Consider the following 62,600-nt stretch of genomic DNA (forward strand, 5'->3'; position numbering starts at 1 on the left):
GCCCCACCAGTCCGTTACAGTCCAAGCTTGCAGTTATTCCCTGACTTGTCCTAGATACATCCCAGCCAGCCCCAATGCCCCAGAGTACACCTCAACCTTCCCCAAGTACTTGTCCAGATACACCCTGACCTCCCCCACTGTGGACATCCAGATAAACCAGGATCTTTTCGCCCTGGACTTCAACCCTGAAGGGGGAAATACTATAAGGGATCTGTCCGGATACCTAAGATGGCTGCTGACAGGAAGTGACCTTTCGCCCTCACTGAAGCTAGCATCGCCATATTGCTTCCTGGCAATTCCTGCTCTTCACTTCCTGACAGGAAGTCAGCTTCTCTCTGGCCCTCATTGCCTCAGCTGCTTCTGGCCTTTAAATAGCAGGCAGTTGCTCCCTTCAGTGCTTGTGCAAAGTACTCTGTACCTTGTTCTGCTTGAGCCCTGTCTTTGCCTTTGTATTCACCTGATCGTGCTTGTCCTCTGCCTGGACCTGACTATCCCTGCTTGCCACCTGCTTCGACCCCACTATCCCTGCATCTCAGCCCTCAGATCCCGGGCCAAGGTCGGTGTACTACTCCCTACCTCTGCCCTGCAGGTTCATATCCTGTATTGCAGTCAGCAACGTTACAGTCATGGCTGTGATGGGTGCAACGATTTTGGAAAAATCCCGAATTAATCGCTTTGCAAAATTCAAGAATCTCTGAATGGCTTTTAATCCCTTATTTACTGGCCAGTCCAGAACAGCAGCAACCTTGGCAGGATCCATTTCTAGGCCCTGGGCAGAGATGATGTATCCGAGAAAAGAAAGACGGTATTTCTCAAATTCGCACTTATCGAATTTAGCGAAGAGATTGTTCTCCATTTGGCATTTAAGGACCACCTCACCTGCTGATGTTGTTCCAGGGTTTTAGAATAGATGAGGATTTCATCAAGGTATACGATAACTGAGGAGTCTAACATGTCTCTGAAAATTTCGTTCACAAAGAACTGAAACACTGTGGGTGCATTGCATAGGCCGAAGAGCAGCACCAAGTATTTCGTAGTGTCCATTGCGTATGTTGAAAGCGGTTTTCCACTCGTCACCCTGCTTTATACTTATAAGGTTATAGGCCCCTCTTAAATCGAGCTTGGTAAAAACTGTTGCCCCACGTAGACGATCAAAGAGTTCGGTGATCAGAGGAAGAGGATACCGGTTCTTGACGATAATTTTATTCAAACCCCGGTAATCAATACAAGGTCTCAATGACCCATCCTTCTTTGCCACTGTAGCCCCTTTTCTGGGGCCTCCCAAAGGGACTACTGGTCACTGTACACAACCTGCGACTCCAGGAGATCTGAGCCTCCGCTACCTGGGAGCCTGGGGTAACTATTCTAGTGCAGCGCCTCCACTTACCCAGGATCCCCGTTATGCAAGATTCCCCTGGGCACGAAACATACCACCACAGTGCGTGCAACCAAGTTTTACTATGCAATCATACCTTATACTCTATATGACATCACACATAACATATTCTTATACTATAATGCTAGTCTTGGCAGCAATACCTAACACCGTTATAACTGCTAGGGTCCTTATACTATAGTGGCTCGGCCACACCTCTAGGGAATATTGTCCTGTACAATAGTGGCTCAGCCACGCTCTTATAGAGTATTGTCCTTGTATTGTATTACGTGGTATAGGCTCAGTCCTCTAGCCACTCGCTAGTGTCCCTAAAGAGTTTAGCCTAAGGCGGGATCAGCGCCTGATGACCGGTGTTGGTGCACTTGTTGTTACAATATGCCTTCCGGTCACGGCGGTGACCGGTACCTCTTCACAAAGGATCCGATGCCTCCAACCCTTGACCTCCAGATGTCGCGGTGTCCAGCCGTCTGGTCTCAGATGACTGCAACCGGCCGCAACTCTGTGCTTTGTCCCTAACTAATGTATAGTAGGGTGACAATCACTTCCATTACAGGGCGTCCCTGCAGTACAGCAGCCTAATGTGACTCAGGTGATGCTCCTATGGGCCTGAGGGGATAGCTGGCCTATGCAGGCGGGGTCACGGACCCCCTGCACTCACACTACCTCCTCCAGCTCCGTCCAGATCTCCTCTGACTAGCGTGGTCTCTCCCCCACGCTTCCCTTTCCTGCTCCCGTCATCCTAGCCTTCTGATTGGTTCTTTACATCAGGTGACTGCCCAGGAGCTCATGGGAGGTGTAGTTTCTCCACGGAGCCTCTCTGCCTTAATCTGCACAGACACACTGCTATTGCATCAGCCACTGCCTGTCTGAGGTGAACGAATATATAGTGCGCAACTACAGTCAATACACAACGTGAAGTGGTAACCAGTGATAAAAATATATAATTATATAATTGATACGTGACCTTATGGACACTAGATAATGTGGAGCATCTGCAGCTGTGAAACCAGGGATGGCTCAGAACACCCCTTAGAAGTTTAGACAAATACACAAAAGGCACAGCGCACAACGCTCATAGTGCATAAAAATTATATTAAAACAACCATCAGATAAGGTAAGTATTGTGCGTACATCAAACAAAATTTAAACAAGCATGTCAGGGGTTATGTTACCCGTGCACCAGACAGAACGCCAGATCAGAAGTCGTCATTGGTGATAGAAGCAGTTCCTCGATCTCCCAATTCCAAGCGGGTGTATATATGGAGTCCTGAGTCTCCACTCACATGGGTAAAGAGTCCAACAGGTTCGTGGTGCTCACGGGAGGTATCACCGCATCAAACGGATCTCCACTATAGCTGGATGTATCCTCACAGCCCTCCGTTCCGGCACTTCCGAGTTAATGACATCACTGAAAGGCGACACTGCAACTCGCGTCGCAATCTTCCCTCCGGTAGCCGAGTGAGCCCACAGCAATAGGGCAAGATATACAATAGAATAAATAGCACTTATCCAACGCGTTTTGAAACCTTACGGTTTCTTCATCAGGGAATAATAAGTGATAGAGCATACAGCATTGAAATACCCCACGCTTGCATCTCATTGGCCCATCACTTAGACGTCCAGCCAATAGGATGAGAGCGAGGAGGAGTCAATGACCCAAATCATAGCAACATACGGTTGCTATATACAACATGAACAACAATACAAACTTTATTAACACAGACAACAGTACAATGTTGATGATATGAAAAACGGCTCTAAAATAAAGTCTGTCTGACTCTGCTCTGACACACTGGAACACTGTTGCAGACACTTCACAGGCCTCTCACTGAACAGAGTCAAACACCAACTGAACACACATATGAGGTTCCTACCACATCCTTACACCACAAAGAAAAAACCTGCACCAGCAGGAGAACAGGATTTGCGAATGAATCTTCACTTCAGGTTCTCATCAATGTATGTCTTCATCGCCTTGGTTTCTGGTACGGAAAGAGGATATGTACGTCCACAAGGAGTCATCATCCCAGGAAGGAGATTGAGCACACAATCAAACGGTCGATGCACAGGCAATTCTTTAACCTGTCACTTGTCGAAGACCCACCTCAGGTCAGAGTAACAGGCCGGGAGACTGGGTAAGTCCTCCAGTACAGGTAGTAGAAGAGAACCCACCGGACGACAGAGTGAAAGACATTTGCCATGGCAGGCAGACCCCCAAGTTCTTATCTGTCCCGAAATCCAGTCAATCTGGGGATTGTGGGTATGTAGCCAGTGAAGCCCTAGAAACACATCGATGGCTTGGGAATTGATGACATCTAGCTGGACGAGTTTGTTGTGCAAAACACCAACCGTAGCCCTTATTTAAACCGTCTCCTGTGATATGACCCCCGATCCCAACGGTCTACCATCAATGGAAGAGATACTAGGGGTACGTCCTTCCTCTGGAGAGGAATCTTGATCCGTTGAGCGAAAGCCTTAACCACAAATATACCAGCGGCTCCGGAGTCCACGAAGGCCTTGGTTATCACGGAATGGTCTTGCTATGCTAGGCAGATGGGGACCATCAAATGACAAGGAGATGGGGAGGAGGTGCAGATACCCAGAGGAAACTCTCCTACTTGCTCCGGGCACGGGCGTTTTCCGACTTCGTAGGACAGGTTCGCACCATGTGGCCCTTCTCGTCGCAGTAGAGGCACAACCCCAAGGATCGCCGGTGCTGCTTCTCCCGTTCTGTCAAATGCAAATTCTCCAATTGCATGGGTTCCGTTGGTTCTCCTGTTTCATTGGAAGGAGCCTGAATAGTTGGAGTCAGCGGAAGAGACCGGAATCTGTGAGAACGATCCTGCTCCTGACGTCTCTCCCTCATCAGAAGGTCCAAGGACTTCAGTCCTTCCAGATCTTGCAGTAGGTCCCTGTACATAAATTCATTCTTCAGCCTCTCCCCAATACCATGACGGAAAGCAGCTTTCAAAGTCCCGTCGTTCTAATCGGCCTCTGCTGCCAGTGTCCTAAACTCAATAGCACATTGTCCCATAGTGCGAGAGCCTTCTTTTAACTGTAGTAGTGCAAATTCAGCGGAAGCCGCACAGCCAGGGTTATCAAAGATTGTCTGGAAGGTCTGCATGAAGGTGACGGAATCGTCCAAGAAGGGGGAACCCTTTTCATAAAGAGGCGATGCCCAAGTTAATGCTTCATCTGTGAGGAGTGAGAAGATATAGGCCACTCCAGAGCGCTGGGTAGAGAAGGATGACGGTTGTGTGTCGAACTACACCTGGCACTGTTTCAAAATTCCTCTGCAAGCCGAGGGAAGCCCTCCATAGTGGACAGGAGTTGAGATCCGGGGCTCCCTTAGGACCTCAGATACTGGTGCAGCGTCACGAGCTAAAAGCGCGGGCATAGATGGGATCACCCTGGGTGTACTGAGGTGACAGGGTCTGCAGCGTAGCAGAGATTGAGTCCAGTTTCTAACGTTGCTGACTGCAAACCGGATACGGACCCGCAGGGCAGAGGTAGGGAGTAATACACCGACCTTGGCCTGGTATGCAAGGGTAATCAGGTACGTTACGGGGTCGTGGCAAGCGGCAGGCAAAGGGTAGTCAGGTTTGGTTCCGAGGTTGAGGCAGGCTGCAGGCTGTCAGCACCGCGTATCCGGTCCCTACGTGTCCCCTCTCACCCGCGCCTCCTTACCATGGCGGTCCGCGCGGCCGCATCCTCCGCTCCTCCGTCGGCCCCCTGCCCGTCGGCGCGTTGCACTCCCGTCGTGCGCGGCATGCATGCACGTCTCTTAAAGAGACAAACACCTATAAGAATGCCTGGATTAATCTCAGGGTGGCTACACCTGAGTTTCACCCTGCCTCATCCTATCACAGGTCTACCTATATCTGAGCCACTCATCCCTGTTCTCCCTGATTGGTTCCCTTCGGTATATATGCTTCAGTCACCCTCTGGTTGTTGCTGAGCATAGACCTTTCTATGCACCGTGCTTACTTGCAGCCTGAGTACCTGTCTACGTTTATTCCGAATACCTGTTATGACCCTGCTTGTACCTGACCTGTCTCTTCTTGTTACCTTGAACCTTGGCTTGGCTAACGGACTTCTACGCTCTCTACTTCACGAACTCGGCTTATGGACATCTACTACTCTATGCTCTCCTATCCTCGACTACGGCTTACGGATCTCGACCATTCTACGCTCTCCAATCCCGGACCATTGTCAAGTACCCACTACCCTCTCCACTCTCCTTTCCTGGCTACGTTCACGACCCTGCAATCCGGACCCACCCCCGTTGCTTAGGGCGGTGGTTATATATATATATATTCCCCACCTTGGCCCCGCGGGTCAGTCCAGGTTGCAGTGAGCATCCGTGACATTATGCTCAGCCCAACGCACCTGGACCCCGCTGAGGTGGCCCAACAATTGCAAAGAATTGAAACAATGTTTAAACAGGTGGAAGGGTGTTTGGATCAGAATTATCAACGCATGGAGGGTTTCCAACGGTCGCTAGGGGATTTAGATGCCTAGGTTACCACCCTCCAACCCGCTGTACCTCAGCCTGCTGTACCGGCACCTATCCCTACTCTGCTCTCTCCGAGCCCAGCACCATGCCTTTTGACCCCTAACTGCTACGGAGGCGACCCCTTGGCATGCCGGGGTTTTCTTAATCAGTGCTCCATACAGTTTGAATTACTGCCTGCACACTTTCCTTCTCCTTGCTCTAAGGTGGCGTACATAATCTCCCTCCTGACGGACGACACCCTGGCCTGGGCCTCACCGATTTGGGAGCAAAGACCCGATCTCACATCTGACGTTGACCGATTCACCGCAGAGTTCCGAAGAGTCTTTAACACTCCAGGAAGGAAGGTAACGGCAGCTTCTTCTCTCCTAAATATATCCATGGGGAACCTCACGGTGGCGCGTTACGCTCTCAAATTCCACACAATTGCCACCAAAACCGGGTGGAATGACGAAGTATTGTCGGCGGTGTTCTGGCAAGGGCTGTCCGAAAATCTCAAGGCTGAACTGGCATCTTTGGAACGTCCGTCGGGATTAGAGGAGTTAGTGGCCCAGTGTATTCGGATGGACCAGCATCTCCAAGAAAGGAGGATGGAAAGAGGTAAGCTCTTTCGAAGTTCACCTACATGTCTTCCTTCACCAATCTCCAGCGGTAATTCCCCAGCCGTAGCCATGGAGGAACCCATGCAACTCGGACGTACCCGGCTGTCCACCAAGGAAAGACAGCAAAGACAACGCTCGTGACTCTGTATGAATTGCGGCAACAAAGGTCACCTAGTCACCACATGCCCCATGAAGCCGGGAAAAGCCAACGCCCAGTGAAGGTTGGGGGAACTACAGTGGGAACCACGTCACATTCTTCTCCCAAATCTCCTACCAGGATCCACATTCCCGTCACCTTGTCCGGTGACAACATTAAGACGACCACACGCGCCTTCCTGGACTGCGGGTCAGGGGGCAACTTTATCGACCAGGGATTTGCGGAGAGAAACAAGATACCTTTAACCCCTAAAGATCGTCCAGTGGGCCTCGAGGCTATCGACAGTTTTCCTCACCAACCGGCCTTTTTTATCCTCCAAACCATCCCTCTGCCCCTACACTCCCCCGGTGGCCATTCAGAGACTATACAACTCGATGTTATCCATACACCAACGGTAGATATCGTCCTAGGACTACAGTGGCTCCAGCAACACAACCCGGAGGTGGACTGGACCGGTACTTGGCCTATCTGCTGGAGTACTCTGTGCCAGGAGAGATGTCTGGACATATCCAAAACCCTCGCCGGATTAGTACTACCGGCCCCTGGAGATTCTCTACCAGAAATATACCACGAATTCCAGAATATCTTCGACAAAGGTCAAGCTGAAGCGCTACCGCCCCACCGTTCCTTCGATTGCCCCATCGACCTCTTGCCCTGTGCCACTTTTCCCCATGGTTGCTCCTACCCTCTATCCGCACCGTAGACAGGCCATGAGGCAATATATACAAGAAAACCTCCTCAGGGGCTTCATCAGAAATCTTCCTCACCCGCTGGTGCGGGATTCTTCTTCATTAAAAAGAAGGATGGGTCTCTCAGACCCTGTATAGACTATCGGGGGCTCAACAAAATAACAGTTAAGAACCGTTACCCTCCCCCTCTGATTTCAGAATTATTCGACAGACTCCAAGGAGCCACAGTCTTCACGAAACTGGACCTGAGAGGGGCATACCACCTGGTGAGGATACGTCACGGAGACGAGTGGAAGACGGCGCTTAACACTCACGACGGACACTATGAATATTTGGTAATGCCCTTCGGTTTGTGCAACGCACCCGCAGTGTTCCAAGAATTTGTGAACGAGATCTTCAGGGATCTACTCAACCAATACGTATTCGTATACTTGGACGACATCCTGATCTTCTCAAGGAACACTGTCGAGCACTCCGAACATGTGAGACAGAGACTATGCACTAATCATCTCTTTGCCAAACTAGAGAAGTGCCAATTCCACCAGTCCTCCACCACATTCCTGGGGTACATCATATCCAGTACTGGATTGACGATGGAGCCGGATAAAGTCAAGGCGATCATTGAATGGCCACGACCACTGTCTCTCAAGGCAGTTCAGAGGTTCCTGGGTTTTTCAAATTACTACCGGAGGTTCATCTAGGGCTTCTCCGCAGTAGTCGCACCTATCACGGCACTAACCAAAAAGGGAGCCGATCCGGCTCACTGGCCTACCGAAGCTATTGAAGCCTTTGAAAGACTAAAGAAGGCCTTCATATCCGCACCTGTACTAGTGCACCCGAACCCTGCACTACCCTTTACCCTTGAGGTGGACGCCTCTGATGTTGGAGCAGGCGCGGTACTCTCCCAGAGAAAGGAGTCACAGGCAAGACTTCATCCATGTGCATTTTTTTCTAAAACAAATTCAGCCGCAGAGATTAATTACGACGTGGAAAATCGTGAACTCCTCGCTATCAAGATGGCCTTGGAAGAGTGGAGGCACTTTCTGGAAGGCACAACAACCCCTATCACCATCTTGACGGACCATAAAAATCTTCTCTATATTGAAGGGGCTTGTCGCCTAGGATCTCGCAAGACACGTTGGGCTCTATTCTTCACCCGCTTAACTTCGTGATCTCCTACATCCCGGGCTCCAAGAAAATCAAGGCGGATGCACTCTCCCGGTGGACAAATCCCTGGATCAACCAGAGCCGATCTTCCCCCGACGTGCATCCGTGCCACAAACGTCTTCAGCGCTCTTCCTGAGATCATGAAGGCACAGAACACTATCCCTGAGGGAATCCTGGTTCCTGTGGGACCGTTGTTCACTCCCCCCACCTTTCACAGACAGGTCATGGAGTGAGGTCACGCTTCCAAGACAGCAGGCCACCCTGGTACTAAACAAAACAAAGCGCAAAACGCTCATCGTGAAATTTGTAAAAACAGTGGTTCAAGGTTAAGCGTGCATCAAATCAGACTTAATCAGGCACATAAAGCTACACCATAGCTGTTACCAATGGCTGCAACCAGGAACTGCAAGGGACTCCCTCAGTGAGAATCTCTCTCCCTCTCCCACACGATCAGCTGGGGTGAAGTGGTAACCGCAGTACCGGTGTGTCGGTGTTCTGACACAATTCCAAAGTCCCATTTGTAGCGTCAATGCGCCCGGTGGAGCTAAAGGAGTAATCAGTTCGATCCTGTAAATCCCGTTCGTGGCGTCACTGCACCCGGTGGAGCAGAGAAGTACTCAGCTCAGTCCTGTAAGGCAGCACGTGTGTTCCCTGCTCCAGACCTCACTGCACATCCGCACAGGCTGATGACGTCACGGCGCATGCGCCGAAGGGTACAAATCGACTAAATAGCTTAGAGTTGATATTAAAACTCACAGGCTATGTAGGAACCTCAAAACTCAAAATAAAATAGATTAGAGGTTGAGTGGTATCTCTCCAACGCGTTTCGTAGCTCAAAAGGCCACTTCAGGGAATAAAGACTCAGAACATTAGTTCAGAGTATATACCACTCAATAGTCGATTGGTTAATTACCAAAAAGTAGCAACAAATCACCATTCACTAAGACAATACTGTTCAGCTGAATATTAGAGCTGCACAATTAAGAAACATTTTTAATACAATCATCATAAAACATAATTAATAATACTTAATTCATCAGAAAGTATAAAGAAAATAAAAGCAACAAATGGCAAAGAAAAAGTAAATGTAAACTCTGAAAGAAGGAAACAAAAAATTAGTTTCAAAGCAGATGATTACAGGTGCACATATAAAGACCAAAATCAATACAGGGACCAGATATCCACGTCCTCATTTAACCCTTTAGGGGTATGGGACTCTAACTAATAGATCCAGAAAGTTTATTGCATGGAAAGGTTTTTTATTCTATCCCCACCTCTCAGCCATAATTTTTCTCTATTTTTAATAGGTGGAAAAATATCGCTTGGAGCCAATGTATTTTTAAAGTTTAATGCTCTCCTATAGATGAATGTTGGTGTTGGTGGAATATGTTCACCCAAAAACACATGTCTACTCAGGATTGCCCAGTGTTTTTTGAGAATCTCTTCAATTCTACCATTAGCTGAGTTAAAAGTAGTTATGAATGGGATCTCAAGACACCCAGTATTGTCAATAGGTGCTATTTTAGCTTTAGGTAAGATCATGAGGTCCCTATCAATAACTCTCACTTTCTCTAAATCCTGTATGGGATCCTTTTCATGATACCCCCTTTCAATGAATTTAAGAAGTGAATTAGCTTGCTCTTCAAAATCTTCATTAGTACTACAATTCCTATTAATTCTGACAAACTGGCCCCTCGGAATATTAGAAATCCATGATTTTTTAGAGTTGCTAGAGGCCATAAGTAGATTATTTGCGTCTACTTCTTTAAAGAAGACTTTTGTAACTACTTCCCCTTTGTCTGTAGCAGTTAGATTAAGATCAAGAAAATTGATAGAGCTTACATCAGAAGTGTGGCTAAATATTAAATTCATATCATTGTCATTAAGGTAACTAATGAATTCGATCAACTCTTGATCGCTACCGTCCCATATGCACAGAATGCCGTCGATGAAACGCCGCCATACGACGACATTCCGGCTGAAGGGATTGTTGGCCCAGATCCTTTTTTCCTCCCAGTTTCCCATATACAGGTTTGCGAAGCTAGGGGCAAATCTTGTCCCCATTGCAGTTCCGCAAACCTGCAAGAAAAACTGGGAGAGAAACAAAAAATAATTATGTGTAAGTATGAATTCAATTGCTTTCAATATGAATTCTACATTGAGGGGATGTAGTAAACTATCACCCTCCAGAACGGACCTTATTGCCAACAAACCCTTATCATGCGGGATGTGCGTATATAACGCCTGTACATCACAGGTTAGCCACCTAAATGACTTCTTCCATTTAAATCCAGAAAATATCTGGAGCACTGATGACGTATCCTTCAGATATGAGGGTAGTTTGACTACATAACTCTGCAAAAAGAAATCAACATATTGTGAAAGATTAGATGTAAGTGACTGAATACCCGAGATGATCGGGCGACCAGGGGGGTTATTCAGTGACTTATGGATTTTCAGGCAATTGATAAAAAATGGGTACTCCTGGGCATTCGGAATATAAAAAATGAAACTCTAATTTTGAAAATACCAAATCATCCAAGGCTTCAACAAGTAGTGACTTGAGGAGAGCTGTATACTCAACCGTAGGGTCTTTGGCAATCTTAATATAGAAAGCCAGATCTCCCAGGAGGCAGTGGGCCTCAGCCTCATAATCCTTACGGTCCTGTAGGACCACACCACCCCCTTTATCGGCTTGTCTTGTAATTAGGTTTGGGTTGTCTTTCACACATCTTAAAGCCAAGTTTTCATTAAAACTTACATTATGTTTAATATTTTTTGGTTTCAATGTTTTAATCAATTCAAGGAAATCACTGTTGACCATATTGAAGAATGTTTCCACATGATGGCCCTTAGACTGGGCTGGGTAGAACTTTGACCTAGGTTTAAATGGTGTGTGTTTACACACTAGGTCATCTCCTTCATTCTCCAATATGGTCACAGGACTTGCCTCTGGTGTCTCAACGTGTTTTTCTTTATCCATTTTAATAAAATGTCTTTTTAAAGTAACATTTCTCGTGAACTTATGCAAGTCCTTATATAACTGGAACCCATCCGGTCCACTAGATTTAGAGAAGGTAAGGCCCCTACTAAGTACTCTTTTCTGATACTCTGTCAATATAGTAGAGGACAGATTAAAGATACCACGTATTACCGGGGGACCCTTTTCTGTAATGATCTTTTTTCTTGCACTCTGGCTCCTCCTCTTGTCCCCCTCCTGACAACACTCGTTTTTTCTTTTGTTTGTCTGGGCTCGGGGCTATACTTTTTTGTTTGGTTGTTTTCTCTGGTTTCTCTATGGGGGAAAGGAATCTGTTCCTCAGGCTCTCTAAAAAATGAAGCCCTGAGGGGGATTTTGGGTTGGCTGTTTTACTCACTCCATGGGATTTATTATTTTGAGTCTTATTTTCATGGTGGTAGGTATCACTTTCCCCATGAAAACGAGACTCATCATTGGACTTCTGATATCTAGAACTCTGATGGTACTGATTTTTATTTTGTCCATGGTTAGAGCGATCCCTACGGGGCCCTTGATGGCCCCCTTTAGATTTATTCCTATAATTACCATGTTTCTTCCCTTGTGCAGGGACCCAATAACCCTGGGGTTTTTCTGACATAGGTGTTGCCACGAACGGGACTTACAGGATCGAACTGATTACTCCTTTGGCTCCACCGGGCGCATTGACGCTACAAACGGTACTTTGGAATTGTGTCAGAACACCGACACTGCGGTTACCACTTCACCCCAGCTGATCGTGTGGGAGAGGGAGAGAGATTCTCACTGAGGGAGTCCCCTGCAGTTCCTGGTTGCAGCCATTAGTAATAGTTACGGTGTAGCTTTATGTGCCTGATTAAGTCTGATTTGGTGTACGCTTAACCTTGAACCACTTATTTTATAAACACTGTTTTTACAAATTTCACGATGAGCATTTTGCGCTTTGTTTTGTTTTGTTGTCTGTAGATTTGGGGTCTTGGGCTACCCTTTGCTCAGCAGCAGACGCTCATCTACATTGGTAACACTTGTTTATTTAAAACACTTTAACCACTGTGGTAGGACGGCCTCACGGCGGGGTCAGTAAGACGCTAGACACGATGGGAAACTTTAAACACTAGTGGTTTATTAGCCACAACCAAAATAAGTACGGGTGCACTGTCCCTTTAAGAAACTACTTTCTAGAAAATAAAGTCTGTTCCCGTTAGGGAAACTAACTCACTTCTTGAGCCCTTACTAACAGGGTAGCCAGCTAATCTGGTTATGCCCAAAACATGTGCTCCACAAAGTATAACCAATAAGTATAATAATAAAGTCTTATCTGTTTTGCAGCTCCAGTAGCAAACAGGAACACGGTTCCGGGGAGCAGGCTGTGTCCAGCTTGCAGCAATCTTTATCTTTATCCTGGGTTGGGGTCCCAGCTGGTCCCAGCAGCAAAGCTCCTCGCAGGACTGGGGAACCAGAGCAACAGCTACGGCTTCCTAGCCGGGAGATATCTCTCTCCACCCTCACGTGGAAAAACAAGCTCAACTTGTGTGAGCAACTTCCTGCTTTTTAAAGCACTTGTTTCACTGATGAGTTCAGCCCCTGTTTAATCAGTCTTCAGCTGTGCTTTCTCTGTCTGAGGAGATTAACACTCTGTGAACTGGCTGCAGCATCTCTCCATTCACTGTTCCAGCCTACTGAGTCAGTGACTCTGTCACACCACATATTGGTTTGTTGTGGGTGTTTTTGATTTAAATCATCACTATCACTTGTACACTCTCTTTTAGAGATATATCTCTTGTGCGCACTTGTTTGTTTTTTCTCCTGTTCACCCTGGTACTAGGAGGACTATTGATCACTTGGAACGCACCTTTTGGTGACCTGTCATGCGCAAAGACATCAGGAGCTTTGTATCTTCTTGCGCTACCTGCGCCAGGAACAAGACACCCCGCAATAAAACACCTGGTCTCTTGTTGCCTCTTCCCATCTCCGACCGCCCATGTAGCCACCTCTCGATGGACTTCATAGTCGAATTGCCCAAGTCCAGGGGTATGGATACGGTCTTAGTGGTGGTAGATCGCTTTTTGAAGCAGGCACACTTCATTCCACTCCGAGGACTATCCCCTGCCGCCAGATTGTCCGAAACATTCGCCAAGGAGATCTTCAGACTTCACGGGACACCCCAAACTATAGTGTCTGATCGGGGGTCACAATTTGTGTCTAAGTTTTGGAGAGCATGCTGCAAAAAATGGGTATCGTTACAGTTCTCCTCTTGCTACCACCCACAAACCAATGGGCAGACCGAGTGGACCAACCAGTCATTTGAACAATATATTCACTGCTTCGTCTCTGATGCACAGGATGACTGGGCAGAACTTCTCCCTTGGGCAGAATTTGCGCACAACAACTCACGCAACGAGTCCACTCAACAGTCTCCCTTCTTCATTAATTATGGGTTCCACCCCGCCTCGTTCCCGTCTCCTGTCCCCAAGTCTGGGGTTCCTGCAGTGGAGGACAGGGTTCAACTTCTTCAGCAATCCTGGGAGAAGATCCAAGACAACCTAAGACAGGCCGCTCTTCTCCACAATAAACAAGCTGATCGCCACCGCCGCGAGACCCCTAATTATTTTCCTGGCCAAAAAGTCTGGATCTCCACAAGGAATATTCGGCTCAAGGTACCCTCTCCTAAACTGGCACCCAGATTCATTGGACCATTCCCCATTCTGGAGAGAATTAATCCAGTGGCTTACTGACTAAAACTCCCTCCTACCATAAAAATCCCCTCGGGCTTTCATGTTTCGGTCCTGAAACCCTTTCTACCCAACAATTCCGTCACCAGCAGTAACATTTCTCCCCGACCCATCCTAGTGGAGGGTCAACAGGAGTTTGAGGTTCAGGCCATCATCAATTCAAGGGTAATCAGGGGAAATCTACAGTGCCTGGTACTCTGGAAGGGCTGTGGCCCGGAAGAACGGGAGTGGATATGCCGGGATCAAGTACACGCCCCTAGACTGATCCGGGAGTTTCACCGCAAGTATCCCTCAAAGCCATCCTGGGTCGCCCAGTGATCTCCCCTTGAGGTGGGTACTGTCAGGACTGCGTGTCTGGTCCCTACGTGTCCCCGCTCACCCGCGCCTCCTTACCATGGTGGTCAGCGTGGCCGCATCCTCCACTCCTCTGTCGGCCGCCTCCCGGCGGCGCATCATCCCTGACTCCTGGGGGCGCGCGGCGGGTCCCGTCTGCGCGCGCACCTCAGCGAGTCGCACTCCCGGCGCGCGCACACATGTCTTTTAAAGAGACAAACACCTATAAGATGCCTGGACCAATCTGAGGGTAGATACACCTGAGTTTCACCCTGCCTCAGCCTATCAAAGGTCTATCTATATCTGAGCCACTCCTCCCTGTTCTCCCTGATTGATTCCCTTCGGTATATATGCTTCAGTCACCCTCTGGTCGTTGCTGAGCATAGACCTTTCTATGCACCGTGCTTACTTGCAGCCTGAGTACCTGTCTACGTTTATTCCGAATACCTGTTGTGACCCTGCTTGTACCTGACCTGTCTCTTCTTGTTCCCCTGAACCTTGGCTTGGCTAACAGACTTCTACGCTCTCTACTCCACGAACTTGGCTTACGGACATCTCCTACTCTACGCTCTCCAATCCTCGACTACGGTTTACGGATCTCGACCATTCTACGCTCTCCAATCCCGGACCATTGGCAAGTACCCGCTACCCTCTCCACTCTCCTATCCTGTACTGGCTACGTTCATGACAATGCAATCCGGACCCACCCCTGTGGCTTAGGGTGGTGGTTATATATATATATATAATATACATATATATATTCCCCACCTCAGCCTCAGGTTGCAGTGAGCATCCGTGACACAGGCAAAGGGTCAGGTCCAGTTCCGAGGTCGAGGCAGGCTGCAGGCAAAGGGTAGTCAGATTTGGTTCCAAGGTCAAGACACGCAGCAGGCAAAACAAAGGCAAGGGGGAGTTCAGACAGGACAAGGTAACAAGTACTTTGCACGAGCAAAGACTAGTAGCAACTGCATGCCTTGTAAAGGCCAGAGACAGCTGCTGGCAATGACAACCAAAGAGAGGCTGATTTCCTGTTAGGGAGTAAGGGCAGGATTTGCCCGGAAGCAAGATGACCCTACTTTTACATATTCATTATTACGATCTAAGGATTTAAAACACATTAAATGTATAAGGCCACTTCTTATTCCTCTGTCTTGGTGTGTTTAAAATGACAAATAGATGTTACACTGAATCACATACAGTACTTGTCAGGGTTGTTCTTGAAAAAGTTAATGACAGGTTCCAGGGCTCAATGGATTTGAAGATTTTTTTGTAGCCATTGAAATATATATATATTAGTTGCATAGACATGGTACAATATAATTGATTTTTAGGGCTTGGATGGTTGAATACATGGCTGTCAATTTACACGTTACCTGGTTGGACCAGCACTCAGTAATACTGTAGAAGGAAGAATAGAGAGAGAAAAATACACTCACGTGTTCCTTTTGGTATCAACTAAGTTTCTTCTTTAATGTATAGAAAAATAACAAAATAATCAAACTTGTAAACTCTTGTCCTTGGCTGCAATTCATTGACCTTCTTATAAAAGGCTCGAGCAAGTTCAGGGCACAGAATGCTTAGCTTTGCCAAGTATGCAGGCTTAAAAAATAACTGGCAAGTGGCAAAGAAGATTTAAAGCAGCCATACTGGGGGTACCCTGGAGATGATCCATGGTACTTTTAGCTCTAGGCACCCCATTTCCAGGGCTACTTACCGGTAGAATTAACGATGTTCTCCCTGGACATTTAAACGGCCATCCAATGGGAAGCTGCAATTAATTATACAAACACGAGTGGAGATCTCAGGACTCAATAGAAAAATCTCAAAGAGAAACAAGTCAGTTGGAAAAAAAGAAGCATTCTTTACTGGAGAACAGTTCTCAAATGCATAGAAGTGCAATGTCACATAACAGCTGGGGGTCGCTTGGAGGAGTCTCGGGAAATCTCACCTGGCCCGGACACGGATTGACAGATTGATAGCTCTTTCTCGATTCTGTGGGTGGTGGTGCATGGCCATTCTTAGTTGATGGAGCAATTTGTCTGGTTAATTCCGATAATGAACGAGACTCCCCCATGATAACTAGTTACACGACCCCCAGCTGTTGTTTGACATTGCTCTTAGGCTAAGTTTATACTTACAGCGCACGCGCAAAGGAGCGCATGCACGTCACGCACGCCAGTCGCTCCAGGGATTGAGAACTGTAGGATCAGGCGATGTAGAGGTGTGGTGGAGGTGGGGCCGTGATGTCACGAAGCTGGTTCGCCCTCATTGGCTGAACCGCTTCACGTGACGCGTCCGTCGCTTGGAAAGACACAATATTTTGTCTTTCCAAAACACGGTCGCGCCTCATCGTGTACGTGTTCCTGCGCACTACGGACGCCCTCATACTGTAGGATTGAGGCATGCTGTTCGCAACGCGCGTGCACACGCCCCGTTACAGCAACTATAATCACAGCCTTACTTCTAGGCATTTAGATAACTTATCTCCAGCAAATAATTCTTTTTTTTTTTTGCAACTGACTTGTTTCTCTGTGAGATTTTTCTCTTGAGTGCTGGGAACTCTACTTGTATTTGTATAATAGTTTAGAGAGAAAATTGGGTCTCTCTTTGTTCCCGCGGCACCTTGGCTAATAATTACTGCTCTACTTGGGGTAGTGCTGTCTGAACCACACACTGCAATGAATTATGTTGCGCCTCCTTATTGGCACCCGGGACCTACAAGACTTAACTGCAGTATTGAATTCCCGAAACACGAGAAGAACATTGCCAACCAAACCATTATAGCTCAGGAATCGAGGTGTGGGGGGTGGGGGCGAGGAAGTGAATTGGGTCAGGGGGGTCCCTGGAATTAAAAATAGAGCCGTTCAGCTCCAGGTACGAATGTTGTAAAATAAATGTAAAGAAATAAGTGAATAGGGCGGGATTTCTGCTTTAAAGCAGTTAAAAAAAGTTTTTATTAGAAAGCGACCTTAACCCCTTAAGTGCCAAGCAATTCCTTGCTGCAAACTCTAGCAGTCAAGGGTGAAAACTGTTCTGCTTCCCAATTTTATTTCTTTTAAATAAACTTTATATGAACCCACTTTTCACCTTCGCAAAGGTCCGTAAAATTAACAATGTCTCCCCTCAACCTGTCTCCATATACCATCTGTCATGGACAGCACACTTGTGAGCATATGATGTATCTATGCAACCAGGTTTAATGCACATGGCAACTCTAGCCAACTCATTTTTCGCCTCTGCAATGTACTTCAAATGAGTTAATATTTACCCCTTACTTGATTGCAATCATATCTATTCGCTGACACCACCCAAGAAATATGTATATAACCAACCCCACACTGATGAGACCCATTAAGGACCGAAAACGGCTGTCTGTGGGTGGGTTTACTGGCTATGCATCTTAACCCTGGCTGTGCACAAAGCTGTGACCATGCAGCAAGCTTAAGCCTATAGGGAACCATGTTAATATATATATATATATATATATATATATAATATACGAACCAATCCAAGGACAAGTAAAGAGACAGCAAACTGCACGGGGTTAATCCAAAGGTATGTATTCACAAAATAAAACACACGTAAGCCAACGTTTCGGTCTCACAGAGAGACCTTTCTCAGGGCCGTGCAACCCACAAGTGCAAGTGACCAAACATATATACCCCCACCCATAGTATAGTGCACACAAAGGGAGCCAATCACCGACATGCAATTAAACATGGTATTCAGCATAGCTGCGTTCCGTTTGTTGTATATATATATATATATATATATATATATATATATATATATATATATACAGAAAATAGTAGCGCCAAACGATAAATGATAAAAGATAATAAATCACAAATTAGTATATAAATAATACAAATAGAAAAAATGAAAAAGATAAAGCAATAAAAATAGTGAATGAAATAGTAATACTAATCCACTCCTATATGAATGTCCAATCCAATGTAAACGCCTGAATGGGTGTGGGGGCAGCTTTCAGCGGGAGAACCAGTTCCAGAGAAATCTAAAACACAAAAAGAGAAAGCGCACAACCCATAGCGTAAAAAGTATATAATTAGAATATGTTGAGAGGGAAACAAGCTCACTCACAAACAAAAAAAAGAATAACAGGCATGTGTATAGATGTAATATATCACCACCACGGGACCAGCACGGTAAGATCTCCTACAGCTTCAGATGTCAGACGCTGCCAGCTCGTATTCCAGTGCTTCAGACCTCATGGATGGTATAAACTGATAATTGTGTAAGTCCTCTGTAATCAGTCCCTCCAGACCAGACCGGCTATCATCCGCGCCAACTCCGGGGCTGTGTGCAGCAGGGCTGGAAGCTTGCCACTCCTTCCGACCCTTGATGATGACGTAATGTCGGTACTGCTATCCTGACGCGTTTCGTCAGACACTCTGACTTTTTCAAAGGATAATCAAACCTCAACCTAGACAAACATATATAACTAAAAAGCGGGTTGCCTCGCAACTAATGACCAATCATAAAGCTCTCCCAATTAGTCGCAAAAGCAGTAAACTGGATTCACATAAATCTGCTGTTAAAGATATAGGAAAAGGAAAACAAATGTTAGTTGCGTTATACAATAGATATAGAAAAAGAAATCTCTATAGATAAAAAATGTATATATAATATAACCAATGCAGGAACCATAATATAAATAATAATGACTAAATGCAATAAGATGTTCTAGTGCATAGTATTAGTGTGAACAATGGCCAAACAGTGGCAGCAGCAGGAGAAATATCAGCACTTGCACATTAAAAACCATAAATCTAAATAAATAATTATAATTTGAATACATGTCTGATCACAATAAATAAAGCATCTATGCTTTTATATATATATATATATATATTAAAGTGACAGAATTATAGACAGCGCCCCTTACCAAATACACCAAAACTGCTGCAACGCTGATATATGTGGTAGGTATTTGCACCAGGTGGATAAATTAAGTTCAAACAGATAAATATTAATATAAAAAGTGGCAGGGGCCGTATGTATGCCCAATTGATAATATTATAAAAAAAAAATTTTTTTTAATAAAAAATGTTAAAAAGAAAAAGTGTGCATATACATCAAAAAGAAAAATATGAACAAAAATTGATTCAAATTCTATCAAAAATAGAGGACAAAAGAATAACTGTGCAATTAACATAAATAACTAAAAATATGCAAGGTCCAACCTAACCTAAATTGTGAATTACATTCAAGTCATAACAAATAGTGGACTGAAAACAATAATATTCAAAAAAATAAAAAATTTGTAAAGCAATTATGAATGTTCACAAAAAATACTTAAGTCCTCAGATTGTCCAGGATTTATGAATCACAAAAGTACAGGCTGCTTCTTCTTGGGTTCACCGAACTCCCACAGCACCTATTTGGAAAAAAGAGAAAAGAAGCGCCCGATCCTTGTGTAAAATCAGATAAGAATTTTAATACATCACGGACAAGACAAATGCACACTTACAATTTGTCTGATAAAATCAGGCATATTATGGGACCAGCCCATGCACCAACTGAAGACCACGATCGTCTGTGTATAATGAAGTCCTTTGAAGTGCTGGATCTTGTGTCTGTAACAGCCGTTGTTCCAGAGAGTTGTCCCAGAGAGTAAGGGAATCTGTACTTTCCTTTGCGGCTGCTTAGTTGTAGCGTGCGGCCGCCATTCACCTCTCTCGTGGAGCACTGGGACCCGGAAGGGACTTCACACACGTCTCTGCGTCTTCACGTTGGTAACTGGGAGCTGCTCGACCACCGTAGGTTCACTACCACATATCCCTACGCGTTTCTTCCGTCCTTGCGGATTTTCATCAGGGGATCTCCACGAAGCATCTGGCGAAACGCGTAGAGTTTGTAGTGAGGGAACCCGCTCTGAAGGACTGGCAGAATCCGGGCAAAGATCTCGTCCAGTGGGAACTTCCGCCCTTAGCCGTGACGCGGAAGTGACGCGGCGGCTGTGACGTATGCGGAAGACACAGTAAGAGAATCCAAAACGCTGTGAAGCTGCCTGCATCTGCACTACCATACAACGAGCTACGGTTCTCTCCCCCATCTGATTTATACATGGCAAATGTGAGTGTGATATACTCGTGTTAATTGTGTGACTAATACAAATGTTGGAATAGTATGCACTATTGTGGCTTTTCTCTTTATTCATATATATCCGTTCCTTGAGGGATCTCCCTGTTACTGCACAAAGGGCTCCAGTCAGAGAGAGAAGGATCTCTGACACGTGATACTTTCTGCGATTTTTGTGAGTTCTATTCTATAGATTACATCTATCTGCACAGTGTTTTACCATCTGCACTATATATGTTATTTTTTCTTGCATATTTTGCTATACCTGCCTGCGCTCCTCCTCATCTCCAAGCAACATAATGGGGAGTTGGGGCCTACCTGGGGTGTGGGTACCTATCTGGGTGCAGGAGCTGCACTCACTCCCCGCACCCTTGCTTCCCTCACAGCTCCCTGACTCCAACTAACTGCGTAACTGCAAGCCCAAAGAATGTATCTCGTTTCTCCCTCTAGAGATCCTTGGCCATTATTGGCCACACTAAGGCACCTGGTGTGCTTGGCCCTAAGCCTCATGGGAGTTGTAGTCCCGTGGAGGCTGCAATTACATTGGGGCCGCGTGCACGCCTTCCCTGCGCCTGTGTGCATCCCTAATGGCCGCCGCAACCTCTCCTGCGCCTTCCCTGCCCTCACGCAACTGTTCCCTGGCTCTAGGGTACCTTCTGCGCATGCGCGAGCTATATGGGGCTTTCCTGATTCTGGGCCATCCCTGCGCATGCGCGAGCTAATGCGCAATGGCGGCGCCCTCACTGCCCGGCCCCGAGAGCGCCGGGATCCCTGTGACGCGAGTACGGCCTTGGCAACCAGCCGCACGCGTCCCCGGCAACCCCCGAGCCGGGACCTGACCGCCCTCACCCCTGCGATCGGCTTGCGGGGCCGCCTTGGGACTCGGCGGTACCCGCGATCGCGCTCGAGGGGAGGGGGGTGCTGACAGCCAGAGGAGACCTGGCTACATATATATATATATATATCTCGAAGTTGTGAATGCTCTACAAAGTGTGCAAACAGTTCATTCAGAGCACACAGCATTACTTATTAAAATAAAGCTTTAATATATAAAAATACGGTGCTTAGGTTACACAACTTAAGCCCCCCCCACAATTAAGCCCTCTTTGTAGATCAGCACAGACACAGATTTTGTGTATTTTTAGCATAATTTAAATGTTAACCCCTGAAGTACCAGATTGATTTTAATCTAGATTGATTAAATACTTCATATCTCATGATATTATCATGACATAGAGAATAGGGTTTTACACACATTTCATTCTGCTACTTCTGAACATGCAAACTAGGAAGCTACGAGAATAGGCCCCATAGTCTAGCCATAGTCCCTACTTCATGCAAAAAAAAAAAAAAAAACAACTCGTGGCCCTACTGTTTTTGCACTCTATTCTCCTTATCCGTTGAACTCATTGTGTCCCACACCCATTGTTTCACCTGCTTACAAATAACCGTTTCTGAATCCTTTGTTCACAGTGTATGAGGCGAGGTTATGAAGCTACGCTGTGAACAAAAGCAGCATTATTTCAATACACTGGGGATCGGTGAAAATGGAAGCCGTTCTCATAGGGCCCTGCAATGGACACAAAGCTACAATGCCCGTTTGCAAATCTCGTGAACTTTTGCAACAGAGACATTCAGATAAGATTGAAGGCTGGGAGCATTCTTGGAAAATATTACTCGAGGAACAGAATTGGGATTTCCTGAAACGTCTGGCATTTCTGCTGTGTTACCAAGTCAGGAAACGGCCGCGCCAGAGCAAGTTTACAAAGCGTACCTAACCCCTTCACTGCTAGAGATCCCTGGGATTTATCTGCAAAGGGTCGCTTTCCCCACATCAACATAGAGTTGCTAACAGTTGAAGCAGCTGTCCATAATAAGCATGTAAAATGAGTCATTGTAATGATGTATATCTTGCTATTGTTATTTTCTATTGTGCAAGATCTTTTGTACCGCGCTGCAGAATATGTTGGCGCTTTACAAATAAACGATCATAATAATACGGACTAAAAATGCTCTAGATTTAACCTGGAGAAAGTGATAGGAAGCGTAGCCCTTCAGCATTTCCTGGCACCACATCCTTACATGCGTCTGCTTGGCCTGAAGCATCATCCTTACACTTCTTGCTTGGTCGGATGATCCCACAATGCCGCAATCACAGTCATTGTCAAACCCTTTCTCTCAATGGGACTCAAAGCACTTCACAATTACAAAAAGGGAACAAGGAGAAAACATTTAAGGTTATAAACAAGACCAAATACAAGGAAAGATAAACTACAGGATGGGATGGTATTGTAACTATTAAACACCGGATAGGTTGTGGTTCATTAATTAAATGCCTGGGTAAACAGCGAGGTCTGGAGCCTGTTTTTCTTTATTTTCGGAGAGGGGGCCTTTCGAATTGTACGAGGCAGATTGTTCCAAAGAGTGGGAGAAGTGTGGCTAAAAGTTCGGGCCCCAAATGAAATCAAGGAGATTCTGAGAACTGTTAGGAGTCCGTTATCTGTAGATGCGTTCATCTTATACTATATTAGTGAAAGCACTGTATGTTTGCCTGCCTGCCTGCATGCATGCATGCCTGCCTGGATGTCCGGTGTCCCTAGGGGAAATCTCATTGGTCCCTTGGCCCGCCCGCCCCCGCACACCTCTCATTGGCCTGAGGCGGAGTGGGCCAAAGGACACACAGGGACACACACACACACAGGGAACACAGGGACACACACACAGGGAACACAGGGACACACACACACAGGGACACACAGGGACACACACACACAGACACACACACACACACAGTGACACACACACACACACACACACACACACACACACACACACACACACACACACACAGTGACACACACACACACACAGGGACACACACACACAGTGACAGACACACACACAGTGACACACACAGTGACACACACACACACACACACACACACACACACACACACACTGTTACATACATTAGCGGGGCTCACAGTGTTAGCAGCACCCGCGCGCACCTCCTCCTCTCCCCGTGTCTCCCGCGCTTTCACCCCGACCCCCCCCTCCCCCGGCGCCGCTACAGTCAGCGGGACACACACACTATTATTACCCCTTCAGCGCCCCCCCCCCCACCCACCCAGTGTCAGCGGCCGTGCGAGACCCCCCCTCTATATCTCCCACCTCTCCCCCCCCCCACACATATACATGCCCCCCCCCTCCCCGGCGCTACAACTCACCCCTCCCCGGCGGGGGAACAGCCAGTGGCCAGGCAGGCTGCCTCGCGGCGCCGAGTGCCCAAGATGGCGGCGCCCGGGACACAGCGGGGGAGCGGCCACAACACGCTGCCTCCCGCCTCAGATCCACGTGGGACCTGCCGGATGGGTGAGCGGCCTTCACCTCCCCTCTACCCCCCCTTCACCTCCCCTCCACCCCCCCCCCTCCCCTCCAGTGTCAGTGTCTCCCCGATCCCCCCCCCCCCCCGGCGCCGCAACAGTCAGCGGGGGAGCGAGCGAGCGCCCGGGACACAGCGGGAGAGCGGCCACAACACGCTGCCTCCCGCCTCAGATCCACGTGGGACCTGCCGGACGGGTGAGTGAGCGGCCTTCACCTCCCCTCACCCACCCCTCACCCCCCATCAGCTCCCCTCACCCCCTTTCACTCCACTTCTCCCTTCCACCCCCCTTCACCTCCCCATTTACCTCCCCCCCTCCACCCCCCATTCACCTCCCCTCCACCCCCCCCCCTTCACCTCCCCTCCACCCCCCCCCCTTCACCTCCCTTCCACCCCCCCTTCACCTCCCTTCCACTCCCCCCCCTTCACCTCCCCTCCACCCCCCCTCCACCTCCCCTCCACCTCCCCTCCACCCCCCCACCTTCACCTCCCCTCCACCCCCCCTTCACCTCCCCTCCACCCCCCCTTCCCACCGCCTCCCCCCCCTTCCCACCGCCTCCCCCCCCCTTCCCACCGCCTCCCCCCCCCTTCCCTCCACCTTCCCACCGCCTCCCCCCCCTTCCCACCGCCCCCCCCCTTCCCACCGCCTCCCCCCTTCCCCCCCTTCCCACCGCCTCCCCCCCCCTTCCCACCGCCTCCCAGCCCCCCTTCCCACCGCCTCCCCCCCTTCCCACCGCCTCCCACCCCCCCTTCCCACCGCCTCCCACCGCCCCCCCCCTTCCCACCGCCTCCCTCCCCCTTCCCACCGCCTCCCTCCCCCCCTTCCCACCGCCTCCCCCCCCCTTCCCACCGCCTCCCACCCCCCGCCATCCCCCCGCCTCCCACCCCCCGCCTTCCCACCTCCTCCCACCCCCCGCCTTCCCACCGCCTCCCACCCCCCGCCTTCCCTCCGCCTCCCCCTTCCCACCTCCTCCCCCTTCCCACCACCTCACCCCTCCCCCCCTTCCCACCACCCCCCCCCCTTTCCACCACCTCCCCCCCTTCCCACCACCTCCCCCCCCTTCCCACCACCTCCCCCCCCTTCCCACCACCTCCCCCCCCTTCCCACCACCTCCCCCCCTTCCCACCACCTCCACCCTCCCCCTTCCCACCACCTCCCCCCTCCCCCCCTCCTCCCCCTTCCCACCACCTTCCCCCTTCCCACCACCTTCCCCCTCCTCCCCCTTCCCACCACATCCCCCCTTCTCTCCCTTTCCACCACTTTCCCCCTCCTCCTCCTTCCCACCACCTCCCCCCTTCCCACCACCTCCCCCCTTCTCCCCCTTCCCACCACCTCCCCCCTTCTCCCCCTTTCCACCACCTCCCCCCTTCTCCCCCTTTCCACCACCTCCCCCCTCCTCCCCCTTCCCACCACTTCTCCCCTTCCACCCCCGCTCCCCTTCCCCCCCCCCTTCCCTCCCCTCCACCCCCCCCCCTTCACCTCCCTTCCACCCCCCCTTCACCTCCCTTCCACTCCCCCCCCTTCACCTCCCCTCCACCCCCCCTCCACCCCCCCACCTTCACCTCCCCTCCACCCCCCCTTCACCTCCCCTCCACCCCCCCTTCCCACCGCCTCCCCCCCCTTCCCACCGCCCTCCCCCCCCCTTCCCACCGCCTCCCCCCCCTTCCCTCCACCTTCCCACCGCCTCCCCCCCCTTCCCACCGCCCCCCCCCTTCCCACCGCCTCCCCCCTTCCCACCGCCTCCCCCCCCCTTCCCACCGCCTCCCAGCCCCCCTTCCCACCGCCTCCCACCCCCCCTTCCCACCGCCCCCCCCCCTTCCTACCGCCTCCCTCCCCCTTCCCACCGCCTCCCTCCCCCCCTTCCCACCGCCTCCCCCCCCCTTCCCACCGCCTCCCACCCCCCGCCATCCCCCCGCCTCCCACCCCCCGCCTTCCCACCTCCTCCCACCCCCCGCCTTCCCTCCGCCTCCCCCTTCCCACCTCCTCCCCCTTCCCACCACCTCACCCCTCCCCCCCTTCCCACCACCCCCCCCCCCTTTCCACCACCTCCCCCCCTTCCCACCACCTCCCCCCCCTTCCCACCACCTCCCCCCCCTTCCCACCACCTCCCCCCCTTCCCACCACCTCCACCCTCCCCCTTCCCACCACCTCCCCCCTCCCCCCCTCCTCCCCCTTCCCACCACCTTCCCCCTTCCCACCACCTTCCCCCTCCTCCCCCTTCCCACCACATCCCCCCTTCTCTCCCTTTCCACCACTTTCCCCCTCCTCCTCCTTCCCACCACCTCCCCCCTTCCCACCACCTCCCCCCTTCCCACCACCTCCCCCCCTTCTCCCCCTTTCCACCACCTCCCCCCTTCTCCCCCTTTCCACCACCTCCCCCCTCCTCCCCCTTCCCACCACTTCTCCCCTTCCACCCCCGCTCCCCTTCCCCCCCCCCTTCCCTCCCCTCCACTCCCCTTCACCCCCCCTCCGCTCCCCTTTCCACCCCCCCCCCTCCGCTCCTCTTCCCCCCCCCATCACCTCTTTTTCCCCTTTCCCCTCCCACCCCCTCCCACACTTCCACCCCCTCCTCTAACCCTTCCCCCCCCTCCTCTAACCCTTCCCCCCCCTCCTCTAACCCTTCCCCCCCCCTCCTCTAACCCTTCCCCCCCCCCCTCCTCTAACCCTTTCCCCCCCCCTCCTCTAACCCTTCCCCCCTCCTCCACCCCTTGCCCCCCTCCTCCACCCCTTGCCCCCCTCCTCCACCCCTTGCCCCCCTCCTCCACCCCTTGCCCCCCTCCTCCACCCCCTCCTCCCCTTCCCGCCGCCCTTCGCCTTCATGCCCGCCTTACCGCCTCCCCACCCCCGCCTCTGCCTTTCACCCGCCCTTACTCCGGCCGCCTCTGCCTTTCACCCACCGCCTCACAGCCGCTGCACGCACTCAACAGACACCCGCCACACTCGACACATACCTGCCGCCACACACACCTGCTGCCTCCCGCCCCTACGCACCGACATCACTGACCCACCGCCTCACACCCTAGCAGGACCCCCACTCACAGACAGCACTCACAACCCACGCGCCAGCCGCCGCCTCACACCCTTGCAGGACCCCCACTCACAGACAGCACTCACAACCCACGCACCACCCGCCGCCTCACACCCTAGCAGGACCCCCACTCGCACACAGCACTCACAACCCACGCGCCACCCGCCGCCTCACACCCTAGCAGGACACACGACTCAGATTTTTACATCACTTATGCCACCAAAATATACATTGTACTGTGGTGTGGTTACAATAAACCATTTTTATACAACATCGTATTACATTTTCTTCCATCTTTCTTTTCAATATTATTATCCAACCTTTACAACAAATAGTCACCTATTGTTCCACGATTTATAAATAATACTACCTATTACGCATTTACATCCCGGGCAACGCCGGGTCTCTCAGCTAGTGCTCTATAAACCAGATAGGAAACGTGTTAGATTTTGTAAGAGAACAAAAAAAAGGAAATGTCCCGCTACAGAAGTATGGTACCAGGTGTCTGGTTTTGAACCGGACAGCCCGGTATTTTGCCATTGTCCAGTATAAAATGAAAGGTAATACCAGACATGTATGTGTCGAGTATTACCTCTCTCTGAACGAAGGGTGGATGCGGGGGGACGGCGGTTAGAGCAGTTGCCGCCATGCCTGGCTCTCCCCTGCTGCAGGCTTATCTCTCACTGTCAGTCCCACGCCGAGGTGTCTGACGCACGCCAGGTCCTCTGACATCAGCTGGGCTTCCACTGAGCATCAGCCTCAGACACCTCGGCGTGGGACAGACAGAGAGAAGTCTGCAGTGGGAGAGAGCCGGGCATGGCGGCAACTGCTTTGACCAGCCTCCGGCCCTCCCTGCATCCACTGTCCCCCCACCCCCTCCGCAGCCACTGCCCCCACCCCTTCTTTCTGCAGTCACCAGCCCCCTCTCCTGCAGCCACCGGGCCTGACACCATCCTCAAGGTTAGTCTGAATTTTATTGGGGAGGTGGGGGTATTTTGCATATGTATTGGGGAGGTGGGGTATATTTTATATGTATTGGGGAGGTGGGGGTATTTTGTTATATATTGGGGAGGTGAGGGTATTTTGTATATATATTGGGGAGGTGGGAGAATATTGTATATGTATTCGGTGGGCGTGGGGGTATATTTTATATGTATTCGGGGGACGTGGGGGTATATTTTATATGTATTCGGGGGGCGTGGGGGTATATTTTATATGTATTCGGGGGGCGTGGGGGTATATTTTATATGTATTCGGGGGGCGTGGGGGTATATTTTATATGTATTCGGTGGGGGTATATTTTATATGTATTCGGGGGCATGGGGGTATATTTTATATGTATTCGGGGGCATGGGGGTATATTTTATATGTATTCGGGGGGCGGGGGGGGGTATATTTTATATGTATTCGGGGGGCGGGGGGTATATTTTATATGTATTCGGGGGGCGGGGGGGTATATTTTATATGTATTCGGGGGGTGTGGGGGTATATTTTATACGTATTCGGGGGCATGGGGGTATATTTTATATGTATTCGGGGGCATGGGGGTATATTTTATATGTATTCGGGGGGCGGGGGGGTATATTTTATATGTATTCGGGGGGCGGGGGGGTATATTTTATATGTATTCGGGGGGCATGGGGGTATATTTTATATGTATTCGGGGGGCGGGGGGGTATATTTTATATGTATTCGGGGGGCATGGGGGGTATATTTTATATGTATTCGGGGGCTGGGGGGTATATTTTATATGTATTCGGGGGGCGTGGGGGTATATTTTATATGTATTCGGGGGGCGTGGGGGTATATTTTATATGTATTCGGGGGGCGGGGGGGTATATTTTATACGTATTCGGGGGCATGGGGGTATATTTTATATGTATTCGGGGGCATGGGGGTATATTTTATATGTATTCGGGGGGCGGGGGGTATATTTTATATGTATTCGGGGGGCAAGGGGGTATATTTTATATGTATTCGGGGGCTGGGGGGTATATTTTATATGTATTCGGGGGGCGTGGGGGTATATTTTATATGTATTCGGGGGGCGTGGGGGTATATTTTATATGTATTCGGGGGGCGTGGGGGTATATTTTATATGTATTCGGTGGGGGTATATTTTATATGTATTCGGGGGCGTGGGGGTATATTTTATATGTATTCGGGGGCATGGGGGTATATTTTATATGTATTCGGGGGACGCGGGGGTATATTTTATATGTATTCGGGGGGGCGTGGGGGTATATTTTATATGTATTCGGTGGGGGTATATTTTATATGTATTCGGGGGCATGGGGGTATATTTTATATGTATTCGGGGGGCGTGGGGGTATATTTTATATGTATTCGGGGGGCGTGGGGGTATATTTTATATGTATTCGGGGGCGTGGGGGTATATTTTATATGTATTCGGGGGGCGGGGGGGTATATTTTATATGTATTCGGGGGGCGTGGGGGTATATTTTATATGTATTCGGGGGGCGTGGGGGTATATTTTATATGTATTCGGGGGGCGTGGGAGTATATTTTATATGTATTCGGTGGGGGTATATTTTATATGTATTCGGGGGGTATGGGGGTATATTTTATATGTATGCGGTGGGGGTATATTTTATATGTATTCGGGGGGCGTGGGGGTATATTTTATATGTATTCGGGGGGCGTGGGGGTATATTTTATATGTATGCGGTGGGGGTATATTTTATATGTATTCGGGGGCGTGGGGGTATATTTTATATGTATTCGGGGGGCGGGGGGTATATTTTATATGTATTCGGGGGGCGTGGGGGTATATTTTATATGTATTCGGGGGCGTGGGGGTATATTTTATATGTATTCGGGGGGCGTGGGGGTATATTTTATATGTACTCGGGGGGCGTGGGGGTATATTTTATATGTATTCGGGGGCGTGGGGGTATATTTTATATGTATTCGGGGGGCGTGGGGGTATATTTTATATGTATTCGGGGGGCGGGGGGGTATATTTTATATGTATTCGGGGGGCGGGGGGGTATATTTTATATGTATTCGGGGGGCGTGGGGGTGTATTTTATATGTATTCGGGGGGCGTGGGGGTATATTTTATATGTATTCGGGGGGCGTGGGGGTATATTTTATATGTATTCGGGGGCGTGGGGGTATATTTTATATGTATTCGGGGGGCGTGGGGGTATATTTTATATGTATTCGGGGGCGTGGGGGTATATTTTATATGTATTCGGGGACGTGGGGGTATATTTTATATGTATTCGGGGGGCGTGGGGGTATATTTTATATGTATTCGGGGGGCGTGGGGGTATATTTTATATGTATTCGTGGGGCGGGGGGGTATATTTTATATGTATTCGGGGGGCGGGGGGGTATATTTTATATGCATTCGGGGGGCATGGGGGTATATTTTATATGTATTCGGGGACGTGGGGGTATATTTTATATGTATTCGGTGGGGGTATATTTTATATGTATTCGGGGGGCATGGGGGTATATTTTATATGTATTCGGGGGGCGTGGGGGTATATTTTATATGTATTCGGGGGGCGGGGGGGTATATTTTATATGTATTCGGGGGGCGGGGGGGTATATTTTATATGCATTCGGGGGGCATGGGGGTATATTTTATATGTATTCGGGGACGTGGGGGTATATTTTATATGTATTCGGTGGGGGTATATTTTATATGTATTCGGGGGGCATGGGGGTATATTTTATATGTATTCGGTGGGGGTATATTTTATATGTATTCGGGGGCGTGGGGGTATATTTTATATGTATTCGGGGGGCGTGGGGGTATATTTTATATGTATTCGGGGGGCGTGGGGGTATATTTTATATGTATTCGGGGGGCGGGGGGGTGTATTTTATATGTATTCGGGGGGCGTGGGGGTATATTTTATATGTATTCGGGGGACGTGGGGGTATATTTTATATGCATTCGGGGGGCATGGGGGTATATTTTATATGTATTCGGGGACGTGGGGGTATATTTTATATGTATTCGGTGGGGGTATATTTTATATGTATTCGGTGGGGGTATATTTTATATGTATTCGGGGGGTATGGGGGTATATTTTATATGTATTCGGTGGGGGTATATTTTATATGTATTCGGGGGCGTGGGGGTATATTTTATATGTATTCGGGGGGCATGGGGGTATATTTTATATGTATTCGGGGGGCGTGTGGGTATATTTTATATGTATTCGGGGGCGTGGGGGTATATTTTATATGTATTCGGGGGGCGGGGGGGTGTATTTTATATGTATTCAGGGGGTGTGGGGGTATATTTTATATGTATTCGGGGGGCGTGGGGGTATATTTTATATGTATTCGGGGGGCGTGGGGGTATATTTTATATGTATTCGGGGGGTGTGGGGGTATATTTTATATGTATTCGGGGGCGTGGGGGTATATTTTATATGTATTCGGGGGCGTGGGGGTATATTTTATATGTATTCGGGGGGCGGGGGGGTATATTTTATATGTCTTCGGGGGGCGGGGGGGTATATTTTATATGTATTCGGGGGGCGTGGGGGTATATTTTATATGTATTCGGGGGCGTGGGGGTATATTTTATATGTATTCGGGGGGCGTGGGGGTATATTTTATATGTATTCGGGGGCGTGGGGGTATATTTTATATGTATTCGGGGGGCGTGGGGGTATATTTTATATGTATTCGGTGGGGCGTGGGGGTGTATTTTATATGTATTCGGGGGGCGTGGGGGTATATTTTATATGTATTCGGGGGGCGTGGGGGTATATTTTATATGTATTCGGGGGGCGTGGGGGTATATTTTATATGTATTCGGGGGACGTGGGGGTATATTTTATATGCATTCGGGGGCGTGGGGGTGTATTTTATATGCATTCGGGGGCGTGGGGGTGTATTTTATATGTATTCGGGGGGCGTGGGGGTGTATTTTATATGTATTCGGGGGCGTGGGGGTGTATTTTATATGTATTCGGGGGGCGTGGGGGTATATTTTATATGTATTCGGTGGGGGTATATTTTATATGTATTCGGGGGGTATGGGGGTATATTTTATATGTATTCGGTGGGGGTATATTTTATATGTATTCGGTGGGGGTATATTTTATATGTATTCGGGGGCGTGGGGGTATATTTTATATGTATTCGGGGGGCGTGGGGGTATATTTTATATGTATTCGGGGGGCGTGGGGGTATATTTTATATGTATTCGGGGGCGTGGGGGTATATTTTATATGTATTCGGGGGGTGTGGGGGTATATTTTATATGTATTCGGGGGGCGTGGGGGTATATTTTATATGTATTCGGGGGGCGTGGGGGTATATTTTATATGTATTCGGGGGCGTGGGGGTATATTTTATATGTATTCGGGGGCGTGGGGGTATATTTTATATGTATTCGGGGGCGTGGGGGTATATTTTATATGTATTCGGGGGGCGGGGGGGTATATTTTATATGTATTCGGGGGGCGGGGGGTATATTTTATATGTATTAGAGGGGTGTGGGGGTATATTTTATATGTATTAGAGGGGCGTGGGGGTGTATTTTATATGTATTCGGGGGGCGTGGGGGTATATTTTATATGTATTCGGGGGGCGTGGGGGTATATTTTATATGTATTCGGGGGGCGGGGGGGTGTATTTTATATGTATTCGGGGGGCGTGGGGGTATATTTTATATGTATTCGGGGGGCGTGGGGGTATATTTTATATGTATTCGGGGGGCGTGGGGGTATATTTTATATGTATTAGAGGGGTGTGGGGGTGTATTTTATATGTATTCGGGGGCGGGGGGTATATTTTATATGTATTCGGGGGGCGTGGGGGTATATTTTATATGTATTCGAGGTGTGTGGGGGTGTATTTTATATGTATTCGGGGGGCGTGGGGGTATATTTTATATGTATTAGAGGGGTGTGGGGGTGTATTTTATATGTATTCGGGGGCGGGGGGTATATTTTATATGTATTCGGGGGGCGTGGGGGTATATTTTATATGTATTAGAGGGGTGTGGGGGTGTATTTTATATGTATTCGGGGGGCGTGGGGGTATATTTTATATGTATTAGAGGGGTGTGGGGGTGTATTTTATATGTATTCGGGGGGCGTGGGGGTATATTTTATATGTATTCGGGGGGCGTGGGGGTATATTTTATATGTATTCGGGGGCGTGGGGGTATATTTTATATGTATTCGGGGGCGTGGGGGTATATTTTATATGTATTCGGGGACGTGGGGGTATATTTTATATGTATTCGGGGGGCGGGGGGGTATATTTTATATGTATTCGGGGGGCGGGGGGTATATTTTATATGTATTAGAGGGGTGTGGGGGTATATTTTATATGTATTAGAGGGGCGTGGGGGTGTATTTTATATGTATTCGGGGGGCGTGGGGGTATATTTTATATGTATTCGGGGGGCGTGGGGGTATATTTTATATGTATTCGGGGGGCGTGGGGGTATATTTTATATGTATTCGGGGGCGGGGGGTATATTTTATATGTATTCGGGGGGCGTGGGGGTATATTTTATATGTATTAGAGGGGTGTGGGGGTATATTTTATATGTATTCGGGGGGCGTGGGGGTATATTTTATATGTATTAGAGGGGTGTGGGGGTGTATTTTATATGTATTCGGGGGGCGTGGGGGTATATTTTATATGTATTAGAGGGGTGTGGGGGTGTATTTTATATGTATTCGGGGGGCGTGGGGGTATATTTTATATGTATTCGGGGGGCGTGGGGGTATATTTTATATGTATTCGGGGGGCGTGGGGGTGTATTTTATATGTATTCGGGGGGCGTGGGGGTATATTTTATATGTATTCGGGGGGCGTGGGGGTATATTTTATATGTATTCGGGGGGCGTGGGGGTATATTTTATATGTATTCGGGGGGCGTGGGGGTATATTTTATATGTATTCGGGGGGCGTGGGGGTATATTTTATATGTATTCGGGGGGCGTGGGGGTATATTTTATATGTATTCGGGGGGCGTGGGGGTATATTTTATATGTATTCGGGGGGCGTGGGGGTATATTTTATATGTATTCGGGGGGCGTGGGGGTATATTTTATATGTATTCGGGGGGCGTGGGGGTATATTTTATATGTATTCGGGGGGCGTGGGGGTATATTTTATATGTATTCGGGGGGCGTGGGGGTATATTTTATATGTATTCGGGGGGCGTGGGGGTATATTTTATATGTATTCGGGGGGCGTGGGGGTATATTTTATATGTATTCGGGGGGCGTGGGGGTATATTTTATATGTATTCGGGGGGCGTGGGGGTATATTTTATATGTATTCGGGGGGCGTGGGGGTTGCATCTTTTACGATTGTGTCCAGTATTTTTGGACAAGACACCCGGAAACCCTATACAGAATACAGATGAGAGTACATACAGTAATATCAAGGGATCAAAAATCACCCAATGTATTCCTTAATATAAAGTAATCCTATACGTCCAGATGTCGCTCCCTAATTCTCTTAAGGCCCCGATAAGACAGGATGCTACGCGACATGCGTGCGCACGTTCGTCACTCTTTCGGTTTGTTCTGTGGGAGTTTTCAAACTGGAAACGACTCCCGGCGGCGAAGTACGGCGTTGACGCGGCTGCACTTGATGTAGACAACTGAAGTTGTCATTTCAAGCGGCAGCCGCGTCACGTGTACTTCACCAGCCAATCACACACACTGTTTCTTTTTTTTTATTAAAAGGATGACGTAAATCCCGCCTCCTACTCGCGTTATTCTGTCTGCTGGGGATGAGCACACAGCGCCCTGCAGACAGAGGCGCGCGCGCGGGCGGGCGGTAGTGTAGCAGCCTGTCTGCGCTCAGCATTAGACTCTAGTTCATGTAGCTAATGTTAAGTAACCAATTCCAAATAACTAATGTGAAGAAACTTATTTCATGTTGCAAGTCACATAGGATGGTGATTGGCTAGGTTATTTGTTTCCAGAAGGTACTGGAAAAGTCCACCCTATAGGGGATGACTTAGTTGAGTAACCTTCTCCTTTCCTGCCTAGGAACAGAGGTGGGGAAAAAGTTATAAATGTTTGGGGCCTGGATATCTTGCCTCAGATCAGATTTTCTTCATGCACTGAGGGGATCTCTGGGCTCTCTTAGCACTGTAAAAGGGTAAGCAACGTTCCTTGTTTTCTAAGTTAGGGCGTCTCCCAATATAGGGGCCCTTCAGACACTGCACTAGAATTGATCGCTGGAAGTCATCTCAATTTGATTTTTACAGCGACCGCAGCCTGATGTTGCCGTCACTATAAGCGTAGCCTTAGGCCTTGGTCCCGCTGCGTCCGGTGGCGCGTGCGGCCGCGCCACCAGCCCCTTACCTGCACTCTGTTGGTCCCCGCTGCCTCCTCCCTCCGTGGCTCACTACGTGCTGTGACGCGTCAGCCGGCCAGCGCTATCAGAAGATGGTGTTCTGGAGCGTTGACGCGTCACGTGGTGCACGTGTGAGCCAATGAGGAGGTAAGCAGGGGAGCAGGGAAGGAGCTCTTAGGGAGGCGGCCTGTTGAGCTGCGTGTCATGGCTTGTTTTTTTTTTTTTGCGGCTCAGTTTCATTCAGGAGGAGGGAGTCTGGCCTCCGGGCTCCTGCACACCGGAGGACGGGAGGGGGGTACGAACGGACGGACCCTCCGTTCAAACCACGCCCCCACCCAAACCACGCCCCCCCCCCCGCTCCCTACAGACCACAGATAGCGGTCTGTGCCTCTCAGTTCGCTACCTGCATGCAGTGCGGGCGCGCTGACTGAGGGAGCGGGGCCTTAGCCAGTAGAGAGAGGCTTCAAAAAGAGCTGCTCCACTTACAAACCTCATGGTTGAGGAAACCTGAATGTAAGTGTCTACATGTAATTTATAAAAACCTGTTCTGTTGCTGGCCTGATGTTCAATAAAGTTAAGAAAAGTTCCTGGTGCCTTGTTCTATTTTTGCTCACCATACCTGCACAAATTTCCAGAGATTGAAGGTAACAGCTGAGCATCACCTACACACACATTGGGACAGTTTGGTGTAGCCCCTGTTCTATTGGCTGGGGGTAGGTGTTCCACTTCTTTAGTTAGACAGTCAGTGAAGTATTAAAGAGCTTAGTACTTTCGCTATACTACAAACACATGGCACTGGGAAGATAGACAAGTGGCCTATGTATACACAGTATGTGTAACTATCAGGGCTATTTCAGTAGGGACGCAGCTCAGCCATCAACTTTTCTTAGGCTGCGCTCATACTGCCGGCGACACGACCAATGACATCTGTCGTCGCCATTGCGATAGTTGCATTTAAAGCTTAGGAGACGTCGCTGGCTACAAGGCCAGTGACGTCAGAAAGGGGGAAGGCAGAGGGACGGAGAAGCTCTCTGATTGACCGTCACTGAAAAAATGAAATAACAGTGACAACCAGATTTTGGGTAGCACTGTCGCTTGCTCATGTGCATTATAAGCGCTGACAACGGCGACAATGCATGTTGACTCGACGTCGCTGGCACTATCATCGCAGCCTTACAAATTCAACAGGAAACTCCAAATAAGGCTGAGTCCATGGTGACTCCAGCCGCGCTGAAGCTGAGGGAAAGCGGGTGCTTTCCCTGGCCTTAGTTCGCGCGCCGTCAACGGGGGGGGGGCAGGCCAGTGACGTCACGGAGCTGGTTCGCCCTCATTGGGCGAACCGCTCCCGTGAGCGCCAAAACTAAAAAAAAAATTAAGAGCTACGCCTCCGTACGCGTGTGCAAGCCCCTGCTAAAGCTTAGATTGTAAGCTCTTCGGAGCAGGGACTCCTTCCTTAATGTTACTTTTACAGTATGTCTGAAGCACTTATTCCCATGATGTGTTATTTATATGACATGTATTACTACTGTGAAGCGCTATGTACATTTTATGGCGCTATACAAATAAAGACATACATACATACATACATACAAAGCTGCTCTCATTGCGGCTGCAGGGGCTCACTGACAAGCGTCAGCGCGCCTCAGCACGGGTCAGCAGATAAGCGCTGACCATGGACTCAGCCTAAGTCTTAGAAAATGATTAGGAATAGTGCTGGATACGGATTATGGGGAGGCTACATGCTTTCCCTATTCCTAAATGCGGAATATTTATTGCGGGTGCGTGCGTTCATTTGAGCACTCTTCTTGCTCCCGCGTGACCTCAGAGAAGCCGTCACTGGCCGACGGTCACGTGCCACTTCACACCACCTCCCCACGACACTTCCCACTTTTAACATGCCACACGGAGCCTCGCTTTCCGGCATATTCCTCTATAACCTTTAGCTCTTGCGCCGCGAGACTTCCTCCTCGCGTCACCTGACCACATCCTGCCGCCACCCCCCCCCCCCCCCCAGTTAGGGATCCCACAAACACCTCCTCCCCCCCACCGAGGCCCATGGAAAGCCGGTCTCGAGCCCGGGCACGTTTCCAACACGGTTCCGGAGCTCCCGTGACGTCACGGCGAGCAGCTTAGTTTTTTTTTCCCCTCCCCTCCTACGCTTTATTGAAACTCGAATTCGAGCACAGCAGTACAACCCCCAGCGCGCGCACCTATATACATGCGAGCGCGCCGCACCAGGAGGAGCACGAAGAAGGAGTCTGCGTCTCGCGCCGTCCGCGCGCCCACCAAGTTAAGGTGGAGGCGCGCCGGGCAACGGTCGCCGCCGGTTAACGATGAGCCTGGCCGGGAAAGAGCTCTGCAACCTGCTGGGCATCATGTCGGACGAAGCCTGCGGGAACACCTTCGAGGGCCTTTCCACCGCCTTCCACCACTACTTCTCCAAGGCCGACCACTTCCGGGTGGGCTCGGTGCTGGTGATGCTCCTGCAGCAGCCCGACCTGCTGCCCAGCTCCCCGCAGCGGCTCACCGCCCTGTACCTGCTGTGGGAGATGTACCGCACGGAGCTGCTCGCGGCCAACCCCTTCGCCGCCATCTTCGCGCATCTGCTCAACCCGCCGCCCGCCGCCGAGGAGTCCGAGAGGCCGCTGTCAGGTGAGGAGGCCCAGGGGGCGGGGGGTTAGCGGGGCCCCTCTGCTCGTGTTCAGCCGGGGGGACTTCCGAGCAATCCTTATGGCAGCCACATATCCTGCTGGCCACCGCCGCACACAACTCTGTGTGTGATGGGAGCAGCTGGGCTTGTGCTAGCCACACACCCAGTAACGTACCGGTATAGTGTATCTGTCACCCGCGGGTCTGCTCGGCTATAACTTTCTATGTACATATTTATATAGCGCCATTATTGTACATCGCGCTAAACAGCACAAATTCATGTGACAAATGGAGTCCCTGCCCAGAAGAGCTCGCAATCTAATTGTGATGTGTTTAGTTTAACTCCTCTGTTGCCTGAGCGACATAATGTAACCTGTGTTGCTGACAGGGTTGGGTTACTTTGTATGCAGGACGCTGGCAGCAAGATTAATGTGTGTGTAGATCTCTATATAAGGCCCAGTGATTTCAGCGGTTTACAAAGAGATAATACAGGGCAGGGAATTATAATACAATGAGTGCAACACACAGAATGGCACTATAGGAAATGAAATCCCTGCCCTGGAGAGCTTACAATCTAAATTGGAGATTTACTAATATTATTACCATGCACTGCAAGTTGCTGTGACAGGGGAGTTAAGAAACCTTTGCTATACTAACTCCACCTGGATCTGCAATACTTTATAATACGTTTATTGGGAGCTGGCTGGGTTTTTAATATATTTCTTTATATCTGATGTATTGTAGACAGCCCTGACAATGTAAACATCTGTATGATAACCCATTGGTAGAGACTACATGGTAAATAAGGCACTTGTTCAGGCCTTAAACATTGTCAGCCTACTTTTAACAACCAGCCAGCCTGATTTTTAAAGAGCAATCTCAAATCCTAATCTAGGAGAAAATGATTGTCTGCTGAAAAAAGGGAGGGGGAGGTTATAAGGCTGCTCTGCCTGGTAAATAGACCCTTCCTAACCCATTTGGTTCTGAATAGACCTTTAATGCTTTGCTTTATGTGATTGCCAACATATCCAGCACTTTAGATGTTCATAAATACATTTGTCATATTTTAGGGAGATACAAAAAACAAGTAATCACACTGTTCTTGATGACTGAGATCTTTTGGTTGTCAGATTATTTTGGCTGCTTTAGTGAAATAATCTTTAATTTAGGACAGGGTGCTATATCTTTTAAAATCTTACCTCCGTTGTCTTAAACTCATAACAGCATTAAAGTAAAAAGTGCTTTGTTGGAGTTGGGATTTTGGGTTTAAACTTTAAAAGCTATTAAACATATTTTATCAAACAAGAATTCAACCCTCCCGTGCCAGCAGGACCTGTAACGCTGTGCAAAACAATGTGACAAATGCCCCTCTGGCAGTTAAGGCATTTAAATGTGGGTTAAGTTAAAAAGGTGTTGCATAAAGTGCTTTCACTAAATGGCAAATCCTGAAGATATTGCTGAGTAGGTCTGTGGCTTTAAAGGTGTAATACTGAGGATTAATATGCTGTAACATTACAGTAATACTGTTGTCGTCAATATACTACCCTTGTGTATTGTGATAATCTCCCAATTCTTTGAGAATTGGGCTGTAAGGGATTGAGGTAGAGGCCAACATGTTGTTTGGGACTTGTTTTTTCAATTTGATTCATGAATGTCTCCTGTTGGTCTTCACATTGGTTAGGATGGCACAATTACTGACACAAGGAAAAAGTAAGATGGATTAGAGGCAACCATATGGTCCTTGCAATGTCTTGCTGCTAATGCCTTGGGTAACTTGATATATTAGGAAATGTAATTTGGTAAGAGATGGGGGGTCGGTCATTCATGCTATAACAACCAAGTATTGTGACCAAAAACACCACTGTCTTGAACAATTACATTTGGGGAAAAGCACGCCTGATGACGGTAGTGTCTAGACAAGGGGTGCACAAAGTGGGGTACGGGAGAATTTCCAGGGGCGCAGTGGCTACAAGGGTCCTACTCTCTCCCCAGGGCATTTAAATTAATTGCCGGGGGCCCCGCATGAGGCAGCTGCAGCTTATCCTATCTGATCTTTGGTGAAAACTGAGACAAGGTAAGGGGAGCAGTGGGGGAGAGCAGGCATGGGGCACAGGGCAAAAAGTTTGTGCATCCCTGCCTTAAATGGCCACCTTTCAGTTTCAATCAATCCTGTAACTCAGCAGCTACAATGTAGTCTTATAGTACTATGGTAACATTATCTATTGTTATAGTTGGCATCTCAAACTGCTGGGAATATTGGCAACAAATTATCCCAAACAGGAAAAAATTGCAAAAACCTGTTATAGAAATCAAAGGATGTGCAATATAGTACAATTAAAAATGGCAATGAGTTGAATAACAAAAAGTAAGTATTATCTAATACTACGGAACAGTTTCTTTTTTTTTGTTTATAAATATAATAAATAACCACACTTAGTGCAAGAGCCCTTCAGCATTATAAGCAAACCACACAAAATAAAAAAACAGCCCTTGTTGTAGCCGTTCAAACACTGTGGAAAGAATACAGAAGCATTCTGGTCTTCCCAGGCCACTTCAGAGGTTATTGCCATATATACTCCAATGCAAACCATGGCAAGTGTAAAATTACTCATCCAATCCCACAAGGTAGCGATGGCTGGTGGCCTTGAAAGATGACCACTTTTAATTTGGAGCCATTATTCAAATGTGGATAAACTTATGGCTAATGTATTGTGGCCTATTTTTTACTTATGGTGCAGCCCATATCAAATTGTACACAATTCCTTATTTGTTTCATTGAAAGTTGTGGATTTCACAACATTTGGATAATGTTCTTTGCTTTTGGGATTGTCTTTATCGTGCATAAATGTTCATTATATTTAGTACATTGTCATGACTTCTATGCTACTGGCACCAAATGGATTAAACGTACATTCAGTTGTATTTGTATTAAAGTACATTTCTAGATATTAAAAAAAATGATCTCTTATCAAATATAGTATTCCACACTTTCTGTACAACATTTGGTAAATAAAATGGGTGTATTTACAAAGTTTGCCATATTATACATCAAAAGCACATCCCTGACAGATCAAGCCATGTGGTGAATGGGATTGTTTTCTGACTAGTTTGTGTATTTAAAGCTGCAGTTAAAGCAATATCCTACATGTGTTTTTTTTTTAATCCGTTTTGTACTATGAGAAGCTACATGTAGCTTTTTTTTTAAACACATTTTTAATGTATTCTAATGTAGAAAGCATTTTTGTTTCTATAGAAACTATTTACAAAGTCATACCCCCTTCCCCTTCTGACAGGCTCTAGCTCTTGAGCCCCGCCCTCTCTCTATCAGGGCACCAATTACATCTAGTAACTGCCTGGTCACATGATCTTCCCCGCAGAACTTTGCATTGTGGTTACTGTATTGCAACAATAACTGAATTAAAAAACCCAGAGCAAAGCAATCGATTACAGAACGGATCGATCTGCAACATAACTAATCACTTGTCAGTGTGCAGATTGTATTGATGCACATATTAAATAAAATAAAAAAAATAAGTAAAAACGGCAGCTTGAACTGCAGCTTTAATATACTGTATATGGCTTTACTGTTCTCCTCCAGTACTTTGCAAACACAGCTGGTTACTGTAACAACGACAACACCAAACACACACAATAACCATTACGATTTGTGAGTGTAGATAGTTAGATGTCATAGGTTGGTATATCTCTTTAGTGGTAGAAGCAGAAGTTAAAATGGCAACAGGGTCTGTGGTAGTTTAAAAAAAATGAAAGTTGTACCTAGACCTTTTTTTGTCCATAATTAGCATTTGTGCATTCTTATGGCATAACACATTCCATATAGGAGAGTTTTAATGAATTGCTGTTGATATTGATGGCGATAAAGGAGATTAATCTGAAAGGTCAAATTATGTTGCAAGGCAGCAATTTAAAGTTTCATTTATCCTTCTATTGTGCTTTGTAACTTAAAGGCCTTCTGATTCTTTGTAAATCATTTTGTGACCGAGGACTATACTGGATATGGTTATTCCCTGATTTAATTTTTTTAAATCTTTTTTCCCTAATCAGTTTGGTTTGAACAATACTTGTTTTTTTTTTTGTTTTTTTTTCAGCATATGGTTTTTATACAGCCATTAATAAGTTTAACGTTCACTTTCTTTATTGACCATGGACATTGGGGGTTGCTTCTTTTTGTCCATTAAGATGTTTTGCAAGATATTTTACCCATCATTTTAGACTAAGATGAGAACTGATCATTTTCCAGGGTTTCTGCCGCCAATCACACCCCCAGAAAAATTCTTCCTCTCGCAGCTGATGTTGGCACCACCAAGAGAACTTTTTAAAAAGACTCCTCGTCAGATTGCTGTAATGGATGTGAGCAATATGCCCCACACAGTGGACATCAGTGGACTTCAGTTAGCACTTGCAGGTAAGATAACTTCAACCTGTAGTTATAAATACTTTAAAGTTGCAAGCTTTTTAGAACAAAAACAGGAAACTGAAACATTACTATAAATATTAGTTGTTTGATCGTATGGGCCTACTTTAACAAGATTTGTAGATTTTATATTTGATTAAAGGAATGGGGGTGTGATCGTTATGGGGTAAACTGTCATAACCAGTTTGAAAACTGATTTCATTTACCTGTGAAGATCAAAGATGTCTTTTTGAATAGATGCCAATTTCCCTTAAGCCCTTTGCTGGAGAAGTCTCTAGCCTTTATACATAGTGGTGTTGCAGAACCCACTGGCACTAAAGGTGTTGAGCAATATTTACTGGGGTATGAAACCATCGAATGCAGAACACCAAGCAACTTATTTGTTGAGCGTTTTACTCTTTCTTGGCTGAGAAAAATTGCAACAAGTCAAGTTGGGTGGACAATTTGTCACCTGTAAACTTCAAGGCAATAATCAATTTATATACTTGTTTTCTTCCACACATTTTGACCTGCACCTTAACTGGCATTGAAACGGCTCTGCAAACCGGTGAGAGATGAGGCTGAAGTTGGCTTTTGATTCATACTCCCAACTTCTTATTCATGAAGGTTATTTTCCAAGCGTTAAATGACTTTGGGATGCCTATTTCTGTGTTTTGCTAAAGGGTAGGGTCCCTTAAATAAAATACGTTTTGTATTTGACCTGGCCGAAAAGGTATTTGGGTATCAAAACAGGTGTCAATCTGGGCATGCACGAATACTTGAACAATTTGAATAAGTAGCTGCAGTGTTTCAAGAGTTAAATTAATTTGGTCTGCCTATTAAGAGGTTCTCCGCAGAGGAATTCCTGTATCAAACCTAATTGCCCATAACCTAGGACTTGTGCATGAAAACAGCAACTGATGTGCAACGTCCATTGTTTGGGGAATTTGTAATTTACTACTTTTCTAATTGATCACACGTAGGGGGCTATGTAACATGTTGTTTATGTCTAATTCATCATTACAGATTTATAGTAGCATGTCGTGTGGCACATCTGTGAGCCTGTGACCTGTATATGGGACAAGGGTTAATACACAGCTAAATCGCTGACCCACTTTTCACCTACCACAAAGGTCCCTCAGATGAGTAATATATCCCCTCACTCTGTTCCAATAGACCATCTGTCTTGAACAGAACACTTGTGAGCACGTGACTTAGGTATGCAACGAGGGTTAATGCACACGGCTAAACTAACCAACTTCCCTTTCGCCTCCGCAAGGTACTGCAAATTGGTTAATATTTACCCCATAGTCGATTGCAATCTATGTCTCTGCTGCCACCACCAAAGAAATATCAAATATTAAATTATATGCAGAGTCTAAGGTCCCTGTTTTTTATTAAAGGAAAACTATGCACTTAACACAAACATCTGTTGTAGCAAAATGTCTGGAAATGTACTTGACTCTATACAAAACGTGCAAACAGTTCATTCAGAGCCCAAAGCATTACTTTTAAAAAAAATATTACAACAACATATTAAGTGGTTGGTTTACAGAAAGATTATTATACGAACATAGCTAAAAGGAATGCATAAAAGTTTCTTTAAAATAAAAGGATAAACATAGCAGATGTCATGTATGGCACTCGGCGAGCACGTGACCTGCATACAGGTAAAGGGTTAATACTCACACTCGCAAGCGCTCCTTCTTTTCATCTCTGCAGAGGTCCCTCAAATGGACAGTTCCTCCCCTAAAGGACAAGGATTAATACACAGCCCACAAGCTGCCCCACTCTTCACCTTCGCAAAGGTCCCTCAAATGAGTTATTTCTCCTAAATCCGTCCCAATATACCACCGTCACGAACAGCACACAAGTGAGCACGTGACTTGGATATGCAACCAGGGTTAATACACACGGCTACTCTAGCCAACTCCCCTTTCTCCTCAAAGGTACATTCAATGAGTTAATATTAACCCCTTACTCAATTGCAATCATATCTATCCTCTGCCACCACCTGGGGTATGCAAATAAGAGATGTCAAATTAATATTTGCGAGGGCCCCAGCCCCTGTTTATTATAGAAAACAAACTATGCACTTTAACACATCAGTTGTAGCAAAATGTGTCTGAAAATTTAAATACTCTCCCCAGTGCGTGCAACAGTTCATTCAGAGCCCAAAGTATTACTTATTAAATATTTTTACATACACATATATATCTCTATCTCTCACTCTATCTCTCACTCTATCTCTCACTCTATCTCTCACTCTATCTCTCACTCTATCTCTCACTCTATCTCTCACTCTATCTCTCACTCTATCTCTCACTCTATCTCTCACTCACGTTACAGAAAAAAAGATTACAAGAAACAGTTACAATTTAAATGCAGAACAGTTTCTTAAAATAAAAGAAAACGCTAAACATCACCCTATGACATGTTTTCTCCCAGAGAGGTCACTGGTAAAAGACGATGAGTTCTCCCATATCTGTTCCAAATACCTCTGTAGACATCTAATTTTCATAATCCTTGTTCAGACTTTAAGTATAATTTTTTCCCATTGAACACAACCTAAACCCAGCCCCTGTCATAAATAAACTGAGATCAACAGTTCTACGACAGAGAAAAACGAATCCTTCCAAAGCTGTTTTGGATCTTGTCTCAATATCTAAATGTACTCATAACGTTCCTTAACTAATACATACACACACGTGAGTCACATCAAAACATTCAGGCACTCATGGTGGACACAATGAGACAAATTATGAACATCTTAATCCTAAATTTAAGACACAAATTTGTATCTCTTAGTAACAACAAAACAAAGCGCAAAACGCTCATTGTGCATTTATAAAAAACAATGTTTATAAAATAAGTGTTTCAAGGTTCTGCGTACATCAGATCAGAAGTAAATAGGCACATAAAGCTACAATGTAGCTGTTACCGCTAACTGCGACCAGGAACTACAAAGGGGTTCTTTCATTAAGGCCTGGGACATAGTGGTCTTGAAGCTCGGTGCTTTTCCTGTCCTTGCAGGCGAGGCAGTGAGCGCGCCCAGGGGGCAGAGCGGAGGCGTGCCGGGAGGCAGGGCTAGTCCCCCGCTCCCATTCAATGGGAGCGGTCACGTGACCGCTCCTCCGCTTCCCCGAGCGGCAAATTTCAATCTCAACCTCCGCACGCATCAGCGCGCATGCGGAGGGGAAACTATAGCCGCGCTGATGACAGATCCAGGGGCTTTGTGCGTCTGCTCAGCCCGCCTCAGCGAGCTTCAACTCACTATGTCCCAGGCCTAAGGGTCTCGCTTCCTATCCTGCACATTCAGCAAGGGTAGAGCAGCAACAGATGAGCCAGTATTTAGGCACTCTTTCAAACAGTCCCTGAGTCCAAATTAGTGCGTCAATGCACCCGATTGAGCTGGTTGCTCCCCGGCTCCATCTCGTGAAGCAGTGTGCCCTTTTGCAACCCTTTTGTAGTTCCTGGTCGCAGTTAGCGGTAACAACTACATTGTAGCTTTATGTGCCTATTTACTTCTTATCTGATGTACGCAGAACCTTGAAACACTTATTTTATAAACATTGTTTTTTATAAATGCACAATGAGCGTTTTGCGCTTTGTTTTGTTGTTTCTAGATATCCGGTTTTTGGGCTACCCTATACACAGCAGCAGACGCTCCTCTATTTGGTAACACTAGTTTATTATCACTTACCTATCACGGGTTTGGGTTTTTTTGGTGTGTGATTTATTTATTTAGTATCACCTTTACACATGATTATTTGAATATTTTCTTTTGCGCACTAGTTTGTTTTTTCCATAGTATCTCTTAGTACCTGCTAGACCTGACGTGTCTAATCATTATGTGCGTCTGTTCCACGGATACACATGTCCTTTTTAGCATGTTCTGCAGAGGACGTCACATGATATTCTCATTTTTAATAAAGTCACTCTTGGTTTAATACCTTCTGTAGCCATGCCCCTGGCCATCCATAGAATGCTTTGAAGCTCAGCTGCAAAAAAACCATGTTTATAGACCGTTGTCACGGGCCATATTCTATTCCCAAGTCTCCAGACACTGCCCTTATCGCGACTCTATCAGCAATATACAACCCATCTGGCCGTTTTTAAGTCAGCCCATACAGGATAGAACCCCCCCAATTAAACTCTTTGAAGACAAGCGCACACACCAATGACAAGCCTGGACCTCTCCCAACCCAATATATGGCATTTTTAAACCCAAGTTATATTTTAACCCCTGAAGCACCAGATGGATTAAAATACATATCTCATGACAGCAGTATTCCCTATATGTTACCACACGTCAGAAGTTCTTCCCAGAGAGGTAGTTGGCGTAGAAAAGATGAAAAATGTGCGTCTTCTGATCCCAAGCACCTTGTTGAATTCTAATTCTCTATTCAAACATGCCAACATTTATGCCCAGACCTTTTTCCATTGAAACACACAAGACCCACCCATTGTAAATCTGCTCTAACTGACATTTAACTTGAAAGGAAATAAACTGACTTTTAAAGGTCTGCCTTAATATATCAAAGATCTCCTTACATTATTCCTATACTTCTTGCAATAACGTGAATCATGTCAATAGGTTCATGCGAATTTGTTCAATGAATACTAGTTATGTCCGACCTGCTGATAAATTTGAGCAACAAATGGATATCTGACCCTTGCCACCTCCTAAACGTGAATGGTTTGGCCTTATTGCATCCGTCTTTTTGCAATAATTACAAATATCTAAACCTTATTCTTCAGAATTTCATCCCATGATATCCTCATTTTTGAATGAATTTACTCTTTTTTGTGGAATACCTTCATAGCCACACCCCCTGCACCTTGCATAATTCTCCAAAGAAGGGCTTCCAAAGTACCTTTTAAATGTGTCTTGTTTACTTGTGGGAGCCATAATTTAATCCTATCTCTGGCAAATCCGATGCCCTTATCTCTAGATTCTATTAAAGCTATACACCCCAGACCTGCTTTGACACACACACTTTGTTTTTATGCATTTTTTTTATTTATTTTTTTACACCTATAAACTTCATACTTTTACTCTAGGGGCATCAGATGCACCCATTTGTGTTTTCAAGAAGTAGACCTTTTTATATTAATCATTAAGTAATAATCCCGAAGAACAGGGTGTTATTGGCCAATAATGCCCTGGCTGGAAGAGTTGAAGGCCCGAGGCAAAGCAGAGGGACTTTAACCCAGCCATGGCATTATTTGCCAGTAATGGCATGTTCTGAGGGAATTATTACTATTATTGGCTAAATGTAGGCTTTTTTTTTTAATGTATTTGTTATATTTTTCAGAAGACACTTTTTGTAGTCATAGATTTATCAGCAAGATTGTCTACATTCTTTTGCTTTTACTGCAAGTTTATTAAAAGGAAATTGTACATACATGCATCCCCCCTGTATGTGTCACTCACTGTAGCCCCTCCTCCACTCGACACTCACAAGACACACGGCAGCCCCCCCTCTACACCCACAAACGCACACTGCAGCCCCCTGTAAACCCACGAAACGGCAGACCCACACCAAAACACACTGCAACACACACACACACACACACACACTCTCTGCTCCCCCCTCTACACACACAAAACACTCTGCACCCCTCCACTTAAAAAAACACTGCAGTCCCCTCTACACCCACAAAACACAAACCAACAAAACAGACTCTGCCACCACTACATCCACAAAACACACACCATCAGCCCCCTTTCTACACTCACTGCAGCCTCCCTGTAAACACACAAACTGCAGACACACACACCGCCAAAACACTCTACACACACAAGACCCCTCTACAGCCACAGAAGACACACCAACAAAACAGACTCTGCTGACCTCTCTACACCCACAAAACACACACCAACAGAAGACACACACACACACACACACCAATCAACACTGCTGTCCCCCTTTACGCCCACAAAACACACACACCTTTTCTCCTCACTCTCCTGTGCGGAGCTCTATAGGCAGAGTGGGAAAGGAGTCGGTGCCTTGCTGCTGCCTCCTATCCAATCACCTCCCCTGTCTGAGTGCTGATCTCACTCTTTGTGAATGAGAACTGAAAGCTCATGGCTGAAAAACTTGGCAGGGTGCCATAAATTCTTTGCTATTACTGATTGGTTAAAATTCTAGGCATTATCCAATCGGAGAGCAGGGATTTCAATAATACCCAGAATTTAACAGCTTTAGCCTATAATGCTACTTAAAGTAATCAGAGTATGAAGTACGTAAACAGAATATTTTTTTTCAAAGCCTTTAAAACCTGAGAGTGAAACATAACAGTACTCAGATTAAATTTAAATTTAAGTTATGCATTTTGCTGTATAATTTATAGCCTTTTAATCAGTGGAAATAATTCTACATGTATCTGTGTTGCTATAAACCTGAAAAAAATTAGTGGGCAAGGAGATCAACATTAGTGGATCTAAATAGAATGTAAGATACAAGGCCCAAAGTGACCGGCTTTTAAATATGCTGCTAATTAGTCATCTGTTCAAATGCCCAAATCCTTTTTGTCAGGCAAAATTTAGGTGGATGTTAAATAGCTGATGCACTTCTCTTGATACCCACTGAAATAGGCGGCCCAAATTAAATTAACCCTTGAAATACTTCAGCTACTTATTCAAATTAGTAAATATTGTTGACATTGCCCAGGTTAGCACTTGTTCTGATGCCCTTTTGGCTAATCGAAATACAAATGTGTTTTTACTAAGGGGCCCTACCCTGTTGAAAAACATTCTGAAATCGGTGTCCCAAAGTCATTTAACCCTTAAAAAATGACTTTCCAAATAAGCAGCTAGAGCACGAATTGAGCCAACTTCAGCATGGTTAAGGAGGGCATGTTTTTCTGTTGCCAGTCCGTGCGCTCTCTCTCACTTTTGTTCAAAGCAGTTGAGATTTGGCAACAATAGGGTATGTATTAGTGACTAGTTTTGCAAATACTGTAGTCTGTATATAACGCTACTTTAGATAGGTTGTATGACCATTGTAAAAGGAATTCGATCAGCTCTTGCACACTAGAAAGTTGGGTTTATGAATGAAAAACCAATGATGTTGTTTCTCTAGCCACATGCTGGTTCTCCAAGGTTTTTTTTTTTTTTTTAATTTTTTCCTGTTTACTTTTATTTAGAAGTAAATTTAATTTTGATCAAGAAAACGAAATCATAATTGTCATGGGGTAATGGTGCAGTATTTCTTTTCTACTGCTCTTTTTATTTATTTATTTTTGCGCGTGCGTTCCTCTATCCCTCCCCCCCCCCTCTACACTGCATCTTTCATTTAAGTTTTCACTTTTTAGGGCTTTATGCCCTCCTTTGTTTGTTGTGTTTCATTTAATACCTTATGTCATCAATTCTTCCTTCCTCTCCATAGTCCTCCTTGCTTTCTCATCGTGTGTCAATTGACACACTTTCTGTCTAAACGTTATAGCTATCTGACTCTCCTTATCTGCCACCAGGCTATGTGCATTATGGTGTCACCGATGAGCTATATATCTCATGGAGGTGCGGCCAAAATAATTTTATAATATAGTGATTATTTGAGATTGTGTCAGCCAAAGTGAGTGCTGTGCAACTTTTATCTTTCATAGTTTGCCAAATTTGTGTTTCCTTCCTTTACGTTCTTTTCCAGAGCGGCAGTCTGAGCTCCCCACACAGAGCAAGGCCAGCTTCCCCAGCATTCTCAGTGACCCAGATCCAGACTCCTCCAACTCTGGGTTTGACAGCTCGGTTGCCTCGCATATCACAGAAGCCTTGGTCAGTGGCCCAAAACCTCCCATTGAAAGTACGTGACATGCCTGTTGATAAACAGAGTACCATATTGTATGTTTTTAGCGGCTTATCTATAGGTCCCCCAGCATTAACATCATTATGGGGACATGCAGTGCGCTGCTGTTTTGGATTATTGTTGTAGCAAAGAATGAGAGCAGCTTCAGAATGATGTCCTTTAAAGCTGCAATCCTCCCCAGGAGCCTATTTGAGTTTAACTCCTTGTATTTGTATGAGCATGTCCTAATTTGTAAAATAATGATTTTTAAAACCAACAAATATATCGGTTTCTGAAGTTACATGGTAATCTTTAGCCCATTGGGCTCAGAGCTCCATTTTAACCTTGTTGCAAACTCTTATCTCCTGTATGAGTCATCGGGTGGCGGGAAAACAAGAAAGGCAAGAAAAGATGTCTCCTTAAATTAGGCAAAATGTGATCAGTGTGGATTGCTGCTTTTTAAATTATGTTTGTATAACTGGTTGATTTTAAGCAAGTTTTTGTGATTTTATAGGGGAAGGAGTAAAATAGAGATTTTAAACATAATCTGTATTGTGTACTTTCATAGTTATTCTGTGGTATTGCGTTTTAAACCTGGCAATAGATCCACCATGGCAGGATTTACTTGCCTCCAATAAAGGGCATCATGGCTCAATCGCGTATCGGCTTCCATTCAAGGACCTACTGTCGTCACTTGTTTTTTTTTTTTTTTTTTTTTTTTTTTTTTTTTTTTTTTTTTTTTTTTAATAGAAATCCTATTGCCCAAATTTAATCACACAGGCTTTAACAATAAATCTGGATTTTAGAGTTGGGGTGAAGGGATTTAATTTCCCTGCGTGTTAAAGTAAGCAGATAACTGCATTAAAAATGGATTTTCTTCAACTGAGGTTTAAAGAAGACATGGGTGCCAGTTTCCCTTAACTTTACTTTATCAGAGTTTAGTGTTTCTCCCTGTATGCGCATGTTGATGAGACCACCCACATGAATATTAATTGTATTGTGTATATGTTCTATCAGATAGAAGAAACTTATGACAAGTGGCGGTACAGTTGTATGTTGTCTCCTGTTCTATTGAAGGGGTTAGGCACACACTTATCTTCATCTTTGCTTACATTTGCAGCTGAAATACTTTGTCAAATACACTTTGCCATGCCTGCTTTAAATGTTGATTACATATTGCGATCAGGTAATCTTTGGGATAATGTTGTGCCACAGGAGAGGAGATTGGAATTTGGGTCATGAAATTTCATATTTTTTTATTTTGGATACTGAAGGTTATATGAAAGGAGTTGAAAAATGTGCAACACAATCACTGAAGGAAGTGTCATTATGTATTGAAAATGTGGAACAAAGTGGTCTGTTTCATTAAAGAGAATGATAGATCAGGTTTAGTATAATAAATATGCATATTATTTGAAAGTCCAGATAGGATTCTGGGGCTCCAGAGTGTTGTAACAGCATAGAAAACAATGTAGCAACACATTTTCTAAATCATTTTCTTAGAAATTGAAGCGGACCTAAAGCGCTAACATGTTGGCTCATGTATCCTCCGTTTTACATGATCAAATAAATATTTTTTTATTTCGGGAGTCACCCTCTCGCCACTTATTTGTATGGTGGTACATTGCATCTCTTTCAATTTGTTTAATAAATATGCATAAACTGAATTTACCTGCAGCGCCTAAAAAAAAAACCTTTTTTTTTTTTTTTTTAAATGTAACATTTCACTCTGGCTGTTTCCAGGTCATTTCCGGCCAGAATTTATCCGCCCCCCTCCACCTCTGCATATCTGTGAGGATGAACTGGCCTGGCTGAACCCCATAGAACCTGATCATGCCATCAAATGGGACAGATCCATGTGTGTGAAAAATAGCACTGGAGTGGAGATTAAGCGCATCATGGCCAAGGCATTTAAAAGCCCGTTGTCTTCCCCTCAGCAGACACAGGTAAAGCTAGCCTGCCTTTTACAAAAATGAATCCAGGGCTGCTCTCTAGCACAATTAGTGCTGTCAATGGGCTGAAATAAAATGTTTATCCCAAAGCAGCAGTAATATTTATCTGATCGTAATCAAGGGCATGAGCTGTTACGTTTCTGCTGTATTCCCTATGTGACATTATAGAAAGTCTTTGTAGTTTTTTCAAAAAGTATTTTAGAAATGAGATTGGGACCATTCCAGGGACACTTCATGTGTCTTCTTACCAATTATGAGACTACAGCTGCTTGGTACAAAACTGCACAACCACCCCCCCCCCCCCCCCCCCCCACCTTCTCAAATTTTCCCCCCCTCTTTATTAACATCAGTTTACTGGTATGGAAACTGCTGTTCTGCACTATAACCACTTGTGACTAATGTTCACCCAATTGTCATGACACAGTTGAGAATCTGTTCCGTGTAGTTCCTGCTGCCCCTAGTGGTTACTAAAAAGCTGTGTACAAAATTTCTGCTCTATAAGGCTGAGACCATGGTGACTCAGCCCGTGCGGAGGCTGAGGGAAAGCGGTGCTTCCCTGGCCTTGGTTAGCGCGCCGTCCGGGGGCGGGCCTGTGACGTCACGGAGCTGGTTCACCCTCATTGGGCGAACCGCTCACGTGACCGGCCCTGCGCTCCCATGAGCGCGAAAATTTAACATTGTCATAAGATGCACACTTGCGGAAGCGTGCGCGAGCCCCTGCTAAAGACGCACTCATTGCGGCTGCAGGGGCTCGCTGCCGAGCAGCAGCGCGCCTCAGCACAGTTAGGCGCTGACCATGCCCGAGGCCTAATACTGTATAGGCTTTTTATTCCTGCTGCTTATTAGATACAATTAGGCTTGTTCTATGGTAGGTGCGGGGGCCTGTGCGAACGCGTGTGCACGTGATGCACACTTTTTGAGTGTATGCTGTGAGCAGTCTTGGAAGTTACTGTGTATAGATTGTGAGAGTTAATAAGTAATTAAATAATAATTTTAAAATAAGACATGTATGAATAAAAAATGATTTTTATTGTGCATTGTTGATAAATATATATACATGCACGCACATACATACACAGCGGCGGTAGCGGCGCAAAAACATTCTTTTCCCTGTCGGCCGGTTTCACACTCACTGACGTGCGCGCGGCACTATTATAAAAAGGCTGACTAACCACAGCCAATTATAAGTGCCGCACACACGGCACAGCTAGCGGACCCACTATAGAAGCGCTCTAAGGTAACTTTATAAATACAGATCTTTATGATTATGGTAAAAGTGGAGTTGTTTTCCTCTGGGTTGTATTCTACGTATTTAATTAAAATGCATTTGTGTTTACATGTATGCAGATAAAGTAAAAGTATTTATTTTTGTCTCTCATTTATTTTTACCCCCACAGCTCCTTGGAGAATTGGAAAAAGACCCTAAGCTGGTTTATCACATAGGTTTGACACCTGTAAAGCTTCCAGATCTGGTAGAGAACAATCCGTTGGTGGCAATTGAAATGCTGCTCAAGTTAATGCAGTCCAGTCAAATCACAGAGTATTTTTCCGTACTGGTCAACATGGATATGTCCTTACATTCCATGGAGGTTGTAAATCGGTGAGTCATCTCTGTGATACTTCAAGGAAACTAAGATTGAGATCTTGCTGCACAAGACCATTTAAGAATACATTTATGATGTGTTCCACTTTGTAAGTATGTGGGATCAGCTTTAACATAGGCAATGAACACTAAAGTAAAGATTACAGGCGTCCCATCCAAAAACCGATGCACTGAAAGCAACTTTCTTTAAATTGCTAACATTTTATTTGTATGTACAGTGGCAAGAAAAAGTTTATGAGCCCCTTAAGGTTTTCAATTTTCATACGTATAATGTTAAATCTTAATCCAAGTCCTAATAATAGATGAAGATAATCGAATGAACAAACGATACTTTTTCAAGGTTGATTTATTTATTTTAAATCCACAAATTAAACATTCAATATCAGTGTGTGAAAAAGGTATGTGAACCTTTTTAGATTCAGTACCTGGTGGCACCTCCTTGAGCAGCAATGACTTCAGCTAAGCATTCCCTGTAACTGCTGGTTAGTCTCACATCGGTTTAGAGGAATTTTGGCCCATTCCTCACAAAACTGCTTCAACTCATAACCCACTTTCGGTTCAGCTTCAGCTCAGACGAATGGCCTGACGGTCTCCTCTAGAATCGTCTGATACAATATATAGAGTTTTATGATTGTTTCAATGATTGCAAGGCGTCCAGGTCCTAAGGCAGCAAAGCAGCCGCAAACCATCACACACCCACCACCATACTTGACGGTTTGCATGAGGTTCTTCTGTTTTAAACATGGTTTGGTTTTCGATAAACAGCGTTTCTAATAAAGACCAAAAAGTTATACCTTTGTCTTGTCTGTTCAGAGAACATTGTTCCAGAAGTCTTGTAGATCATCTTTGTGCTCTTTGTCGAACTTCAGACTGGCTGCAATGTTTTCTTTAAAGAGCAGTGGTTTCCTCCTGGCTGTGCGTCCATGAACTCCATTCTTGGTCAGTCTTTCTGATAGATGCCTCATGAACACTCGCATTAGCCAAGGCAAGAGTTGCATGCAGATCCTTGGATGTTACCCTGGGGTTCTTTGTGACTTCCTGGAAATTTGCTGGCTTGTTCTTGGAGAGATTTTTGGTAGGACGACCGCTCCTGGGTAAAGTGACTGATCTTAAACAGTGGATTGGAGGTGTCCTAAATCTTTAAATGGTTTTGTAAGCTTTTCCAGACTGATGAGCATCAATAACTACTTTTCTGAGGACCTCAGACAAGACTTTGTATTATGTGGGGCTCGGTGCAGGGGCTTTCAAGGGGCCTCTGACCTGGTCCAATGCAGCATCCCCTCAGACATAGCGTCATCTCAATCCCATGGTGATGTTACATTGTCTTTTGACGTTGCGACGCCATGATGACGTGACTCTGTAGGAGGAGATGCCGCCGGACCAGGTAAGAGATTAGAGGCCCCGTGCTCTCCCAGCAATGAGTTTAATTGTTGTGGGGAAGAATGCATGGCCTCTGTAAGCACCGTGCTCGGGGCAGAGGCAGCGATGGCACCGCCATCAAGCCGGCCCTGTCCTCTGATTTTTCTTTTGACCGTGGTATGACGTATTTCCACGCCCCTGTATGGTGGAGACCAAACTCACAAAGTTTCTGATCTTTATATAGGGTGGGGTCTCAAACTCACACCTGAAGATCTACCTAATTATGTAAACACCTGAATCTAATTATCCCCTTTAATTTAGCTAATAAAACCAGGGTTTCTACTTGTGTACTTACCCAGACGCTTAATTACTCATTGTCTAATACATCATTTTGTTTCAAAATACATGTAATTTGGTAATTTAAACCCTATTGGATATTTAAGAAAAGAGTGGTTGTGTTTCAGGGTTATGGAAAAACTATGGCATTTCCATAATTATCATTGGGGTTCACAAACTTTTTCTCTCCACTGTATGTACCTATAGATATCATACCTCTCCCTCCCGCATGTCTATCGACTTGTCATCAGGACCGTGTGTGTGTGTCATTGTCATTGTTTTAATATCTTATTTCGTGTGTTACATGTATTTTGGGTATGCAAGCAATTATATATTTCCAGAGTTCAGTGCTTCCTTTTTCTAATGTAACTTCTGTATACTCATCCCATTTGCAACCCAAGGAAGGACCCTGCCTGTTCCATGAAATATAGGTTTTATGTGATTCCTCTGTATGGGTTTGGTTCATGAGTGGTATTTGATTATTTGTAAAGGCAGGAATTGGCTACAGTGGAGTATTAATATATAAACTCTTATTTTACTGCTTGGATCTCATCTTAATGTGATTGACAGTCTCTTGTATTTAATTATTTACATGTTCTCTTTAGACTGGGAACGTGAGCGGTTTCCCAGTATACACATGGGGGTGGGGGGAACACACATTCCTAAGCTGAAGCGTAGGGAAGTGGGAGGTTACTTTCCCTTCCTTTAGTGACTCACGTTTGTGATATCATTGTGTTGAGTATCACCAACCTGTACTCTCCCGTGTCTTTCATCTTGGTCCTGTCACTAAAAATGCCAATACTTTTAAATAAGATCTTGGCGGTGGGAATAGGCAGCCAAATATGGAAGACTTCTGCTATCCTTTATTGTGAATATGTACAGTATTGGTGCGTTTATGAGCAATGAAGGCCTAGAGTTTTATCACGAACCATAGCGACAAACCCATATCTTAAATATTTTCGTGTTACTTCAAATCTGTAACCATGTTTATTTTATATTGCAGACTCACTACAGCGGTGGATCTTCCTCCTGAATTCATTCACCTTTACATCTCCAATTGTATATCTACGTGTGAACAGATTAAGGACAAGTATATGCAGGTCGGTGTTAAACAGGCAGTTGCATCTAATATGCTATTAAAAAAACAAACCATGACATTTTAGGATTGTTTAATAGATATAGGTATAGTTATCGTACACGCCCACCCCCCCCCCCCCCTATATGTTCTTCATTGGATATTATGCATGAGGTTTGATAAATGATTAGGCATCCCAGAAACTTATATATGTCCGTCCCCCCATATCCCCCTTCCTATTATTATTATTTATTTATTTTGTGTCTCATTTTACATCAATGATTTGACCCCCAAAAAATGAGGTGGTCTGAAACCCACAATTTAAAACTGATCAGCACCCTTTATATGTTTGTGGCAGAATTGAATTGATTTGCACCAAAACAATTATGGAACTGGTAATACCTTTTTTGTATGTATATTACTTTATTTCACAATAAGGTTCCTTAAAGGGATATTTGCAAAATATTGATTTTCAAAACAGAGTATTGGATTTCAACTATTAAGAAGTCTAAAATTATTGCTATATAGAAATAGGGTTACACTGCTTTCACACAGATTGCTATTTTAATCTCTTGTACCCTTAAACATTTCAATAGAAAGAATATAGTAACTTTTTTATTCCCACGTTTAATTTGTTGATTTTTGAGTTCTGTTTGAAACTAAAATCTTCACGTTGGAGCAGCCCCTCCCATCCCTCGTATCCCTTCTTTCTTTACCAGGATGGGGAACAGTTTCAGCCCTGGTTCTAGAGATACTTACTGGTAAAAGTAGCCCCTGTACTAGCTTGTATTTAAATTCCCCACGGCATGTGAGCCAATAGGAAGATGCAACTGGTGATGTGGGTATTGTCCCACGTAATGTGGGAAATTAAAGCCAGCATTTTGCTTCCCCTGGAAGGGACGGGAATGTGCTATCCTCGGGGGTTCTCAGGCGCTGAAAACTGCTTGTGTAGCTTTGGAGACCTCTGCTTCCCATCTGGCTGCTTTAATTACTGTATATGCTATTTTTTTTTCTTTTTTTTTCTTCTCTTACAGAATCGCTTGGTACGATTAGTTTGTGTCTTCCTCCAGTCTTTGATTAGAAACAAAATAATAAATGTCCAGGACTTGTTCATAGAGGTACAGGCCTTCTGCATAGAGTTCAGCAGGATACGAGAAGCAGCTGGCTTGTTCAGATTGTTGAAGACTTTGGATACAGGAGAAAACCCATCCGAGGCAAAGCCTTCAAAATAAGAGACTTGTTCACCTTTATTTATCAGAGGAAAGACTCTGTTGATGTCTTGTACATTACACCTTTTTTTTTTTCCGTTTTCCCCCCCCCCCCAGTTCCTTTAAATTTTTAAAGCTGCGTTGGAAAAATCTAACTGGATAGCATAGACTGCTACTTTATAAGCAGAATTTTATGCAGTTGCAAGCAATGAATATTGCTTTTTCAATATATGCTTTTAAGGGCAGTTGCATATCAAATTGTACTTCTCCATATAAGTGGTATATAAGGTTTGTGATTTGCTTTTCTTTGTGGCCTTATTAATACCAGCTAGCAATGTTTGAAGTCACTATTCTAAGCCGCAAAAAGAGTAATCTCTTCTGTGTTCCACAGTATTGTGCAAATGTGTTACTCGCCAAAGGATTTAATAGATGCTGGATCGCTTTCAAGCAGGAGGACTACAGAAGAGCCAACAAATGTGCTTTGTCTTACCGGCACCAGAGAGAATCGTTTTCTGTGCAGCAGGACACTTTTTTTTTTTTTGGACTGATTATAAAAACACATACTGTACAGAATTAGGATTTAGGCCTTTGCCTTTCATATTTATCCAAGTCTCTTAGGTGGTTCTCGATTTAAACGACTAATTGAAAGTCTGTTATTTCACAACAAACTATAAAGTCTAAAGTGCAACCAGAGTGTATATATTTTAGACTCAAATGTTAAACCGTGTAGATCTGGAGTAACTTTTTTTTTTTTTTTTTTCTGCTCCTAAATATATTTTGATTTCTAACCTAAAGTTTCAAAAGTTGTCTCCTTTTTAGATAAAACATTATGGCATACTAAAATGTATTGTTATATTAACAATGAAGGTAGTGAAAAGGTATAATCTTGCTGTTGCCTATACTGATATCTGCAGGTTTGATATGTAGTCTCACTTAGCTAGTTAAAAAGAAAAACCCTACATTTTAGTTTAACTTGGCACTGATCATTTTGTTAGTTGCAAACTTTTGCCAAAATTATTATGTATTGTCAATTCATATGGCTTAAAGCAATGCTTTATTGTTTTTTTTTTTTTTTTTTTCTTCCTAGAAAGCAGTATTGTAACAAATGCTAAGAAAGTAGGCTGGCTTTTGCAATATATTGCAGATACTCAGCCATGTACTGTATTTCTCGTGCATGGTGGCTCATGAAAAATACTTTTGTTTCAAAATACATTTAGAAAAACGACATTATTTTATGATGTGTTGACTGTAAATCACTTCACACTAATTGGTAGTGGACAATCCGTATTAAAGAAAAGCAGCAGGAGAAACTGTGTGTCTGTGGATATACTATGTGTGAATATTCTGTAGTCAACTATAATACACTTTATAGCTGCCTGCTGCTGAGGTATCAACTTCTTCAGCATCAAGTATTCTTAACAAAAGTGTCATGTACTGTAGCAAGTGAAAACAATATTAAGCCCCTTATCACTTTAAATTGACTTTCTTAAAAAAATAAAAACCACTCTTAAAGGAGACAGATGATCAACTTAATTCAAATGAATGGGACTAAACTCTTCACCACAGGGAAGACTACTTGGCATATTACCTAGACACTTAGAATCACCAAATAATTTCAAAATACTTCAAATTTGCCTGATGTAAATAAAAAAAAAATCCTAACCTCCTAAACATGCAACTGCCATTAGTTTCTAGGAGGGCCTGGCACTTTATGGCCCAGATCCACAGGTGTCTGTTGACTTAACGAGGTCTTGACTTAAGTTAATGCCTCGTTACGGGCTAACGGTATCGTCCATGTGCATTAATGCAGTGTTAAGTGCATTTTGTGTCAGGAGAGGGCAGTGTGTTTACTAGAACAGCGGTTAGTTGCTTGTATACCACCCCAAACACTTTTTATATAGAACATGTGGAGAGAGACGTGCACAAAAGGAGTACACCTGAGATACCTGTACACTGTTTTTGGAACTACAGTAGCATCTCGGCTATCAGCTTTAAACGGGACCAATACCAAGTAGGATAATACGGAAAGTATTATCCGATATTTGCACCCCCCTCCTCGCTTACTGGCGGCGGCACCACCACAGCAGGAGCATAGCGGCACTGGAGTCAGACAGCTGGCGGCAGTAGATGACCATGTCAGCCGAGGGGAAAAAGTTGAAACAGCGGGTGGTGGCAGGAGAAGACGTGATCGGGCAGGAGTAGAGCAGCGCAGGGGAGGAACACGAACACCAAAAGTTGACCGGAGTTTGACTTCTGGTGCCAGTGTTACAGCGCCTTCCTCCCCTGCCGTCTCCGGTGCTCTCCTCAAATGCTTCATTGCATGTCTTCTGCCACTGCCCTCTGTTTCACCTTGTTCCCTTGGCTGACATGGTCTTCTACTGCCGCCAGCTGTCTCACTCCTGTGCCGCCAGTAAGCCTGTTAAGTGAGATGGGGAGTGGGAAGCATGTAGGATAAAACGGAGAGTCTGTTAGCTGAGACTACTGTATGTCCATGCCATTGGACAAAAACTAGGATGACCTAAAATAAAAGCCTTTACAAACTAAATGTATTTCTGGGCTCGTTTTCAAAATATTCGGCTCCAAATTGGCGAGTGTAGGATAACGTTTCAGTGCGCATTCTAGCTTGCTAGTCTGATACTTTAAACCAGGCCTGCACAACTTGTCAAGTGAGAAGGGCCGAACTGCTCCAAGGAATACAGATTCGGGCCGCACGGGTAAAATAATTATCTTCGCTCCCCAGCACCTCATCATCCTCATATCTGCCCCAGCAACCCTCATCCTCATATCCCCCCCTGCACCCCTCATCATCATTTGTGACTCCACATCACACACAATACCCCCGCAGACCACTCACATTCTATCCCCCCTGCACCACCTCACCTATCCCCCCTGCACCACCTCACCTATCCCCCCTGCACCACCTCACCTATCCCCCCTGCACCACCTCACCTATCCCCCCTGCACCACCTCACCTATCCCCCCTGCACCACCTCACCTATCCCCCCTGCACCACCTCACCTATCCCCCCTGCACCACCTCACCTATCCCCCCTGCACCACCTCACCTATCCCCCCTGCACCACCTCACCTATCCCCCCTGCACCACCTCACCTATCCCCCCTGCACCACCTCACCTATCCCCCCTGCACCACCTCACCTATCCCCCTGCACCACCTCACCTATCCCCCCTGCACCTCCTCACCACATTACACCCCCCTGCACCTCCTCACCACATTACCCCCCCCTGCACCTCCTCACCACATTACCCCCCCCCGCACCTCCTCACCACATTACACCCCCCCCCCGCACCTCCTCACCACATTACACCCCCCCCCCGCACCTCCTCACCACATTACACCCCCCCCCCCGCACCTCCTCACCACATTACACCCCCCCCCCCGCACCTCCTCACCACATTACACCCCCCCCCCCCGCACCTCCTCACCACATTACACCCCCCCTGCACCTACCTCCTCACCACATTACACCCCCGCGTGCGGCTTGGGGGGTGGGAGAGAGGGCTCGGTGAGCGAGAGCAGAGGAGGGGGAAAGCCGCCGCGGGCCACATAGTGAGTGCTGGTGGGCCGCATGCGGCCCGCGTGTTGTGCAGGCCTGCTTTCAACTAAGATATATTGGTACTAAAACGTAATTGTTAATATTTTGTGAAAGCTAGTAATTGCTCTTTGTATCGGCAATGTAGTTAATTATCCAATTGGCATAATGACTTTATGTATTAAAATATTATTGGTCAAATATGAAACTCTGCCTACATTTTGTAGAACGAGAAATGTTTGCTTTAGTCTTATGTGCCGGATAAGAGAGAGGAAGCTGGGGCTGGAAAGTCCAGTAACGGAGGTGGTTCATACCTAAAAACCCTTGACTATAACGGTTCTTCACTGCCTTCCAGAGGACATACGGCTTTCTGCTGCTAAAGTACATGATACATTTCATGAAAAAGGAGTTCTGTATTGCTTTGACAAATGGTCTAATATCTTAAAATTGCTCTTCTGTAAGTTAAGTCACTAAATAACCTAAACCAAGTCTTGATAAAACTAGGAGCATTTGCAATTTTTTTATTTTTCTGCAAATATTACAAATATTGACAAGTGCCCCTCTGTTCAGTGATTACAATGTGCCCGTAAAGTTGCTGATTACCTCCTATTTTTACCTCCCAGTGACTATAAACTGGGTTTGAGGTGCCGTTGCAGGATATTTGGTGTTCTTTTAAGACTCACTACAATCGTGGCACATGCATCAAGTGCCAGCATGTGTTCTGGCACCTGGTCTGGCGTCAACTCCCATTGACTTGAATGGTAGTTAATGCCAGAATGGGTGTGCTAACCCAGGGGAGCGCATATCGGGTGACCTGCAGCGTCATTTGACACGTGACGACACTACGCCACAGAGACTAGTGGCGCCGGCGGTGTCGAGGTAAGGCCTCGTTCATGGTGCAGGCTTCGGAGGGAGGGCAAGCTGCCGTGGGACACAAAGTATTCAAATTGAATACTGGTTGTCAGGGTAGCAGCTGAACTGTCTCCGAAGCCAGGAGTTGACGCTGGCTACAGTTTCAATAAACAAAAAATTCATTTTTTGAAGCTGCAGCAGCGTCACAGGGACCTAGGCTGCCAATGAAATCATTCTTGAGAATGATTTCAAGACTGCAGCCTCGATCCCTAAGCCCCCTCCTCAACTCCTGAAAAAGTCTGCTGGGGATGAACACACATCGCCCAGCAGACTGCCGCCCTCCCTCCAACTCCTGCCTCTGGCACCCTGAACGAGGCCTAAGTTTTTAG

At 46.1% G+C, this 62,600-nt stretch overlaps 1 protein-coding gene across 1 annotated transcript; it reads left to right on the forward strand.

Moving 5' to 3' along the window:
* Positions 1-37,420: 37,420 nt before the first annotated feature.
* CNOT11 (CCR4-NOT transcription complex subunit 11) lies at positions 37,421-58,596 on the forward strand. The gene is made up of 7 exons (XM_075590397.1): positions 37,421-38,074; positions 42,333-42,497; positions 50,141-50,293; positions 52,019-52,221; positions 53,625-53,827; positions 56,529-56,625; positions 57,635-58,596. Exons 1-7 carry the CDS (start codon positions 37,756-37,758, stop codon positions 57,830-57,832), a joined length of 1,338 nt encoding a protein of 445 aa, XP_075446512.1. The 5' UTR covers positions 37,421-37,755; the 3' UTR covers positions 57,833-58,596.
* The last annotated feature ends 4,004 nt before the right edge of the window (positions 58,597-62,600 follow it).

Source organism: Ascaphus truei, chromosome 3 (genome assembly GCF_040206685.1).
Source record: "Ascaphus truei isolate aAscTru1 chromosome 3, aAscTru1.hap1, whole genome shotgun sequence".
In the NCBI taxonomy this organism is placed as follows: domain Eukaryota; kingdom Metazoa; phylum Chordata; class Amphibia; order Anura; family Ascaphidae; genus Ascaphus; species Ascaphus truei.

Excerpts from the sequence above, each read along its gene's own strand:
- CNOT11 (XM_075590397.1), top strand. The coding sequence starts at position 37,756 with ATGAGCCTGGCCGGGAAAGAGCTCTGCAACCTGCTGGGCATCATGTCG. Across the intron at positions 38,075-42,332 it reads GTCCGAGAGGCCGCTGTCAG|GGTTTCTGCCGCCAATCACA; the intron begins GTGAGGAGGCCC and ends ATCATTTTCCAG. Across the intron at positions 56,626-57,634 it reads TTAAGGACAAGTATATGCAG|AATCGCTTGGTACGATTAGT; the intron begins GTCGGTGTTAAA and ends CTTCTCTTACAG.